Below are 72,089 nucleotides of genomic sequence, written 5' to 3'. Positions count from 1 at the left end.
TCATACAATGCATGTGAGAAAACATTTTTCCGTCAAAAAACTCACCCTTGTCCGACTTAAAAGCTTTATTTGAAAAGCTGCATCAAACACCAAAACAAACCCGAATACACACAACAACAATAATCTTCTTCCAAATCCATTCTCGAAAAAGTAAGAATTGTTACCATTTACTGCAAAACAAGAAACATATGGCTAAAGTTGCTATGCAATCCACCGAAAGAGAGCGAGTGAGAACAATTAATCTACATAGTTTCCACTACACGAGATTACAAGCTACAAAGATAGAGCTACAATCGTCTCAAAGGACTCGAACCAAGCTAACGTGATCAAGTTCCACATTCCCTCAACACTTTAAGAACAAAAGAAAATTGTAAAAAGTGGCTCGAAAGCGAGAGTTAAACACGAACTTACGACTAATTAAACTCACATAACTTAGCGCCTCTGAGATCCAAAAGCACCCGCAGCTATCATCCAATGCAACCCCACCCACCATCTAAGCCTCCGGGGATGGCATTCTCTTGGCCGCCTTCTTCTTCTTCTCCGAAACCGCCTTCGCAAAGGCCTCCACAATTCTTTGCTGGGACTCCAAAATCATCTCCGTCCGCTTCATCTCCATGTCCATCCGCATCGTCTCAATCTCCCTCGCCATCTCCATCTTCATCTGCTCCATTCTCACAAACCCATCTCCCAAAAGCTTAATCGCCGACACCATCTCCGCCACGGGGTCTCTCTCCCTCTCCCTCCCATCTCTCTCTCTCTTCCCCAATCCTGGCCTCCCCGAATTCCCACTCTCTCTCATCACCTTTGCGCTACCATAACCCGACCCAGGATTCGACCCAGGATTCGAATTCATCCCGAATTTCTGATCCATCTTTGGATAAACCTTGGTCCCAGGCTGAGCTATGCTAACCCCAGTTGGAATCCTAATCCTAAACCCACTTCCGGGACCGCCACCGCCACCACTTCCTCCACTTCCACCCCCAACCCCAGCTCCATTCCTATACAACTTACTCATACTCTTCATATTCGACCCGTATCTCAGCTCCTCGTAGAGCTCCTGATCCGGATCCTCCTCCTCTTCGTTCTCCTCGTTGTCTTCCTCTTCGCCGGGACTTTCCGAGTTTTCCCTCTTCCCAGCTGCCGGCCCCTTCTCCATGGCGTCCATCCGCTTGAAGTGGACCCACGACGACGTGAATCTGGACAACGGCATCGACCTGGCTCGCTGGATCTCAGTCCGGTACCGCTTCCGGAGCTTCTCCATCTTGTGACGGCACTGGACGGCAGTCTTCGCCGGAGAAGCAGCCGGGCATATCCGAGCGATGGCGTCGGCCACGTCTTGCCAGTGGGTGGCCTTGAGGTTTCCGCGGCGGAGGGAGTACCACTTTTCGCGGTAGGAGTCGATGAGGGCGACGGTCTCATCGTGGGACCAGCAGGGAGGAGGGAGGCGGCGGGAGGAAGGCGGGGTTGGGTTCGGCTGGGTTTGCTGAGATTGGGATAGCGGTGGGGCCGGGAGAGCGAGAGGCACGCCCTGCGGTGGTTCCGATTGGAGAGGGATGATGGAGTCGTCTTGGGGGGAGGACGGAGGAGAAGCCATGCTGGGTTGCAGGGTATGCGGTGGAGGATGGGTTTTCTAGGGAGGGAGGAGGGGAAGGAGGAAAAGGGAAGGGGGAGGAGGAGGAGGAGAAAGTGGTGTATGATAGCATGATTGTGGTTGTGGGTAGGGTGTTAAAGAGGGTGGGTAGGGGGTGGGTGGAGGGGTGTGCGGCTGATTTTGAGATCTAAAGGTGGGCGTGTGAGATGAGCGGTGGATGAGGCCACCGCTTAGGTGTGGGGTGAGGTGGCTAACGTGCGCCGGGGGGGGCTAGGGTGGGGGTTGGGTTAAGTTAACCTACGCGCACCACCCAATAGAGAGAGGGGGGAAGGTGGGGGCAGGTCCACCTCCTGTCTGTCTGACTTTGCCCATTATCTTGTCCATTCTTCGATCATCGTCATCATTTGATATTTGTAAATGGGAAAATAGTGGTGGTGTTTGTGTGACGGTGGGTGGGGTGGGGGAGCTGGGTGGGTGGACATTCTTGTATAGTGGGCTTTTGGGTTGCGGCCTTTGTGGGTTTTTGGGGCGGTGGGGGAGCGTGAGGGGGAGGGAGGTGGGGGGGACAAGAGGTGGTGGTAAATAGCATTAGGATTAGGGCATGAGAGGGGGAAGACTAATGGGGGATGTGAGAGAGCATTTTGTGGGGACTTTGGTTGGTGCTTCAACAAATTGGAACGGAAGCGGACTTGTTTAATAACACACGTGGTCCAAAAATAAAGGGGGCAAACTTGTGATTAATCATGAAAAAAGAATCACATTGAAAGTGGAAATACTATTGTTGCCCCAAAAAAGTGAAATTACTATTGACATCCAACAATTTAATCACTTTTAGAAAAACACCACTCTCACCATTTAATATTACAATGTAGTGGTATTACTCTTTACTTGTAAGTGAGAGATTTTAGGTTCGATTCCCAACAAATGTGAATTTGAACCATATTATCATCAGTGGCGGATCCAGGAAATAATATTAGGGGAATCAGTAAGAATAGCGCGCGCAACGCGCAATTTTTTTTTTAACAGAAATAGCATGCATATCGTCATTTCATCGAGTCTTGGAAGGCCTGAATTCATTTGGAAAGGCATACTGCACATCTATTAATGCCTCATTAACATGGTCCAAGGCTGCTCCCATATGAATACTTAACAAAGAAACACACTTATCTTGAACACACTAATAATGTTTGATATCATTGCATCCCATTAATATGTTTGTTCAAGAATGATGATGCTTTGTTATTCTCTGAGATCACCATTTCATTTACTTTGCATTTTTGGACACTTTTTTACTTGGTTCTTTTTTTCTGCCTACAATTGTAATCACAACCAACAAACAAGCCAGAGGTAAATAATTTTAGGACTAGACTGTAAAGGGGCAATACCTTTCTAATGCATTTTATCAAGCAGTTGAAGGGCATATATTAAGGGCAACTCCAACCTTTAAAGGGGCAGCACCTAAGTCATCCATGGACATTTACCGGAGTTCGAACGATCAGCACTCAAGTTATCCTTGGATATTTACTGAAGTTTAGGAGGTCAGTTGACCCCCTGTCCTTTGATGCATCCCCCAATGATTATCATTAACCCATTATGAAGCTTAATTCATCCCCTTCCCTAGATAATATCATTTGTTTAAAAAAAAACACCCTTCTCATTTAGAAAAACACCACTCTCACCATTTAATAATACAGTATAGTGGTATTACTCTTCACTTGTAAGTAAGAGATCTTAGGTTTGATTCCCAATAAATGTGAATTTGAACCATAGTATCATCAGTGGCGGATCCAGGAAATAATATTAGAGGGGTCAGTAAGAATAGCCCGCGCAACGCGCAATTTTTTTTTTAACAGAAATAACATGCATATCGTCATTTCATCGAGTCTTGGAAGGTCTGAATTCATTTGGAAAGGCATACTGCACAACTGTTAATGCCTCATTTGCGTGGATAACTAACATGTTCCAAGGCTGCTCCCATATGAATACTTAACAAAGAAACACACTTATCTTGAACACACTAACAATGTTTGATATCATTGCATCCCATTAATATGTTTTTCCAAGAATGATGATGCTTTGTTATTCTCTGATATCACCATTTCATTTACTTTGCATTTTTGGATACTTTTTTACTTGGTTCTTTTTTTTCTGCCTACAATTGTAATCACAACCAACAAACAAGCCAGAGGTAAATAATTTTAGGACTAGACTGTAAAGGGGCAATACCTCTCTAATGCATTTTATCAAGCAGTTGAAGGGCATATATTAAGGGCAACTCCAACCTTTAAAGGGGCAACACCTAAGTCATCCATGGACATTTACCGAAGTTTGAAGGATCAGCACTCAAGTTATCCTTGGATATTTACTGAAGTTTGGGAGGTCAGCTGTCCCCCCTGTCCCTTGATTAGACCCGGCAGTTTCTGACACAACACGAAAATAACGAGTTTCGGGTCAACACGATAACTTATCGGGTCATTATCAGGTGACCCGTTAAGAACCCGTTATTAACGGGTATACACACGAGTAACACATGGGTAACCCGTTTCGACCCGTTAAGAAAAAATTTATTTTGATAATTTTAAAGTTTAATTACTAAAAGATTTATTATAAAATACAATAAACATATTAATATATACAATATATTCTATATTAAATATATAGTTTTGTATTATTATTCTATATAAGTTTTTTTAAAAAAAAAATTTAGTCATTATTTATTTTTATTATGAGAGTTCCTTATTATCATTACTAGGATAAATTTTACTTAACATGTTGTTGTCCAAAATTAAAATAAACTAATATAGTATTTGTATCGGTAAGAACTAAAAAGACATACATACAAGTATGAAAAATGTGAAAGAATATATAAACACTCGTGATTCATCATTATTCCTCCATGAGTAGATAATGGTTACACTTACATTATCGTTTAGATTTTTAAAATCCTCCAAACCTTCACGAATAATTTTTTTTTTTGAGGGAAAAATTAATAAAATTAATAATAATTATTGTAGAAGTGTAAAAAATGTATAAAAAAAAATATACAATCACTCATAGTGACAAACTTTACAACTTTCATGAAGGGGTCAGCTTCGAAATCCAACACTATAATTCATAAACCTTAAATTTATATTTAACCGTCGATTGCCATTTACGCTTTATTCTTCTTACTAAATTTCATTTTTAAAATTTTCTTTTTTTAAAACATGATCATCTGGCAAACATAAGAAGATGAACAGTTCAGATCTTTGATATCACGTTTTGATATTTACGGTTAACTGAAATATGAGTTGATGTCATATAGTTTGTAGAAACTTTATAAACATCAAGCAATATTTTCACTAACCGTAAAACTCTGAATATAATATCAACGATCCAAACCGTTCATCTTCCTGCATCTTATAGATCAAGTTTTCAAAAAACAAAATCTGAAAAAACAAAATTTGATGAGAACAATGAAGCGTAAATGTAAACAACAATCAACGATTAAATTTTGATCTATGATTTATATGATTATAGTGGCGAATTTCGAAGTTAAGCTCTTCATGAAAGTTGTAAAGTTTGTCATTACGAGCGTTTATATATATTTTTCTATATTTTTTTACACTTCTACATTAATTAAAAAACTATTAAAGACTTTAGGTAAGTGAAATATACTTAAAAGAAAAATGCGTTTTTATGTTTTGGATGTGACAATATGATCTATATATACTTATTTAGTTTTATGTTTTTCATTTGATTATTTATTGGTTTAAAATATATTTTCCTTAACGGGTAATGAGTCGGGTCATATTATCTGTTAATATTATCAGGTCGATTCGGGATGGATCATTTTACCCCGTTTATTTTAACAGATATTACATGACACGACCCGTTAAGATATCGGGTATGACACGAAAACGACAAGAACACATAAAACACGAGACGAATGTCAGGTCTACCCTTGATGCATTCGCCAGTGATTATCATTAACCCATTATGAAGCTTAATTCATCCCCTTCCCTAGATAATATCATTTGTTAAAAAAATAATAATAATAATATCATTTGTTAAAAAAAAAAAAAAAAAAAAAACACCCTTCTCATTTGCAAAAGAAAATGGTCGCTTGTTCTACCCTCTAAAGCAGTATGGATGAGCAATGAAGCCAACTGGATAGGGGCTTAAGGAGCCACTAATCAAGGAGAGAGCAAGTTGGGTCGTTTTGGACCCAATCTTCAAAATCTGGGTTGAGGTGTGTTGGTTTCGTTTCTGGCATCGTCGAAGAGAAACCTGAGGTGGACAGGGAGAATAACCATCAACAAAAGACATGAGTTTCAGACTCTTTAAGCATGGGAACAGTTTGGACCAACTTAAACAGGGTAATTGTTGAAGTCGAGTTTGACGTTGATGCCGTGAGAGACATCAATAAGAACACAAGAGTCAATAGAAGCAGTTGTGAAAGTAGTGTCCATCGGAAAAATAAGTAGAAAAATTTCGGTGAGAACATAAATTAAAGGGATCAGAAAAGGCTTTGGTTAAAATCTTCGGTACGTGGTGAAAGATAGAAGAATAATGTTTGAATCTCAACTCAATAAAACTGGGTGAGTCATGCATCTCATATACACACACACACACACGCACATATATAATGTTTGAATCTCAACTCAATGAAATTGAGTGAGTCGTGCATCTCGCGTACACACACACACACACACACACACACATATATATATATATATATATATATATATATGTATATATACATATGTGGTAATCCGATTATGATGAACCTTAAAAGGATATATAAGGGCTATGAAATGGAGACCTAATATGATTGGGTTTGAAATGATTTTGATTAAAACAAATGAGGTTTTATGGAAACCCACAAATCTGAAGTATTTTTCTTCGATTATATTGAGAAGTACTACGAGTCTGATAAAAAACTAAAGGTAATAACCAAAGACAATTGGTTTTGAAAATTTCATATCTATACACATTTTCAAGCATTCATTCTGGATAATATTAATTATATTTCCATAAGTAAGGATATGATATGGTATGATACCTTCTTCATTTACTAAAACATTTCTAATTTTATGAGCAAAAAGGTTTGGTAATCCATTTATAAATTTTTCTTTCCAAAAATGTTGATTACTATCTTCTCTGAGCATGACTCTAGACATGAATACGTCTTTATACCATCTAAAGTCACTTAAGGTTCGACATCTTAAGTTACTTAGTTGGTCGTGAATCATAGTGGTGACATTACTAGGTGTTCCTATAAAATGTTCTATAATAGTGAAGAGTAATGTGTTGACTGCGTCAAGGACGCCTTGTCCTGCTTATTCATCGAGGATGGGTATTCCTTTTTCATCTCTTTTGACTGCATGTTTTATTTCATTTATGGATTGTTCAGTGAGATGTTTCTCCCACCAGGAATGAAGCATTCCAGTAAATCCAGTGACCAAAAGGTCGACTACTTGTGTTTGGCTAAGATTATGACTTGTGATATAGTTATTAGCTACCATGGAAATATGTTGGAGTTTGTTTAAGAGTTCTTGTTCTGATAAACCATCTATATTCCATTCATAGAGTTTATCAGAAGAGACAAAGAATTGATTGTGGATATTCCTTTCTTCAAACTGAATATCAGAAGGAGTAGGTCTGAGATACCAGTTTTTTGTTAGAGATGTTGGATTAACATGTTTGTTGGCAACCTTTTGATTTCAAGATTTTGAAAAGCTTGTTCCACTTTTCTTATGGAATCTGAATCAGTTTCTGATTCAGAGGATGTAGGAGATATTTTTTATTGAGATTCATCAGGGTGATTTATGAATGAACTGTTTTTTCCCTTTTTTTTAGTTCTAATAACATTTGGTCAATTTTTTTACTTGTGGAAATGGATTTTAAAGCCACTGCCGTTGAAGAAGATTATGGAAAGTTAACTAGGGGCGTTTCCCTAATTAACGACTTTGGCTGAAAATCTTTTTCATATCTGCTTATAACATCTGGTGTGATATCTGCACACCCAATCACCATAATGACTGTAGTCTGGAGGTAGTCCATATTGTTCACAGAACGTTCCTAATTCATACTTAGCAATAGATTTATCTTTGTTTACTTATCCTGCACAAAGTAATTATAGTACTATTAAAAAGAGATATTATCTATTGTATTATGCATTAGCAAATTTCAAGATGATTTATTAAATAATTTTTTTTTAGTCCGAGTCGATTGCAAATCTGCAAAACATGTTTTACAAAAAGGAAAACTAATGAAAATGGTTTGAAAACTGTAAGTTTTAATGATAAGGATAAAATAAAGGGTAAGGTGAATAGTACCAGGATTGACTTTTTAATGTAATAATGTGGTTTTTCGTTAAAGTGAACAGTACCGGGAGCTTTTCGTTAAAGTTTCCTTTACAAAAAGATGTTTAAAATATTGCATCAAAACAAATTTTTGCATGGTAGCAAGCCATATTAAGCATTTTTTATTTTGATATTGAATACATTAAGGGTAGCCACATTTGCATTCCAGATTTTTTAACAAGAGAATATCTGCAGGGGAAGAATGACAGGAAACAACAGTAGCCAGAGAAGGCTTCCAGCCACTCTTCCACCTCCACCACCAGTAAAAAGGGAATGTATTCCCGATTCCTCATCGGCCTTAGCCATCACCAACAGATTTACTCCCTTAGGATCCACTGTAGGACATATCCGACCAAATTACCAAAAGGCTTTACCCAGCCCATATGATCCATATTCTTCAATGCCATCACCTTCAACACCCAGAACACCTAACTTTGTTAAAACATCCCCCTATGTCAAGAAAAATCCAATGGAATACCTCTTCAGCATCCCTAACCTTATTGACAGAAAACAAACCCCAGAAAAGAATTGAAGAACAACTAACAAATAAGTCTTTGTTAGAAACCATTAATAATTTTGAAAAGAAACTTATTAATGATGTCTGTTCCGATATTCCTAAAATAGATTTCTTTTTTCCTGGTGGTGGAGGTGGAAGAGTGGCCGGAAGCTTTCTCTGGCTACTGTTGTTTCCTGTCATTCTTCCCCTGCAGAAATATATATATATATATATATATATATATATATATATATATATATATATATATATACTGCAACTACGTACATACAAAGAAGAACTCCTAATCCACAAAGGAAATCAAAGTAGAATTAGGAGTCCTTCTTGGAGAGGGAGAAACCGTAGCCCCACAATTAGTCGCGATGTCCAGAATTGTCAGAGAGATAGAGGCAGAATTTAAGAGGGTAAAATATCCTAGAAAAATATAGACAATCATTGAAGGTCAAAGTCATGGTACGCAAGAAGATTAGACAATATTTCATTCAACTAAGTGATTTCACTTTATTGAAAACTATCAAGAATATTCCAATAAGGATTTTTACTAACCGCAAGAGTAATGTTAAAGAGACTAACTTTATAGATAAAATTTGTAAACTAAATTACATGGAAGTTGATGATTGAATAACTTAATCGTTAATAAACGTGCTCATTTCCTATTGGTGACATATCATTCAGTTTTCAAATTTGTCTACAAATTTAGTCTTCCTAGCATTATCCCTACAAGAAATGGTGCTGATAACATCCTTCAAATATTCCAACTAGTCCAAATCCTCCTTTGAATATTTCGAGTAGTCCAAATCCTCATTTGAATATTCCGGTTAGAGGTAATGATAGGGAGACTAAATTTGTAAACAAAATTGCAAACTAACTTGTAGTATAGTTTCATTAGGTGATTGTATAATGAGCAAAGTTTTAAAAGACGCAATGTTCTAACATATAATATATAAAAATTGATTAGACTTTCCTTAATATTTTGATGACTATGATAGTATGGATGAAAGTTCAAGTGATTATGAGCTTGTAGTACTTTACAGAATTGTTGACCCTAAAAACTACTTAGCCCACGTGGCACGCAGATTGAGTAATTAATAAGCTAACTACGTCATTTGGTTGAATGCGGGGCGTGCAAACTCATTGACCGAGTTTGGTCAAGGAGTAAAATATGTTGATGTGGTGTTGGACACGCTGCTGACTTCTTGATCTCGAGACTGGGGCTGAGGAAAGAACATGTCTCGGCCTTCGGGTTCTAGAGCATGAAGACAAGGTTGCTAGTTCTGCGAAGTTCAATATCAAATTCGGCTTTCAATGTGTCGAATGTAGTAACATGGTAATACCTCACTTCGTCAAGAAGGCTAATGAGATAACCTCTTCCAACAAAGACTCGAAAATCCTTGCTGACCAAGACTTGGATAAATAACCAGTCGGTCTCGAAGAAGTGCTGTCTATCCAAACTAAAGGTGTTTCTTGATCAGCTGATTTTACGGCTACAGTGCTGTTTATCCAAACTGAAGATGTTGCCGATTGCCTCCATAGTTGTTTATCCAAATTGAAGATGTGTTGGCAGGAAAAAAGAAAATAAAAATCGCAATGTGTTTGAGAAGTTTGCACAGGGCAGTTGTGTGTTGAATTGGAGAGGCTTGAATGATGCACTCCTTTTTCTATTTATAGTAGTAATTTCCCTAATAGCCGAGACAAAATTTCACTCGGACTAGAATTCCTCGACCTAATCTAATTAGGTTTTGACCAATCCTAACTCCCATAGGATTTTGAACCAAGCTCTTTAATCACTCAGATTTAATCCCTTGATTCTCGGCATCTTCTCTAAGTCGAAGCATCCTCAACTTTTGAAGAATCCTTATTGCATCAGGATTCAACCACTTTACCCTTATCTAGTCAAAACCATCTTCTGATAGAACTCAACCGAACTCTACTGGACTCGGACTATGGTAAAGAATATTCCCGATATTCCTTATTGGACCAAGAACAGTTCTAGGCTCGGCCCAAAGTGTTATTTTGGGCCTAAACAAGAATGTTTTTTGAAACTCCTATTTATTTATAGTGAATTTTATGAGGAATAACTATGTCAAACATGTGGCCTAAAGATTTAAAATAACTGGACTGAATAATGAGTATGGCGCGCACAGTGCAATACCATCGATAATAGTCTTCATTCAAGCATTTTATTGAACATTTTCAGTACAAGTTTGGAGAGGCGAATTCTTGATTTTCATGGGGATTTCTGACGACTGGGGGGGCGACCTCCCCTTTTTGCTGCATGGGGATTCTCTCCCCTCCCTTTTTCCTTCGCCTCCATCCCCTCATCTCGTAGTTTTTATCCTTCTTTCTCTCTCAACTTTTTTCTTTTGTCTCTCTCCACAAGATGAAATCCTGAACGTTTAAACTAGATGAGAGAGAAGGGGAGAGAAAAAAAGATGGGAGAGAATCCTTGTCCCTTTTTGCTAGGGGTGGGCACTTGAAACTGAAAACCGAAACCTAAACATGAATCAAATCAAACCGCACCGAACGGTTCGGTTTTGCACTTTTGAAACAATGAAATCGAACCGCAATGTGGAAAAAGTGGTTTGGTTTCGGTTTTGAACATTTGAAACCGCACCGAAACCAAACTGCACAAAAATTAAATATTTAATTTAATATCAATATTAGGTTTAGGTTCTAATTAGTTATTTGGTTCTTATTTTTAATTTCATACCAATATTTGGTGTTGGTTCTGATTAGTTAGTTGGTCCTATTTGTTTGAAGGACTGAAATCTTAGAAGTCTTGCACTTGCAGCATATAAACACAGGAAAATTGAACCGTGTATGTCTTGAAAAGTTTGGAGAAAAAAAGTTCAAAGACAATGTGAGTGGTGTTAAGAAGAAACATGAGACATGGGAGAACTAATGTGTAATTGAAAATGGGATATATATAGAAGGGCCAACGCAAAGTGGACAATATTCCAACCAAATGAGGGTCAGAGGGCTCCCTTTAGCCCTATATAGCCCTCCAAGAAATTAATATTTTAATGAACAATGCCAAGCCATGTTTCTTACCATCTCCAACCGAGGGCCAAAAGGACTATAGGCCAAATATAGCCCTGTGACAAAAAACCATCTCCAACCGAGAGGGCCAAAGGATCATAGGCCAAACATAATTTATTATTTTAATTGAATTACTATGGTTACTTAAATTAAACTACCTCAATAATTTTTCAAGATGTAATCTCAATAATTTTTCGGATAGGATTTCGAGTGACACATGTTGCTAAAGTGAGTAAATCTCTAGATTTCTTGTCGGTATGTATTCTCAATAATTTTTCGACATGGATTTCAAGTTGTTTAATGTTGTTTAAGTTTAATGTTATTTAATGTTGTTTAATGTTGTTTAATATTGTTTAATAGCTTAGGTAGTTATAGGAAAAAATTTTGTTTAATATTGTTTAATATTGTTTAATAGCTTAGGTAGTTATAGGAAAAAATTTACAATTTTTTTTTAAATTTTTTGAAAAAATTGTCCCGAAAAAAAAAATCAAATCCAACGGCTACCTGGCGTCTACATGATCTCGTTTGCATGATGTCATGCAGACGCCAGGTAGCCATTGTAATTCAAACTTTGTGCTGCCCTAGGGATGGCTAGCTGGCTCATTTGGGCCAGCCAATTGCCCTGATTTGGTATTTTTGGCCCGGTGGGGACCATGAGCCCTTTGGCCTAGCCATCGGTTGGAGACGATTTTCGTGTCATTTCAGGTTATTTTTAGCCCTATAGCCCTATGACTGGATCAGTTGGATATGGCCTAAGCAGCTATTATGTACTAATGGATTGAACAAAAAAACCAAGAAAATGTGTATGCCTTTGAAATCGGGATTACTTTTAAGCCCACAAATATTTGATTACTAATTTAGACTTGTGCACAAAATATAAATATTTTAGTATGGTGATTATGAGTAGTTTTTTAAACATTTAGTTAGCAAATTGTTTATAACCGAAACCAAAACTGTTTGAAATCGAACTGAATCACAACCAAGTGGTTATTTTGTTTGAGCTTCAAAATCACACCAAACCGCACTATAAAAAAAAAAAAAGTTTCGGTTTCACCCAAACTGCACCAAACCAAACCGTGCCCACCTCTACTATTTGCTCTAGTGTAGCTTCATCCATGCCCACAATAGGAAATAAATCAGTCATAATCGAAAATCAAACCTCTACCTTGATGTTTTACTAAATCTTAAACCCATTACAAAAAAAAAAAAAAAAATAATAAAAATATATATATAAAACCTCCTATGCGTGGAATATTTCAAAGGAAAACTAATGAAAATGACTTGAAAACTTTGAATTTTAATGATAAGGACAAAATAAAGGGTAAAGTGAATAGTACCAGGATTGACTTTGTAGTGTAAAAATGTGGTTTTTCGTTAAAGTGAACAGTACCGGGTGCTTTTCGTTAAAGTTCCCATATTTCAAAAGTAGTTGGCTTCTCTAAACTTTTTGTTAACAAAAAAACAATTTAAAGACTATTTAATAAAAAGCATTTGAATTTTAGTGACAAAGACAAAAATTTAATATTATAAAAAAATTAAAACAACCTGAAAAGCTCCACCTTCCTCTCTTCCACACTCCCTCACCGGAGAGATATTTCAGTGTGAACACAAGGTGATACATCCATACAAGTGGAAAGATACTTGTGTTAAAAAATTAACAATTTAAGCCACTCCATATTACGGTATGATGAAATTCATCTTCACTTGTAAGTTAAGTCATAAGTTCGAATCTAGTGGATGACGAATTCGATATCAAATTAGGTTATCCATTATGTAGCCTAATTGAACTCCTTCTCCCTTTAGTGTAAATTATTGTACTAAAAAAAATTAACAATTTAAAAAATAAAATTTTCATCACTTATATAATAACACGTGTACCACCCGTGTTCTGAGCACAATGAAAAATTTATCCCCTCACTGTTGCCCCTCTCTCTTCACCAATCACTATCATCTCTCTCTCCTCTTTCACCCTTTACCATCATCTCTCTCTCTCTCTCTCTCTCTCTCTCTCATATGTCACTCCTTCCTCCCCTCTTTCATTTTTTTTTGTGATATTTAAAAATTAGTCATATTTTTTAAGACATAATGATATGAATTATTCATCATAGACCAAAATTCAACAACCTTATTATTAACAAATTTTTAACACACTTAATAAAATTTTATTAATAATAAATATTATTTGTTTTCAAATAATAAATTTCTAGGAACAGTGACAATATTTTTAGTAGTCACCATTTTAGAGAGTGACACTAGTTCTAAAAACTGTGGTCACTAGTTTTAGATACAGTGACAAAATTGTACCTTTTAAAAAAAGTTAACAAACAATTAAGTGTTTTTATGAATAAAAATTCATGAAAATATCCAAATGAATACCACAAATTGGGAAGAATTTGAATCACAAAAATAAGGGAGAGAATGATACGTATACCATATGTGTTTATACTCACACAAATATCTATATCTATATCTAATATATAAAGTGAGAATGATAAAAAAGTGAAACATTCAAAAGACCAAAAATTGTCCTGAAAGAATTTAAAAAATTACATTGAACCAAAATGATTTAAAGTAATTCACCACATTTTAATTTTGAATGAATTTCCAAAAAAAAAAAAAAAACTCCTATATTAGCGGGAAGTTTCATGATTTTGCTTCAAATTTTTAATAGTTTTTTAATAAAAATAAAATAGTTATTTAAAAGATATAATCTAATATAAAAAGGCCAATTGCCACACATGACACATGTATGTGTGTGGCAAGAGGCTAGTAAATAATAAAAAGACACATATTTATTCCAATCAAAATAGCATTGCTTTTATTCAAGAAAAAAAGAAGAGAAATAGTGTTGCTCCTAATCTAACAACATTTGACTAGATTTTCATTCAAAATTAATACTATAGAAAAATGTTAATTAAGTCATTTTTTAAAAATATATTCAATCCACGACTCTTTTTGTTTTTGGTGAAAGGGTAAATATATTACCAATGGAAATCTTTAAGGAAAGGGATCCCCATTTTTTTATAAAAATGGGGATTAGTTGCGGGGTCCATATTACATCGAACTTTAACGATCCGAACCGTCTATTTTTCAAGTTGCACCTCATAGATTATCTTTACAAAATATTAGCCAAATCGGAAATGTTTAAGACATCTAATTGGGTTCAAAGAAATGAACGAATACTTTGTTATATAAGAAACAATGAAATTTTATCTTGATAATTAAATAGGCAAATGGTTTCGGATTAAATTGAATTTTTGCAAGAATGATCTATGAATCGAGACTTACAAAATAGACGGCTCGGATCGTTGAAGTTCGATATGAAGTGAGCCCCACACCTAATCCCCATTTTTTTTCAAAAAATGGGGATCCCTTTGCATAAAGGGCCTGTATTACCAATAAATAAACATAACAAACAAAGAGGCCCAAAACAACTAAGCACAAAAGAGATAGTGGACCCCATAAACACTCACAACAAAGGCAGTTTGGATAATATCTCCTTCTTTTGAGCTGATTCCTTATCTTCAATGTCTTGAATTAATTTGTTCAACTCTTTAGCACATTCCTAGCCTCTCTTGAACTTCAAATCCATCCATTCCTTGTGCTCCATATGTAAGCTATCCATTCTAGTCCAAAACTGCTCTAAAATGCTCTAAAATGCTCCAAAATGCACTTTCTTGCCAACTTTGTCATTTGGACCTACAAACACACGAAAATAACTTAAAACACTATAATAAGTAGAAACTAGCTATGAAAATGCAAGAAAACAAGCTAACTAAGTCGCATAAATATGGTCCTATCAAATTTCCCCACACTTAGCTTTTGCTAGTTTTCAAGCAAAACAAAACAAAACATAACCTAGACCTTCCAACATTCACCTCAGAGATTTCCAATGAAACATGACATGTTAAAAATTACTACTCCCACAGATTTTAGTTCCTTACCCTTGAGCGCATACTTAATCGCAATGACTACTCACTAGCTCGCATTTAATCAATTAAAACAATGTCAATTAAAACAATGTTTTGAATGTAGTAACATGCCTTAGAGAATTCCCACAATTCCTCACCGGATATACTCTTTATTTTCACACAGTTTTTCTGACTACACTCCTTATACTAGGTTTATGTGAGAAGATTGATGTAAACTTGTAGACTAGCACTCACATATGTTATAATCAAAGAAGGCACTTTCTGGAATTATTAATACATGTATATATATGATCTCATGAATGTAATGCCACTACTTAGACGCGAGAACCAGGGATACCATATACTCATACCAATCCCAAACTCCACATATTGAAACACACAAGAACCAAGATTAAAGTCTAAGGGTTGTAACAGTGCTAAGGGTATTGGCTAACAATGAAAGGTTAAGGATAAACAAAGGTTCTTAAAGCAATTGTAAGCAAAGTAATGAAATCAACTTAGAATTCACTTTTGAATGCAGCAAATAACTTGAAACACTAAAGGGATTTCGTACATACTTAGGGTCATATTCAAACACTTAGGGTCATATTCAAACTTTTTGGACCATTTCTTCAACAACCAATACTTGTGAGCTCTTTCTCACTTTTTTCACAACTTTTTTCTTTCTTTTTCCACTTTTTCTTCTTTTTCATGTTTTTTTTTCTTTTTTTTTCTTTCTACTCATGTACATAACCTTCCCCCACACTTGATTTTTGTAATATGTTTGATCAAAAGGAATTCCCTCTAAGTCATGCTCCACTATACTTCAAGAACAAGGGTATGGATAGTCCTATTCTAGGCTAGGTAGGGATAATGTGGTTAACAAAGAAAATAGGCTCAATAAGGCTCAAAGGGGTTAAACCTACAAAACAAATGCATGGGATGAAGGCTTTTTGGCTCTGGTGGTAACTACTAAACAATTTCATCTTGTTATATGTTATGCACTCAATTTTTAAGCTTTGAATGAAACGGGCATGAGTTCTAATATTTGGAACTAAAGTGATAAAACGCATTCTAAGTAGCAACCAAGCAAAGAACAATGAGATCATGCAATGACTTTAGAAAACAAGAAATCACATATTAATAACTCTCCAAATAACGTTTAGGCTCAAGTCTCTTAGGGTTGTAGCGTTAATTTGAGTTCCTTCCTTCAAGCATGTTACAAAAACTGATTTTTTTTTCCTTTGTGATTACATGTGAATTCATTAATGACAACTACAACCAAGCATTAACCAAAGAGCATATCAAACTTTCATCCATGTTTGTAACTTTCTTTAACAGTCATGCAATTAAAAACCAAATCCTCATCATTGTGTTGGAAGGTACCTTAAGACACAAACACACATAAACGACTCTAAAACGACTCTTTTTTATTTTTTCAAAATGTTTTTTTTTTCTTTCAAATTTTTGTATTTTCTGCTAAAGACACACTAAAACACTTCAAAACACACTAAAAACACTTCAAAACAATGAAAAACAACTCTAGAGGGGATAGATGATAAAAACCCATGACTTTTCAAGAAAAACACTTGTTTACCCCCCCCCCCCACACTTAAACCAAACATTGTCCTCAATGTTTCAAACATAGACTCACACAAAAGCAAGCAAACCACACAACAAACAAACATGACAAACATGGCAAAGTAAAAGCAAGAAAGAGTAGAGTTTAAGAACGCAAATCTGGTTATGATGCCAGAGCTTCCTAGTTCTTCTTTATTTGCATGGGTTGCCTCCCAAGAAGCGCTTGCTTTAACGTCTTCAAGCCGGATGATACCTCCTTTTAATCTTCATTAGGGCTCATGGCATGGAATTGATCTTTGAATGGGAGATGATACTTGAAATGATCCGGTAATGGTTTAAATTCTAGAGTGAGTGCCTGAATCATTAACAACATATTAGTATAAAACAAAATTGAAATTCGAGGAGATGGCTTGCCTGTGTGCTCTAACATGAACTCAAGAATAAACACCCATTCGAAAGTTGTAGGACTAGAAAATTCAGCCAGATTTGGTATTTTAAGAGTTATGACTTGTCTCGTGTCATAAAATCCAACTTCTTTGGGAATTGCTGTCTCAAGTATATCATCTTTGATGAATTCTAGACATTCCCCATCCACTTCTTGCTCTTGATTCTTTGGAAAGGTTTCGAATATGCCTTTCTTACCCTCTTCTTCCTTGGATTGCATGATCTTGTAAGGAATAAGGACATTTGGTGGAACGGGGTTAGGACGAATTGAATTTGGGCTTACCTTGGTTGTAGTGGACGACATAGAGGGCATTTGGGGCTGCGGCAAGGGTGGTTCTTCCCTTGCCGTGGCCTTGTTATCCTCCTCTTCTTCGAGTAGCAGCTGTTCATCCATGTTTTGGCTTGGTTTGGACGTCTTGGGTTCATCTCCAACCTCCATGCCACTTTCCAAGGTGATAGCTTCAACAATTTCAACAGTTAAGTCAGATAGTTCACTTTATTCTTGCATTTGCCCCATGAATTCCACGATCTCTCGCATTTAATTCTTCAATTTGCTCATCACTTGGGCTTGATTTTGTGATTCTTGCGTCAAAGAAGTTAATGCATCAAGAATTTGGGCACAATCTATTGAGGAACCTGAATTCGATTGGAATTGTTGCGGGGCAGGCTGTGATGGCTGCATAGGCGTTGTATAGAACTCCTCATATGGCTGCCAATATTCTCCTTGTTAAGCCTCATTGGCTTGATTTTGTGAGCCTTGCGCCAAAGAAATTAATTCATCAAGAATTTGATCACAATCTATTGACGAACCTGAGTTTGGTTGGGCATATTGTATATGAGGTTATGGTGGCTGAGCAGGTCTTGAATAAAACTCCTCATATGGCTGCCAATATCCTTCGTGTTGAACTTGTTGAGATTCCCACCACATAGAGTTTGAATGATCACTCCAATTTGAATTGTACATGTTGGAAAACAAATTGTTCCTTGATTGATTATGATCTTGATAACCCCATGTATTGACATTCTCCCAACCTCTTTGTGGATGTTGATTTGCTTGATATTCTTGCCTATAAGACGCACCAAATGTAGGGACACTTTGCGTTGTGGTCCTTTTGATATATTGCGTTAACTGAGAAGTAAGATTCGTTATTTGAGCTTGAAGATTAGCAATTGCCATGTCTTACTTCTCTAGTACCTGAAATCAATGAAATAAAACTAAATCAAATATCAAAAGTAAAAGACACGAACATAAACAAAGGGAGATTAGCAATTTTGTTAATCCCCGACAACGGCGCCAAAATTTGATGTGAAAATTACTTGACACACAAATTAAACTCTATTGTTGACAATTGTAGCAAAGATGTAAGTAGGGATCGTTCTAGACCGGGGATTAACTAGGGCTGCTAATCTACACAAATATGACTCAAAAATACCAAACTAGACATAGAAACACTCAACTAGACTAAAGAAAAAGCAAAACTAACACTTAAGACTTAAAACTGACTCAAACTACTCAAAACAGCAAAACTAAGTTAAAAAGACTTAAAACAGAGTCTAGGGACTATTTGGACGAATTTAAGACTAGTAAGACTCAAAAGACTAAAAGAAAATAGATTATGACTCAACTAATAAGACTTAATGAATGGGGGATTGTTTTTGACGAATTTAAAACTTAAAACAGAAACTTTGCATAAAACACTTTAAGAAAACGAATTTGGTGAATTGAAAAGGGTGAAAGGCTAGTTAGAGGATCCTTCTCCACACATGATATATGCATACAAACCAATTTCCAGTATTGTTCCCTTAGACTATGAATGACAACACCCCAAGTTAACCGTGACAGTACAAATTAACCATCAGATTTTCCTTAAATCATTGAATTGGACGGGATATGCATCACAACCAAATTATCTTTATCAAGTTCCCTAACAATGAAAAGCATGAGAGAGAGACATATCAAAGGTCATTAAGTTCCTTGAAAACCATAAGCATTGACAAGACATTCGTAACTATGAAAAGCATGATACTCCTGCCAAGGATTTACTTAACACAATCATGACTAGTGACTTCCACTACTTGTGAATATAAGTTCATAATGATTAGGTGAAACTCCTTTATACTCTAGCATCAAGTTTATGCATGCAAACTAAGTATGCATCCTCAATCAACATACATAAACAAGTTTAATAGCTCAGATAAGCAAATCACATTCAAGACTCAAGAAACAATAATTGATGTAATCAATTCATATAAAGCATATAATCATGGCTTCGAATTCACCTCTAACTAAAAAGAAATTAGTTCCTCATGCTCGCAATTAAACAAAGATAACTTAAATTAGACATTGAAAATAAAAGATAGAAAACACCTAAGGGCGCTCCAACAATCCAACGTCTTAAATGGCAAGCATGGCTCCAAGTGGCTCATTCTTCTCCTTCCTTGCACAGTTGCAGCACAATGGGATGAATTTGTGGTGGATGGTGTGGTGATCTGATGGTAGAGGGTGGTGGTTTGAATTGTGGCAGAAAATATGTATTTATAGGCTAAGGTTTTGCGCAAAGTAGTGGAGGAGAAAGAGTACACAATCCTAGAGGAATAGGACTAGGAAATTCAGCACAAAATTTAGCACAAAGCTTCTATAAAGGGATTAAATTCGTTAGATTTCTAGGGGAAAAAGGATCAGGTTATTTGCATTGTTTCAGGGCTTCTAGAATCAGATATTAGGTATTCTAATGTGATAAGGAGTCCCCCTTGCAACTGGAATTAAGGTAGGATAGGATTAAGATAGGATAAGATAAGATAAGGTTAGTTTGGAGGAGATAAGGTTGGATAAGGTTTTGGATAAGATAAGGCAGTTTGGATAATATCTCCTTCTTTTGAGCTGATTCCTTATCTTCAATGTCTTGAATTAATTTGTTCAACTCTTTAGCATATTCCTAGCCTCTCTTGAACTTCAAATTCGTCCATTCCTTGTGCTCCATATGTAAGCTATCCATTTCAGCCAAAAACTGCTCTAAAATGCTCCAAAATGCACATTCTTGCCAACTTTGTCATTTGGACCTACAAACACACGAAAATAACTTAAAACACTATAATAAGTAGAAACTAGCTATGAAAATGCAAGAAAACAAGCTAACTAAGTCGCATAAATATGCTCCTATCAGTGGCAAGAGGCTAGTAAATAATTAAAAGACACATATTTATTCCAATCAAAATAGGATTGCTTTTATTCAAGAAAAAAAAGAAGAAAAATAGTGTTGCTCCTAATCTAACAACATTTGACTAGATTTTCATTCAAAATAAATACTATAGAAAAATGTTAATTAAGTCATTTTTGAAAAATATATTCAATCCACGACTCTTTTTGTTTTTGGTGAAAGGGTAAATATATTACCAATAAATAAACATTACAAACAAAGAGGCCCAAAACAACTAAGCACAAAAGACATAGTGGACCCCATAAACACTCACAACAAAGGCAATACACACCTAACAAACCCCAAAGTAAACAAAGTAGCACAGTAGACACAAACCATAAAATAGAAAAACCTAAGCAACTGCAGCTATTGTAGCTACTCCACCCATCGTCAAAATTCCACAGAGCGAACTATAGCCATCACCCAGCACTAGCACTTGCCATCTCACCATCATGAATCCCAAGCTTGAGCCACACCATCCTCCACAAACCACCAAAATGACGATCGCCGTGGAACAAATGAAGCTCGCGGAAAGAAAGATCCCACGAGCAACAGCACCAACAAGGGCAAATATCGCAAAAAACCAACAAGCGTGAACACCTGAGTCAAAGCTCTACAACCCTCCCGTAGAAACGGGATAAGTCGCAGTAAAAGGAGGCCGAATTGAAGTGAGGATTTGTGGAAAAATAACAGAGCCTATTGTTGAAGATGTTAGAGAGGAAAAGATCGAATGAGATGGAAGAAACAGATGATAGGGATGTAGGGGTCAAGATGGTGAAACTAGAGGCAAAAGAAGTAGTAGGACGATGAGAGCTTGAAGGCTAGGATGGTATGGGGATAGGAGCGGGCTTGGGCTTCTGGTAAAAAATAGTTAGAAAAATGGAAAAAGGAAAACATAACGAAAACCAAGGATTGCCACCGACCTTGGCCATAGCTAAGGCTAGCGGTAAAGTAGAGAATCGAAAACAAAAATCACTACACTAAGGTGAGAAAAGGGGACTCACGTTATAGCCACGAGGAATTCATATATGCTAACACTTGCCGCTAGATTCTAACCAAATTTACATCTGGCCGGGCAATCTCACTTAACCACTTTTTTTTACTAATGTAGTGCAAATGCGCCAATAATATTTTGTGTGCTATTCCTCATGCCTTGTGCATTTATTTATAGTAATAAGGAAGAGAGAATAACTTACTCTCCAAGTAATACAAGTATAATAGGAAAGATCTTCTAGATCCCGAAGGGTTCCTAATCTATCTTGACTTAGGATTTACACAATTACACACATGCTAATAATGTTCACAACAATTTTGTATTTTTTAGGTGGATGGTCAATAATTGTCGATTAAAAACTATGAGATATCCATGTCGTGATCTTTTTGTGTTTTCATTTTTTAGAGCATGTGCAATTTGTGTAGTGCTAGTAGGGGGGGGGAAGTGTTTAAAAGCTTAGGTATTCTGGTTTCATATCACTTCTCTTCATGTCTCTCACATCATGTGACTTGTCTTCATCTCTCTACTCATATATATAAGTTATGTGAAAAGAGAAGTAGAAGGAATATTGAATGATATGGAATGAATAGCTGAAATTGAGAATAGAAGATTTAATAGTTCTGGAAATCGAATATGATGGTTAAAAAACTCGTAACATCAAATGCTATATAGCATTAAAGCCGGAGCAAAGAAAGTAATATGAAACCGTTTTAGGAAAGTTTTTCCCATAGTACAGTGATCCATAAGTAACGAATGAGGTTGGAATTACAAATTACAATACATCTCAGCTCAGAATTTATTGTGTTTTACAGAACAAATTCAAGATAACTTTCCAGTGACTACAAGTAGCTGGCCAAAGGCCGAGCATCATTCGTATCTCAATTTATAGACAAATAACTAAGATGACAAGAAATGACTGTTTCTATCCTCTTTCCCTGCACATGCCAACAAGTTGTCGTTTAGAGACATAGTTTTGTAGTCATAATGCATAACTTAGACTATCAATTTGTTCTCTTGATAAATGAATTCATATTGCCCCCTTAAATTAACAGTCTAACAACTTAAAATAGTAAATTAATTAATGTAAAAAAAATTATTTCGACAACAAACTTACATTCTCTAAGTTAACTCGTCAAACGTTTACAACTCAATTGAATGTTTATCGTTCAGATTAATAGTCTTAAAAAATAACATAATGTTTGATGACAAATTGTACAGCTCAGTACCAATTTTGTTATTTGTTTTGGTTAGTGGGATCTCTCTCTCTCTCCGAACAGTGGCCCAGGGGTTGCACATGTTCATTGTTCCTATCTCAAGATCAATACAACTGTCCAACAATTACAACTGTCAACACTAAATATAACTACAATAAAAATAAAACAGTACTCTTTTGCACACTATTATTTTTATGGTGAGCCGGACCTACCCATGTCACCAAATTAGGTTTAAAATTCACCACTCATCCTCCTTCCAAATCGTGACCAAGTAAATATCAGCAAATTGCCTTGCATTGCATGGCCAGCTATGGATCTTCTGGTGGCAAACCCTAAGTTAAAACAAGAATCCTAAACATTCATGGATAAGAACGAAACGAGTATATATCAGCCATTAAAGCCAATTTAGAGGCATTGCTTTCCGGACTGTAAATTCAAAGATTCATCTCAACATTCTAAAAAATCTCAACTACAAAACTAAAAAATATGACAGCCTCTTTACATCTTTACATATTTAAAGGACAATATACTGTTATTTTAATATATAAATGTTGTAATCAGATTCCTTCATTCTCTTTGTGAATATCTTAAGAACATTTCTTTAAAAATTCATTTGATTTGGAGATGAATTAATCATCCATATAAATCAAACAATTTGACGATTCATCGTAAGAATACCACAATTGTCGATTTGTTTGATACAAATGAAAGACTAAATGGTTTCTAAATTAAATTAAATTTTATAACAAATTATCTTTGGATGATGAGGATGATGATGATAAGAGAAAGAGTAGTTCCAGTTACGATGTTTGTACAGTAAATAATTAAGGTGGTGCTATTCACTCATGCTTTTTACCTTCTATACACCGTTGTTAATTTTATTTTTATGATACTCTTCAATTCGTTCGATCCGACAATCGAAAATTGAGACGATGTATAAAAGATAAAAAGAAGTATGTGGATAGCACCACTTCAATACATATTATTACGTCGTCATGTAAAAAGTAAAAGGGATTGTCTTACACCCAAGTATGGTCTAAACAATCATAAAGAAAAGAGAAGAGAAGAAGTACACAAAAATCTAATGTTCATTTTGCCAGGCCAACAATATAAGAAAATTACAAAAATCACTACCTCAACAACTACTTTTTGGACACCTTTTTAAGGGTTTAATGTCAAACAGCTAGCTGCTGCTGTTGTTGTTGTTGCTGATGGGAGGTTTCATCCTCATCAAAGCACAAGTGGAGCTTTGGTGATTTGCCTAAAGTAAGAGAAGAATCTGCAGACTCTAGAGGTGGTTGCAACAGAAGCATCTCTCTCTGGAGATATGAACAGTAGATGGTGAAGGTTGAGGGAGTCACGTTTAAGTTGAAGCTCAAACCAAACAGGAAATCCACTTCAAGAAAATTCATCTCTATTGTGCTTATTCCTCCAACTTTTGCATAATATGCATTGTTGTAGTACCTGAAATTGCACACCAGATAAATATAATAGATATTAGTTAATTCTTCAACATAAAAAAAAGTTATTATCATAACAAAAACATTAGAGAAATTTTGACTACCTGGCTTATGATATGCATATAAAGAAGACATATTTCCTAATTACCAAGGATATATCTCCATGTGAAGTATCTTAGTCATCACGTGATCACACTCGTATGAACATAATCCGTCAGGGACGCCCGATTTTTTTCCCCATATTATGTTTTGACTTTATATAATCGACCAAAACTTATATTAGGTCGCCATGTGCACAGCTAGGTGGACACTCCATTTATATAGGAAAAACCAGGGTATCACATGGCTGGATTTTAGAACATTGTTGGAAACTTTACAACCCAAACCACAAGGTTATGCATTTTTGTTCTGAAAATTTTCCATTTAATTAAAATGAGGGATCAAATTCTGTCTATGAGGTAACTGCCTCTAATATTTTTTTTCCAAGTAATTAAAAGGTTTTTTTTTTTTTTTGAAATTATGAAAAGCAAAAATCCGGATTAGAAAACAGTACCGAGAATTCTATACCACAGACACAGAACGCTTAACAAGGTAAAACCCATCGAAGAAAAACACAGTGAAATTCATTTTCTTTTTTTCATCTACATTCATGCATGAAGCATATATAATATCTAAAAGTTGCATAATTTGATGGACAGGATGCAAGTGAATGTATGGCCACCAAAACAATTGCAAAATCTTTTTGAATACCTTTAGAACAGATTATTTATTTATTTATTTTTTTTGTCAAATAATTGTGCTCATGAGCTAGTAAAATTCAACTTCAGGACTTACATGTCATCCATGAACTTTGCAGCCACCATGACACTCGTAATCAGCAACCGATGAACGTTGAATGAGTTGATAGGCAACGAGGGTTGCCTCTGCGAAAACCGATCCAGATAAACGTACGCAACAATTAAGCAAGACGGGCTGCAATTGGCATACTTGAAAATCCTCTCTAGGTAGTTCTGTATTGAAATGGTGGGTCTAGTTAGACCATGGAAGACTGAGATTTTCTGGTGTTGGAAATGGCTGTTGAGGTCATTCGATTCCGCCACTCTTTGAACCAGAGAAGAGAGAAAAGTTATGATCTTTGTCATCACTCTTGGGCTCTCTAGCTCTGCCATTGAGATGATGACCAAGCTTTTTTCTTTTTTGAAAGAGATGATGAGCAAGTTTTGGTTCTTAAGTGTTTGAATTTTTGTTGGTGCTTGCTTGTGTTGGTGTGTGTGTGTGTGTGTGTGTGTATATATAAGGGTAGTTGGGAATCACTGTTTTACTTTTGTTTTTTGTTTAAGTTTTTTGGTTAAAGAAAGGAGGGAACATGAGAGATGATAGAGGTCAAAAACAAAGGAGGGTGAATATACATGCATACAACTAAACAATAGTCAAAACCTGTTTTTTTTAGTTTTTCATGTAACTCTATTAATTTTCTTTTGTTCTCCCATTTTTCTCTTATTTGAACTAAAAAAACAGAAAACAAAAACATTTGGTTAAGCCCTTTTTTTTTTTTTTTCTTTCTAGAGGATATACAACGGGTATCCTTTCCTTGCATACCAAAATGTCCGGCAACAATTTGAATTACGATTATAAATGGTTCCGATTATGAGGTTTGTATAATGAAGATACGTTAATCATAAACAATGGGAGAGAAATAGATTCTCCCATTAGTGGAACACAATTATTATTCATAACTTTATATGTCCTCATTTGTTTGGTAAATATGTGACTTGTCTCATTTTTCTTAATGTATAAGATTTAGAATTGAACTCAAAACTTTTACTGTAGTTTCATTTTGGTCCCCAAAAATTTTAGACTCCAAACTAAAAATCCGTTTAATGAGAATGTACCCTTTTACACCAAAATGGCCTCAAAAAATTGAATTATATATGACTGAATTTTGAGTTAAAGGTGCGTCTCTCTTTTTTTAAAGGGGGACCAGACAATCCATCATTTTGGGGGTCGAGAAGACTCATAGAGGCATTTCAGTCTCTTCTTGGCCACACTCGTGATTCACCAGTGACATGAATCAAATCCAAAGTGTGCCATGTGGAATACGGGTCTGAAATTCGTCCTCAACCATTGAGTCACCCCATGGTGGTTAAACAATGTATTTTGTTTAGTGGGATTGTGACTTGTCTAGTATTTTTCAAACCCAAAGGTACTGAATTTTGAGTTGGGTAATGATTTTTCTTCCTTTTTTTTAACCTTTACATTTCAAACCATTTAGAGAGGGAAGAAATATTTGATTAATGGTGGATTAATAGTGTCTTTTTCTACAAATAAATATGGGATTTTTCCGGCTATTTGGTGTGACAATTGTGATGGCATGCCATACCCATCATGTGACTACATGTGGGGAAATTGTGATTGTAAAATGGCCCGGGGTCCCATTTTCTAAGAGATCTTGCATCCTTGCATGTGTTGTGATTCACATGCAATTGGGTGAATTTGATTTGGGATTGTGGGTTGCATTTAAGATTGCATCATGTGATCAGTATCTTTGGTTAACTAATATAAACAATATGCTAGATTCCCTAGCAAATAATGTGTATTTCATTAGAAACAAACTACAGTCGAAGTAATGTAAATCAAGGTTAGTCAGAGCGTAAGTACTCCGTCTACCTTTCTTTTGGTGTCTTTGTGTCTAGATTAGTGATGCTTTGGTGTTGCATAACTCGTGAGGGAGCCTGCTGTGTAACGAAGCATTGCTATGTTGTTTTTTTTATTTTGCTTTTTTGGCTGTTATATTGAAAATCTCAGTTGATAAAAAAAAAAAAAAACAAAACTACACTCGAATTTAGTTCAAACTAGAAATTTGTACTCGCGTTGCTGCGGGATTGAAAACTATATGAAAGATCATGTGTGCAAGATATAAAAGATTGTGATGCAAAACAATAATACTATTTACATTGAAAACATTTGGTAGATTGTTATACACAAAAGTTTGTATCGACGCATTCCTCAAGTTAATCCTCTGGAGCTCTCAAGACTATGCCTTGGTCCCCTTGGTCTAAATCCCTGCTCAAGCTCTCTTCTTGAGGTCTGATCACACAATCTTGCATGTCTGAACTTTACATGCAACACTTTTAACAAAATCCATTGACTAATCATTTAAACATGGCATGTAGGTGGAATTATACAAAAGTGAATTCAGGATGAATAAAATCCAGTAATTTTTATATAAAACCGCATCAAGGTATGCACAAAATCTGTGTGAGCAAACAAATATCCAGCTGTACTGAGACTTGAATCATGCTGAAACCAATTCGGTCTCATACGTAAGAAAAAAGTTGTACTTCATATTTGAATACAAACAAATTAACTTTACACCAAACACAACAGACTCTTTTCTGTCCTTTACTATTCTTGGATTCATATAAAATTTGTGTTATGCCAAAATACTTCTTACAAATTCAATTCAGTTCAAATAAGAACCAAACCAAAAATGCACATAAAAGCTCACTAAATTACCAAATTTCAACTCCTCAAAACAATTCGAAAAACAATAATTCAGCAAAAAAGGGTTACAAACAAAAGAAAGATTAAAAAAAGGGATATTGAGATTAAAAAAGGTAGCAGATAACACAAAAAATTGAATATAATATCAGTGCTGCAACAACTACTAAATATAAAATAAGGAGATTTTAGTGATTTGATCAATGTACCATATCACAGTAAGAGCAACTGCATTTGAAACCCTCTTTGGCTTTTTCATGCAGCCCTCACCAACTCCGTTGCTAAAGAATTCACAGGAAGACTTCAAAAGAGCTCTTTTGCTGCAGGGATGCCCACAAAAAAATCAATGAGAAAATTGTCTTTAATGGGCTTTCATCCAAGTTGGGTACACTATTATCCACAAATTTCATACCACATTGAAAGAGGGAAGCATCACCATTGTCTATTTCACATTACCTATGAAATTGAATCTTTAATTTTTTTTTTTTTCAAAAAAAAATTTTAAGCAAAAAAGAAACCATGTATAAAACCAGTTAGTATCATACCTGTTTAATATCTCATCTTCAGTAAACGTTTGGGCAAAACAAAGAGCTGTATGAAGCCCAACGCCTTGAACCCCACTTAAATCGTGGTCATTTTCAGCCAAAAAGAGAGAGAACAATCAAGCGGTTCCTCTTCAAACCAAGACCAGCTTCAATATCCGACATATAGTAACATTCAAATAGTTCTTGCATACCGATGAGATTCTCTTAGTGCCTAAAAATATAATAAGGAATGAGAACTGGCAAGAGAGGAGATATGAAAAACTTTTACTACACATTTAGTCTCAAAGAGGAATGCATCACTTGTTGAACTATAAGCCATGAGCTGATTAGTATTTGAGAATAATCTTGTCTTTATTTGTGTATCCACTTGTGCTTAGAAATTGCCAAGTGTAAGATCAAAATATGTAAGGCCATGAGTGCCATGTGTGATGATCCTAGCTATTGCTAGATGAGTGGCTGTGATCATTTTAACTAGAAGGAAAGATCCAGCCAAGCTTTGTTAACTGTTTTATTTCCTTTTCACGTGTGTGTGAAAAAGAGAGAGAACAACATATATACAAAAGGTTCCTCTGCGACTTGCAGAGAGAATAGCAACCATTTACATTCTTAGTGCATTCCTCCTTCTTCCATTGTCAAAAACACTAACATGGCCTCAGAGCCAGGTTGCGCCATTTAAAATCTGGGTGTAAATCTGTGAGGTCACTGAGCTCAATCGAAGCTCACGAAAGGATTGCAAGATGTCTGGATCTGGAGGCTCGGAGGTGAGAACTCCAATCTTCTCCGGTGAGAACTACGAGTTCTGGAGAATTAAAATGGTAACAATCTTCAAATCCATTGGGTTATGGAATCTGGTAGAAAAGGGATTGCCAACACCCGATTCAAAGAAGAAGAAGAAGGAAGCTAAAGGGTCATCGGAAGACGATCGTGATGAAGAAATGATGGCAGTGCTAATGAGAGATGCAAAGGCTCTGGGAATTATACAAAACGCAGTCTCTGATCAGATCTTTCCTCAGATTGCAAACGCTGACTCGGCCAAGATGGCATGGGATCTACTGTATGGTGAATACCATGGTGGTGATCAGGTTAGATCTATAAAACTTCAAAATCTTATAAGAGAATTTGAGTATGCTAGAATGCGAGATGATGAATCCTTATCTAGTTATCTCACAAGGCTGAATGACTTAATTAATCAGATGAGAACATTTGGTGAATCTCTTTCTAATGAGAGACTTGTGCAGAAGGTTTTAATAAGCCTAAGTAAACCTTATGATTCGATCTGTTTGGTTATAGAAAATACAAAGTGTCTAGAGACTGTAGAATTGCAGGAAGTTGTTGCAATCTTGAAGAGTCAAGAACAACGGTTTGATCTACATAATGTTGATACCACTGAGAAGGCATTTGCATCATTCTCAGTGAGTCCACAAGGGCATAATAGGAATGGAGCTCAATCTGGTTCATCAAAATTTCAGAAGAATTGGAATCCCAAGGGAAAGAAATGGGATCCAAAGTCTCGATTTCAACAGAGACCTCTCAATAGCCCTGCATCCAATTCATACTAGACACAGTCAATGGGTCAAGAGAGTACCAAACCACAGTGTAGAGTGTGCTCTAAGTTCCATTTTGGTGAATGTAGATATAAAGGGAAGCCCAAATGTTATAACTGTGATAAGTTTGGTCATTGGGCTAGAGAATGCACTATAGGGAAGATTGTGCAAAAGGCAAATTCTGCAAATCAGGTGGAAGTGACAGGGAATCTGTTCTATGCTAATAGTGCAATTTCATAGTAAAATGTCAATGGAAATTGGTACATTGACAGTGGTTGTAGTAACCACATGACAGGGAATGCTGATCTCCTTGTTGATATAAGAAAAAATGTTGCTGGAAAGGTGCAAATGCCTACTGGGGTGTTAGTAAATGTTGCTGGAATGGGCTCATTGGAAATTGATACTAATAAAGGGAAGAAGTACATTAGAGAGGTCATGCATTTGCCAGGATTGAAGGAAAATTTGTTGAGTGTAGGTCAAATGGATGAGCATGGATATTATCTAGTGTTTGGAGGAGGTTTGTGTAGTGTATTTGATGGACCTTCACTTGACAATCTTGTCATCAAGGTCAAGAAGAAGGAAAATCGTTGCTATCATCTTTCTCTGTTGCATGACAACCAGTTGGTTCTGAAAGCGAGCATAGATCACTCTACTCGGACTTGGCACAGAAGACTAGGTCATTTGAACTTCAGGGGGTTGCAGCAACTCAGTGAGAAAAATATGGTGCATGGTCTTCCATACCTAGAAGAAATCAAAGATGTATGTCAAGGATGTCAATTTGGAAAGCAACATAGAGACTGGTTTCCAAAGAAACAATCCTGGAGAGCAAACTGTCCCCTGGAACTTATTCATGTTGATTTGTGTGGTCCTATGCAGAATGCATCCTTGGCTGGAAACAAATATTTCATGTTACTCATCGATGATTGTACAAGAATGATTTGGGTGTATTTTCTCAGATACAAATCTGATGCATTCAATTATTTCAAAGGGTTCAAGTCAATGGTGGAGCTGCAGAGTGGTTTCAAAGTTAAAAGTCTAAGGATTGACAGAGGTGGAGAATTCTTATCTTCTGAGTTCACTAAGTTCTATGAAATTGAAGGTATTCAAAGGCAACTCACCATGGCTTATACTCCTCAACAAAATGGAGTAGTGGAAAGGAAAAATCGAACAGTGGTTGAAATGGCAAAAACTATGCTTCATGATAGAGGTATGCCATATGTTCTTTAGGCTGAAGCTGTACACACAGCTGTATATATTCTAAATAGGTGTCCTATAAAGGCACTTGGAAATACAACTCCTTTTGAAGCTTATAGTGGCAGAAAACCAGGCATAGCACATCTCAAGATTTTTGGTTCCCTGTGCTATGTACATGTACCTACTGAGACAAGACAGAAGCTAGATGCTAAGAGTGTTAAAGGTGTATTTGTGGGTTATGCTACATGTGAGAAGGGATACAGAATATTTGATCCATGTACTAACAAATTAATCTTGTCAAGAGATGTAGTCTTTGATGAATCTATGACCTGGAATTGGAAAGAAAATTCAATAAGTTCAGCTGCTGCAACCTACATTCAGGATCAACCTGAAAATGTAGTTGGTGTGAATTCATATGAGATGAGTGTGATTGAAGAAAGTTCTCTCAGCCCTAGTTCTCCTTTCCATACACAAGAACAAGAAAGTTGCACTCCTGAATCTGCAAAGCTTTCAGAGGCTTATGACCACACACCTCTGAAATGGAGAAATCTTGATGATATTTTTGCTCAATGCAATCTGTGTGTTATGGAGCCTGAAAGATATGCAGAAGCAGCTCAAGATGAATCATGGTTAAGAGCAATGCAGGATGAGTTGACCATGATTGAAAAGAATGGTACATGGGAATTAGTAGATAGACCAACAATGCAGCCTGTTATTGGGGTTAAATGGGTCTATAAAACCAAATTGAATCTGGATGGCACAGTCTTGAAGAATAAGGCAAGGTTGGTTGCCAAAGATTATGCTCAGAAACCTGGTTTCGACTATAACGAAACCTATGCTCCAGTGGCTAGACTAGACACTATCAGAACCCTCATTGCATTAGCTGCTCAAAAGAGCTGGAGGTTGTATCAACTTGATGTTAAATCTGCCTTCCTAAATGGAGTACTGCAGGAAGAAGTATATGTAGACCAACCAGAAGGATTCACAGTGCAAGGCAAGGAAGATAAAGTGTATAGGCTTCATAAAGCTCTTTATGGACTGAAACAGGCACCTAGAGCCTGGTATGGAGAAATTGATGCATACTTCTCCCAGTGTGGTTTTCAAAAGAGTCTCAGTGAACCAACATTGTACATCAAGTCAAGGGGAGAACAGGATATCATAATTGTGTCTATCTATGTAGATGATATTGTCTACACTGGTAGTAGCAAAGAAATGTTGGAAGAATTCAAAGAGGACATGATGATGAAATATGAGATGACTGATTTGGGTCTACTTCACCATTTTCTAGGAATGGGAGTCATTCAAACTAATTTCAGCATATGTATTCACAAAAAGAAGTATGCCTCTTCCTTGTTGAATAAATTTGGGTTGAATGAATGCAAGTCTGTGTCTACACCACTGATTTCAGCTGAAAAACTTAGTAAGGATGATGGAATTGGTCCAGCAAATGAAGAACAGTATAGAAAGATTGTGGGGAGTTTACTGTATCTTACAGCTACAAGACCAGACATAATGTATGCAGCAAGTCTGCTTTCAAGGTTCATGCATTCTCCCACAAACAAACACTATGGAACTGCCAAAAGGGTTCTCAGATACATTAAAGGAACATTAGACTATGGTCTGGAGTATGTGAAAGGTACAAACTCTATGGTGATTGGTTTCTGTGACAGTGACTGGGGAGGATCAGTGGATGATAGTAAGAGCACTTCAGGATATGCCTTCTCCTTTGGCAGTGGGATTTTCTCTTGGGCATCAGTTAAACAAACATGTGTAGCACTTTCAACTGCTGAGGCAGAATATATTAGTGCTTCAGAGGCGACTGCACAGGCAATCTGGCTTAGGTTTGTACTGGAAGATTTTGGGGAACTTCAAACTGAAGTCACTCCATTGCAGTGTGACAACACATCTGCAATTGCTATCACAAAGAATCCGGTGTTTCATCAGAAGACTAAACATATTGATCGAAGATACCATTTTATCAAAGATGCTCTGCAAGAAGGAATCATTGATCTAGTTTAATGTCCTACAAAAGAGCAGTTAGCCGATATCTTCACAAAACCTTTGGCTAAGGATCGATTCAGCTATCTCAGAGGTTTGCTTGGAGTCAAATCAGCTCAAAGCTTAAAGGGGAGTGTTGAACTATAAGCCATGAGCTGATTAGTATTTGAGAATAATCTTGTCTTTATTTGTGTATCCACTTGTGCTTAGAAATTGCCAAGTGTAAGATCAAAATATGTAAGGCCATGAGTGCCATGTGTGATGATCCTAGCTATTGCTAGATGAGTGGCTGTGATCATTTTAACTAGAAGGAAAGATCCAGCCAAGCTTTGTTAACTGTTTTATTTCCTTTTCACGTGTGTGTGAAAAAGAGAGAGAACAACATATATACAAAAGGTTCCTCTGCGACTTGCAGAGAGAATAGCAGCCATTTACATTCTTAGTGCATTCCTCCTTCTTCCATTGTCAAAAACACTAACATCACTGTCAAATGTAATTCAAGCATCTACATGACCGTTGCCATTTAACTGGGCAGTGTGCTTCAACCTCTCCTTTTACTTTTAAAACAGGCATCCCAAGAAGTTTAAGTAGTTCCTTTAAACCACCTTTAGTAAATAACTGATTAGCATTTCAAATGCCCCACCAACCAAAGTTTATCTATTTTGTACAAAAGAAATATTACATATTCTAACAGGACTAAACTGATCATAGAATTTAATAAGATGAACAGATGTTGAAAAAAAACAATTAAAGTAGGAGATTCATGAGCTTTGCTCTTCAACGTATCAAATTCATAAAATCAAACATAAACTCATAATGAAGATCACCGATCAAATCACATAAATCAAAGAAAATTCACAGCAAAACGAAAAATAAAAACAGAAGCTCACTTCACATCAGCTTTTCTGGGAGCAACAGCTGGTGATTCCCATGTTCAACTAAATCTGCACAGAAAACAGTAAAGCAGAGAGAATAAAGAAACAAAAATTTGTTTCCAAGATGTGAATAAAACTATGACGATTCAGTGCAGCCGCAGAATTGCACAGATAGAATTCAGAGTCCTGTGATTAGTGGCATATTATCTTTGAATCTTGATTACGGAACATGTACCTAAAATCTCAACAAAAAAGTCAGAAACAAACTAAAACATGGGATGGTGAACTTTGTACCTTGGAAAGGATAGACACATGTAGGCTCAACAATGCAGAGTCTTCAGGATCGGTCCAAACTTCTTGGTCAATGACAGAAAGAGAAGCCAAGGAGGAAAAAGAACGGTCAATGTCAAACTCTTGCAACCGAGTACATGCGACGATAAGAAATCATATATTCATTCATATATTGAATTCTCCAATGAACTATTTTCTTTAACAAATCAAAATTGCTACCTTTACAGATGCCCAACGTATTCATGCTGCTCATATTCTTCATCTACTCAAGTTGTATAGTGTAATTATCCAACTGCAAAAAGACCAAAAGAATGAAACTTCTGCTACTTAAAAGCCCAAACTCATAAAATTCCAATTGTTAGAACCCTACCATAAAGTTTATGAGTTGAAGAATCCCAGTATTAAGTGCAGCAAGATCATAAGCTCTTGAAGCTTTTTCCTCCATGTCATAGCCACCTGCCATTCAAATTAACAAAAATTCAATGCCAAATAAAAAATGAATAAGTGATCATTTAAACAAAAATCCCAAATTATTGTTGTAGAGAAAAGACATACCAAGATAAACTGCATTACTTGATTGGAATGGAATACAACAACAACAACAACAACATACCAAAGTCTAATACTGAAGCAAAATTTACAACTCGATTAAAAAAATTTGTCCAAGCACTTGCACCCCACTTTCCTCCAGACTAGCCTCTCCGCACGCACTAACGTGCGTGTGAGAGGCATTTTTGCATCATGGGAGCTACGCGCCCTTAAAGGTGTATTGTGTTAATTTTTTTTTTCATTGTAATTGTCAAGATATATTTTAAATGTATTGTGCAAAGAGGAACTTTTTCCTTACCATGCACGTCTTAAAAAGTTGTCATGTTTTTCGTTTTAACTTTGCGTAAAGTAATGATTTAAATGCTATTCATGCAATTGTCAAACAACATGGGATTTTGGATGCAAGTTCCTACCTAAAGTCCATGAACAATAGTAAGTAGATGTAAATAAAAAAAAAAAAGTAGATGAAAACATTAAGTACTCGTAGCAAAATACAAAACAACTTAAATGTCAAAATATAAAACCTACGTCGCAATATGTACATTATTCACGATACCCATAAAGTCTATATGTCACTGTTTCTTTTGAAAAGAAAGTTTACATATTGACATCAATGCTGCAATTTCTACCCATTTCTTCATGATTGATGCTTTAGATTTTCATTGCCAGTCTATATGTTTGTGCTTCTGTGCATGCGAGAGGCATTTTTTTTTATCACTGGCCCTACGATCTTTCATGTATGTCAAAACCACATATGTCATGTAGTAGCCTTGTATTACACATTTCTAACGCATCCTTTCATTTGGTATATGGAACCATACAAACATTATTACAATATATATATATATATACACACACACTTCACCAATTTTACATAAAATAAAACTCTGTAAAAAAATTTAACTTATTAAAAAACCTAAAAGCTAAAATTATTTTCCAGACCTAATATCAATCGGCAACAATTAATTGACTACTCTCTTTCATGACATGCTTCAACTGGAACAAAGGTTCTAGGCAATTGCATCTTTTATCTGCATGCATATGTTTCTCCAAAGAAAAGTGAAGAAAAGCTTTGGTCATCATTGAATATCTGTAACTGTAACAGAAACAAAACAATCAGAAGCATGTCATTCAAATTCTCGATTGTTACTAAGACAATTAATGAGGATGGAATTAGAAGAATGTCATTGCATTTGTAGACTGTCGTTCCAATGTGGATGTCAAGTAGACTCTATTAATATTGAACCTATCTGATGAGAAATTAAACAAAAGAAAAATCAAAAGTTTCTTAACAGAACATGCTTAAGGATGGGTAATAGGTTGCTGATACAAAGAAAAAAAAGACAAATTTTATCCACACATCACTATACTATAAAAGAAGAAAAGAAAATGATTACAAAGTACTTTTTTCTTGGCAATTTCGTGAACAGAAAGAAGCAGGATACATAAGGGCAAAACAATCTTCTTACTTCTACATAAAAGCAAAAGAACAGCTATTATATTAGTATGGTCGGGGAACAAATCCAATTGGAAGTTTATACGTGACTAAAATTATAAGCAAAGTTTGGAATTCACAAAAATTGCTGGGCAAATACTAAGACTTCCATTCCAAAAAGTTACGACAAATAACTTCGACAAATTAACTACAACTAAATTCAGATCACATTCAACATATTAAGGCATATGAAAAATCAAGAACTCCATCCTTTCTTATGTGCGATACCGAAAATTGGAAATAGTATGAGAACCTGCAATTGGTGTAATGAAGAATTCACACACCTTTTGAAGAAACGGGGGTGGAAGTTTACAACGTCATCTGACTTCATTTCTACTGCAGACTCAATTAAGCACAAACACAAAAATTCAAAATAAAAATTGATTTGAAAAATAGATAACTTTGTACGGCACAACCCATAAGAAAATAGATATGAATTAAGAAATGGATTTGGAGGCTTTACTCGATGACCTAATTAAGAACTAAAAAGATATTGCAAGCTCTTCTTCACGTCTCACGTAGCCTGCTGTGAAGTAGAGCTTTTAGCATGGGTGATGTGAACAAAGGAATCATGCACACTCCGAGTTGATATAAAATTCATTGAATCTAACTAACTAATGTTGTCAATGTACTATACTAATTAGTAAGTCAATAAACTACCATTTGAGAATAAATGATTCAACTGTTGTCATCCAATATTCTGAAAACCTCTCAATGGAAGATAAATTTTCCAGAGCTTGAAGTGATTTTTCAAAGTCAAATCCTTCTTCGTAAATCTGCAAAGAAACAAAGAGAATGAAAAGAGTGCATCGGCACATTTCTACAAATTAAAGTCGATTGCAAGATTCTTTCAATCAGAAAGTGAAATATCCAATAATATAAGAAAATAACAAAGGAGTTGTAACGCAATAATGGAGGTAACTAATATCCAGCCATTCTCAATCAATCAAGAACTAAACTAAACAACCCAAACAATGAAAGAATCAAATTGAAAAATATCTCATACATGAATAGGATGAAAGAGAGGTGTGAGGTTAAGAATCCTCTGAAATTTTGTAGAAATACCTTTTTAGACTGTCGTTACAACTTCGTCCGCGTCGTGGTCGGGACTCAGCGGTTGCACCTCTGTAAAACTGAAATAAAAAAAATACAATAGATGTTAACGGCCATGCCATGTGCTATTAACATGTTATGCATATGAGAGATTCACATCAGAATTACCAGTGGAACAATTACCAAACAACTGTGAACAATGAGCATGTGTAAATACTCCTCTTATATAGGCTAAATAAATAATGAGATTGTTGTAAAAACCAAATAAAAGGAGTTTATAAAGGGACCAATTAGGACGATTTGGGAGAGAGGACTCGATTGTTGACTGTGAATTGATATGATAAAAAAGACAGAGACAATAGAAACGAAAATACCACTCAAACACCCAATGGCATTGGGATATATCCTTTATAAATGGGTTGAAAGCCTCATCACCTCTTTATGCTGCAATTCAAAAAAGCACGATCAAATCTCGGAATTGAGTAGCAATAGAAGAATCTAGGGGACTAAAAAAGTTCCCAAATAAATTAAAACTGCATAAACAAAAAAAAAAAAAAAGAAAAGAAACAAAAATAATATTTGAATACGTGAGATGATTGAAGAACTAATGGAGGAAGAAATTGAATGGAGTTTTACGCTGGCCAAAGGTTAAGAGGGAGGAGCGGAGTTTGATGCAAACTGGCACGGGCAGTTTGGGAACGTGTTGTAGTAGTTGTGAAAGAGTGAGAACTGTTATCAAACTACCCTTTGGGATGATGAATTTGGTTTTTTTTACCAGTTTGTCCTTATTTTCTGATTTTTTTTGGGTTTGATTGTGAAGAAAACATAAGGATATTCTTGGTATTTTGGAATGTTTCACCAAACTGAGGCTCTCACTTTATATATATATATTCATCCCCTTTTTTTTTTTTCCTTTTTCTGCTGACCACTCTTCACAATAATTCTGCACTCTTCTTTTATCTTTCAATTATTTCAATGAATCAAAACATCATATCATATTTTCAGAAACACCAAAACAAACCTGAGCAACCAAAATCACAAAAACGTCCAAACTAAAACTTGGGACATATTGTCAAGCACGAAACAACAAATCACAAATAAATGGAGCGAGAAAGAGAGAACAACGAAGGCGTGAGAGAGGAAACAAACCTAGGCTCCAAAATAAGCAAAAGTTGAAAATGGAGAGTGAGAGAGAGAGAAGCGAACCCAAACGAAAGGCAGAGAAGAAATGGAGCGGAAGAACCGATGACAGACGCGTGGTCACCAAGGGTAGAATCGTCCTTGCACTGTAGAAAAGCTGGAAGAAAACGCTCAGGGTAAAACATTTGAAGGGCATTTTAGTCCGCGCACTATTCATGAACAGTGCACTCATGTTAGGGTTTTAGTATAGGAATAATTTGAAACGCTATTATATTATTTGGTGAACAAATTTGACAACCGCTCTTATAATTAAAGTTTGCCATTGCCACAAAAACAATCCAAACGGGTCAGATAATTGAAAAATATGTTGATAGTTAGTAAAAAAAAGTCACGAGATTGGCATGGGATTGTTGTCTGTTAATCAAATAGCAGCAAAGCAAAACAAAACGTCAAAATCTGTAGACGGGCAAGTTTTGGAAACGTTCAATCAAGTATATATAGCTTTGAGGTATGAATATATAAATGGTTATAGCGATATGGCCGAATAAAGATTATGCTTAATCATATGCAAATGTGATATATGCCTTGCCATCTTCATTCTATGTTTATATTTTCATTATAGTAACTGTTCTACTACCTATTTAAAATTTCACAAAGTCACCTAGCCTAGCCAATACGATATGTCTTTCCTACAGAAATTAATCTTTATTACGGTCTAGTAGTATTCATCTTCATTTGTAAATGAGAGGTCTTGGTTGCTAGCTCATTGTGAGGCTAAGTCCACCCCTCCCTACTTAGTATAGATAATATTGTTTGTTTAAATAAAAATAATAATAATAATAATCCCACAATCTTACACGGTCCTTATAAGTGGTGGGTTGTTTTAGTTGATATGGCATTTATTTCTCCTCAATCCAATGTCTCAGGTTTAAACATTTTCTCTCCCCTATATCGACTTTAAAGTAGTCGCACGAAATGAAGGAAAATATAAAAGGAAAAATAATGAAAACGACTTGAAAATTTTAAGTTTTAACGATAAGGACAAAATAAAAGATAAAGTGAATATTACCATGATTGACATTTTAGTATAAAAATGTAGTTTTTCGTTAAAGCGAATAGTACCGGAAGTTTTTCGTTAAAGTTCCCAAATATAAACTTATGCGGTACTGCATCAATGCTAAAATAAAAATGCTGCAGAGTCCAAATACTAAAAACCAGGTAAAACGTTATGGGAAAAGAAAAGTTGGATTGTATAACATTGTCATATTATAGTGATGATGCATGCAAATTTGTACGTGTGGAACAAAATTATTAAGAAAATACATACATACATACATACATACATATATATATATATATATATATTTCAGAGGATTAACTGTAACATTTTCAAATTTTATAGTATTACGCTAATTCAATCGGCTCATTTCCAATTCATTTTCTAACGCATGTTTTACACTAACTCAATGCATGGAATGCTGGCAAAAGAATAAATAAATAAGAGATGCTTTTACAGCCACTTAATACTATGGTCTAGTAATATTTCTCTTCACTTGTAAATTAGAAGTTTTAGATTCGATTCTCGCCAAAGGCGAAGTTGAACCACTTTATTATGGCAAACCTATTTTAAGGTTTAGCTCACTCCCTCATCCCCTTAGTGTAGTTCAAAAGAAAAAAAGAAAGATGCCTTTACAGTAGTTTATATGTATGTAAGAATATGAACATGAGACATGGTGTTTTGGCATTGGTATTGGAGTACAATTGGTATAAGAAAACCTTAAAAGAATTGATGAACTACTCCTTGTTAATGAAGGAGTTAGTTTCATGTTAAAACTGATATAGGAAATACAAGCAATTTCCTATATGGATTCTAATAGGGAATCCTTATTATAACATAAGAAGGGTTATATATATATATGTATGTATATATATATATATATATATGTATGTATATATATATATATATATATATGTATATATATATATGTATATATATATGTATGTATATATATATATATATGTATGTATATATGTATGTATATATATATATGTATGTATATATATATATATATGTATGTATGTATATGTTGATCTCTGCTCTCATAGATTATCGCTCATTATTAGAACTAAGCCCTATTCTTAGTTTTGAGCAAACAACAATCTGATAGAGGAGAAGAATCACAGTTTGCAAGTTTCGGCATTCATGGCTTCATCTGGTACAAGTTCTTCAGGTCAGTATGCATCAAGTTTTTATTGGTTCGAGTTTTGTTTATTGATTGGTTGTGATTTGAGTAGCTTAATCAAAGTATGTGGTATAAATGTTTTACATGTAGTATCAGAGCCATCCATAGGTTTAGTTCTTAAATTCAATCAACGAGAACAAAAGAAACTAATAATTAAATTAGGAGAAGGTTTCGGTTGTCAGGTTTCGAAACTGGTTTTAGTTAGTAGGATTAAAATTTGAATTATACAAACCGTTGCGTTTCAGTAAAAGATGATTATTTGAATTTTTCGACCGTTAAGAATTCTTCAGAATTTGTTTTGGGGCTTTTATGGGAAAGAGAACCTTTTCGATTGTTCTCTCTCTTGTCTTCGATTTTGTGTTTGGAGAAAGGATCTGGGAATTAAGAAACAAATCCATATTAATTTAAGCTTCTGCTACACAATATGGATATTCATCATTCATGGTATGTATTTTGAAACTCAGAGAAGAAGCATGAAATTCAAATTCAATTCTATTTGAATCTCCCTATTTGATAAGATGGATTAAAATAGCAAAAGTATGATTGTTAATTTGAAATCTGATAAACATGCATATTGATTAACTGGAAAAGGCAAAATTCAAATCTTGGGTTCTTAAATTAAATGACTGTTTTGTATGTAACAAATATTTTCTTTCGAATAAGATGATTGTTCATGATTACATGATATTCAGTTTTCTGGTAAAACCAATCATCCTATATGTGCTTACCAACTGATTAGTTGTTGAGATTATGTATATGAATAATAGTTATGATGTTATGATGTGCAATAGATTGAGAAAAGAAATCAAGACTCTAAAAGTTCATATTGTGATTTTCTTAATTCTTCAGTGTCTGTAATATCAATGAAGACTTTAAATTTGGCAAACATCCCAATCTTCACTAGTGGTAGCAACTACAAAAAATGGAGAAGGGATATCAATTTGTTGTTGACTCTTAATGAGTTTGATATAGCAATTGATAATACCAAACCTTTGGTTAATGATCAAAGCACTAAGGTTGAGAAGTCAGATCATGAAAGATGGACAAGGGCTAACAAAGTAGCACTTTCTATCTTAGAAAATGGAATGACTGATACAATCAAAGGTGGAATCAAAAGACCAGAACTATTACTTAAAAGCAATTGAGAAGAAGATTAAGGAGTCTGAGAAAGCAGAAGTAAGCCAATACATGTCCTTACTGACTACATACAAGATTGAGAGCACTGGTTCCATAAGGGATCACATAATGAAGATGACAGATGCTGCTGAGAAATTGAACTCCATGGATGTTATATCGGTGAGAAACAACTTGTGTATATGATTCTTCAAGCCTTTCCCACAAAGCGTAGTAAGTTAAAAGTCTCTTACAACACACAAGATAAAAGTTGGGACATAGATGAACTTATTGCACAATGTGTGCAAGATGAAACTCGGAAAAAGTAGGAGAAAGGCAAGGAGATTGATGAAATAAACTTTGTGCAACCTAGAAAAGAGAAGAGAACATTCAACAATAGGGCTTCTTCTGCTCCTGGTAAGAATTCTAATCGGTTTAATGCATCTGCTAAAGTGAATGACTCCTCTAGAAAATCTATCAAATTTAAGGCTAAACCTAATGATGTTCTAAACTTAAATGTTTTTGGTGTAAACTAAGGGGCATCTAAAAGTCGATTGTGAGATTTTTAAAGATTACTTAAAGAGCAAGGAAAAAGAATAGGTACTTGTTTATGTTGAAACTAATCTTTGTGAAGTACCTGTTGATTCTTGGTGGTTTAATACTGGCTGCTCAGTACATATAACTAACTCTTTGGATGGTTTTCAAAAACAAAAGGAAATTGGAAATGCTTTGTACAATGTTTTTGTTGGCGAAGAGACTAAAGTTGCAGTAGATTCAATTGGGATAGTAAAATTAAAATTGACTTCTGGTTTTGTTTTGGAGTTGAAAGATGTGTTATATGTCCCTAAGATGAGAAGAAACCTTATTTCTGCTTCTAAAATTGTAAAAGATGGTCTTTCTTTTCTTGCAGATGATATTAGCTTAATTTTTTTTTAAGAAAAACTGTTTTGATATTGTTTTAGGAACTGCTTTCTTGTTTGATAATTTGTGGCGTCTAGAATGCACGGTTGAAATGTTAAATCACTCATTTTTAAATATTTGTTCTAAAAGAATGCTGAAGCAAGACACATCTTACATTCTCTGGCACAAAAGACTAAGATACATTTCAAAAGAGGGGATAATTAAACTTTCAAAAGTTGATTTGATTCCAAAATTAGACCTCACTGCTACAACTGAATGTGTTGATTGTTTAACGGGTAAAATGACCAATTTTAGGAAATTGGATGTTAAAAGGAGTCAGGGTTTACTTGAAATCATACACACAAACATTTGTGGTCCTTTTCCAATCAAAATAGTACGTGGAAACAAGTAATTTATCAACTTTATAGATGATTTCTCTAGACTTGGATACACTTTTCTTATTAGTGACAAAGTTGATATCCTTAAGTGCTTTATGATTTATAAAATTGAGGTTGAAAAACAACTAGTTAAGGTTATTAAAATTGTTAGATCCGATAAGGGAGGAGAATACTTTGGCAGGTACACTGAATCTGGGCAACAAAAGGGACCATTTGCACTCTATCTGGAGAAAAATGGCATTATAGCTCAATATACAACACCTGGAACACGTCAACAAAATGAAGTCTCAGAAAGGAGGAATAGAACCTCATTGGCATGGTTAGAAGCATGATGACAAGATCCAAATTACGAAGTTTTCTTTGGGGGGAAGCATTAAAAACTGCAAATTATATCCTGAGAATAGCACCTAGTTTTGGGTATTTTCATGTTTGAGGGTGCAAAGCTGAAGCTAGATTTTACAATCCTAATGAGAGAAAGCTGGATCCAAGAACAATCTTGTTATTTCATTGGTTATCCTGACAAATAAAAAAGGTATAGATTCTACATTCCTTAGGGCCACACTGCATTCTTCTTGGAAGATCAAGATGCATTAGGCCTGTATGTCAACCAAAATAGACGATTTGGCTACAGATTTAGATTCTGATACTAGCAACATTATGGAAATTGATCCATCTGCAACACCTTCAAATAATGTTATAGAAACACAAGTGCTGAATGAAGTATTACGTCAGTTTCAGCCAAGAAAATCAACAAGGGTTCGAAAATCAACAGTTGCCAGTGATTATGTTTATTTACAAGAAACAAAATTTGATATTGGTGATGTAGATGATCCCCTTTCATAAACTCAGGCCATGGAAAGTTCTCAATCGATTTTATGGTAGGATGCAATGAAGGATGAGCTAGATTCAATGTTCAAAAACAATGCTTGGACACTTGTGGAGTCTAGTTCTCAAATTAAGCCTATAGGTTGCAAGTGGGTGTATAAAACCAAAAGAGATGCTCTTGGTTGAATTGAGAGATATAAAGCCCGGTTAGTTGCAAAGGGCTTTACTTAGAGAGAAGGTATTGATTATAATGATACTTTTTCTCCAGTGTCCTCTAAAGATTCAATGAGAGTTGTCATGTCTTTGGTTGCTTATTTTGACTTGGAGTTGCATCAAATGGAAGTGAAAAATGCTTTTCTTAATGGAGACTTAGAAGAGTGTATTTACATGAAACAACCAACTGGATTTGTTGAAAGGGGGAATGAAAATATGGTTTGCAAGCTCAATAAGTCCATATATGGGTTGAAGCAAGCTTCTATATAGTGGTATTTGAAATTTAATCAAATTGTTTCTTCTCAGGGATTTGAAGAAAACAAATTGGATGATTGCATTTACATTAAGTTTTCTGGTTCATAGTTTATCCTTTTGGTGCTTTATGTTGATGATATCATTTTAGCAAGTTTGTCCTGAGTTGTTACAAAGTACTAAAAAGATGCTCAGTGAGAGTTTTGATATGAAGGATCTAGGAGAGGCACACTATGTGTTGGGAATTGAAACCATTCGTGATAGATAGAGGAGATTGCTTAGTTTATCACAAAAGGGTTACATTGACAGAGTGTTGCTTCGATTTAAAATTGGAAAGTTGTAATTATGGTCATGTTCCAGTCAATAAAGGAGATAAGTTTTCAAGGAATCAATGTCTGAAGATTGATTTGGAGACTAAGAAAATGCAATCTAAACCTTATGCTTCTCTGGTGGGAAGCCTTATGTATGCAACAATTTGTACACGACCAAATATTGCTTATATTGTAGGCATGCTGGGAAGGTTTCAAACAAATCCAGGAGATGCATATTGGATAGTTGCAAAGAAAGTTCTGAGATATTTGCAAAGGACTAAAGGTTTCATGTTGGTTTATGGCAAATGTGATTCTTTGGAACTTGAAGGGTATACAGATTTAGATTTGGATGGTGATGTGGATGATAGGAAGTCAACAGGTGGTTATATCTTCATGCTAAATGGTGGTGCAGTTCCTTGGAAGAGTGCAAAGCAAATTGTTATTGCCACTTCAACTATGGAGGCTGAGTTTGTGGCCTGTTTTGAAGGAATAAAGCAAGCTGCTTAGTTGAGAAATTTTATGTCAGACTTAAAGATCATAAATTCAGTACAAAGACCTGTGAGAATGTATTGTGATAACAACTTAGCTGTGTTCTTTGCAAAGAATAATAGAAGAACTTCAGCTTCTAGGCTCATGGATGTAAAATTTCTCAAAGTCCGAGAATATGTTAAGAAGAGAGTGATCGAGGTACAACATATTAGTACAACTCTGATGCTGGCTAATCCTCTAACTAAAGCTTTACCTATTGGAGAGTTTAAGTTACATGTTGCTCGAATGGGGGTGCTTGAAAGTTTTGATCAGTGTGAGTAGTCACTAATCTTATCAAGAGCTGAGAATTGCTGATGCAAGGATTAAAAGTTCTGGAACGGCTGATGCAATTCTGATGGTGTTGAGGTTAAATTATTTTTTGGTTTTAGCTAGCCTTGGTAGTTTTGTTTTGTGTTTCAATAAATATATTTGTGTTGGAGCTCAATACTTCATTTGTGAAGTTTTGCAATTTCAAATGATAGTTTGAATCTTAAGATTGGATTCTTTTGTTGCTTTGTAAACAGTTTGTCTATTTAAAGCAGATCATTATGAATTGTTCTTTTAATTAGCATTGGCTAATTTGCTCTCTTTTGTGATACATGGATCTTTTGAAAAGTGGGAGCAATTTAGTGTTTGATCATGAGTTATATTTACAGATTGGGTACATGTGAGCTTTGAATTAATACTGCCATTTTGTTGTGTGGATTATAATTCTTGGTTTCAGTATTTTGAAATGCAGAGGAACATTGGTCATGATGGTTAATTCTTGATTAAGGTTATGTGATCACTTCTTAAGATTGGTGATATCATGTCTGAAATAGGTCTATAGGTCTCATGTTCAAGTGGGAGAATGTAAGAATATGAACATGAGACAAGGTGTTTTGGCATTGGTATTGGAGTCCAATTGGTACAAGAAAACCTTAAAAGAATTGATGAACTACTCCTTGTTAATGAAGGAGTTAGTTTCATGTTAGAATTGATGTAGGAAATACAAGCAGTTTCCTATATGGATTCTAATAGGGAATCCTTATTATAACATAAGAAGGGTTATATATATATATATATATGTTGATCTTTGCTCTCACAGATTATCGCTCATTATTAGAACTAAGCCCTATTCTTAGTTTTGAGCAAATGGCAATCCGACAGAGAGGAGAAGAATCAAAGTTTGCAAGTTTCAGTTTTCTGCATTCATGGCTTCATCTGGTGCAAGTTCTTCAGGTCAGTATGCAGCAAGTTTTTATTGGTTCGAGTTTTGTTTATTACTTGGTTGTGATTTGAGTAGCTTAATCAAAGTATGTGGTATAAATGTTTTACAATGTGTATATAGTTTCTTCTTCTTGATTGTAAATTGGTCTCATGCTAAAATAAAGGCTAACTTTTGTATATGTAGATAATATCCAAGGTACAGCAAAGATCTTATGTCTAGTTTTGAAATTACTCTGTTAACAAATATCGGGATTGGATCATGTCTGCCGAACAATCTCAGTAAAAAAGAACATGCTGTATCTGTATCAGATGGATTTGAACACACAACCAATCAATTAATAGTCAACTACTCTACCATTGAGTTATTGAGGAATAACGGATGAGCACGCACTTTTCGTACATGAATATGTGGAGCTCATGGTCATTCATGTACAAAACATTGCTTAGGTTATTAGTAAAATTGCAAATACATAATAACCATCTTACGTGCATATATATATATATATATATATCCATGTACAAAACATTGCTTAGGTTATTAGTAAAATTGCAAATACATAATAACCATCTTACGTGCATATACATACATATATACACACACACACACACACACACACACACACACAATCAACGTTACCCCAGTTACGTAGTCCAACTTCGTTCCATCCCAATAGATCCCATGTACTAGCTACATGTTACTGAACCACTGATCATAATAATGTTATACTACACAATTATACTTGCAATCGCCAGAGTAATAGATGTTAAGGAATTAGTATCTCTAAAAGTTTATGCTGTCGGGAAATGAATCATCTATGTATTTCAAGTTTATGTACGAAAGTAAAGTAGGAGTGAGAAGGCAAAGATTTCCAAATGCCAAGCTGGAATCGTGTACTTATAGAGTTATGTTGGAGTTAAACATGAGCAAAACATGTTTCACTGAAAGTAGTATCTCAGCATTTGTATTCGGATCATTACTCGGTAGCTTTGTCTATTGGATCCCAAACCCATGTGCTGTTCATGTTATCTCTCCCTCCAAAAAAACAAAAAAATAAAAACCTAATTTACATTTACATCGTTGCCAACATAATTTGGCATAAAAAAAAAAACAAGAATAATCGTTTTGCAATTGGAAAATAAAATGGAAAATTTAGATCAACCCTACTACCACATTTTCTCCATTGTGTGTGCATGGTAGTGGACCTCATGTAACTTTAAAATATGATTTTTTTTTTTCATTTAATAACACAGTTTAGTGAAATTTATTTTCATTTGTAAGTAAGATTGATTTGACTAAATATCGTAAATGATGAGTTTGATACCAATTTATTTCCACCTTTAATGTAAATATATTATTGTATATAAAAAGAATTAATAACTTCTTTGAAACCCTTGGTATATGCCTAGATCTTGATCTTCCCTTAAACTAAGTTATACTAAAAATCAATATTATTGGCATATACAAAACGAAGGGAGAGCCGGTGGGTGGGAACCATGCATCTAATGATAAGCATGTCTACAAAAAAGGTATTTCCTTAGACATTTATTTATGAAAAGCGAGCCAAACGAAAACGAGATTCAGATTTGAAAAATGGGATATGTCCATGCTTCTTTTTCGAGTCAATTTTGAAGAAAGAAGCTTTTTGGGGTTTAAATTTGATGAACATAAAGTAGTCGTTACTTACAAGGACACAATCTTTAGCATGGAAAACATGCATAAGTACAAGTTATATCATCGACTTCAACTACGATGTTCGCTAGAATTGACGTAACACCTAACATTCAAAATAATATGGATGATACTGATAATTGAGATTCAAAAATCTCCCGGCTAGCTAAAAGCTCATTTGTTTTTTGAACCACTCTTTAGTAAAATTGCAAGTAAATTTTGAAAAAGCATTTGAATTGCTTTCTACAAGAAGCACATAACTGTTGTTTTTGCATGAAATACTTTTAAGTTCTTTGGAGCCCATAAACATCTTCATTAAAAACACTTTTTGTCATTCTAAAAAGTTTTTTAAAATTTAATTTGCTATTTGCTCTATCCATTAAACATTGACTTCAACCTACTTTTTTTCTCCATTTTCTTTCACAAAGCCATGGAGGCCTTGTTCTTTGGTGTCTAGGTTTGTAGTCTACCACAAACTATTCAATAGCCCAATGAAAAGCTAAATTATATTTTTGGTCCATAGACATATATAGTTCAAGAAAAAAAAAATCATAATTTTGGAGTGAATAAATAAAAAAGACTAAGAAACCTAGATAAACATGTTGTATAGAAGCAAAAAGGGATTCACATAAGTCATGTCTCAGTCAATTTATGTTGTATGATAGAATATGGGAGGGACTTGAGTGAAATTCGTGCCAAACTACAAGGACAATATAATACTTACCATGAAAGATGCAAATGTGTTTTTTACATCTTAGATTTTCATCGCTCCATTAAAATTCATCTCAACATTTTAGAAGGAAGGATCTTCCACTTTCTGTACATACTAGTTGGGTCGACAACGAAGCCTTTGTTGACTCCTTTGTTTACACGCATAAAAGTTCTCTAGTCACCCATGAAAGCCCACATGAAATTCAACGCTACATCTCTTAGCTAGCTAGAAGAGATCATGAACCAAGAAGCATATTCTTCTTGTATTGTTCTTCTATTCAATTCTAGATCTTTTTGTATAGTAAAGTATAGAAACAAACTTTTTTCTCCTTTCTCTAGGTTAGAATGGTTTAGAGACATTGTAATTATTTTTAAGTAAAATCTCGACGGTATACGTGACACTTCATTGAAATGGAAAAGAAAAAGTTGCACTAAATCAGTTGGCACATAAATATTACCCCTTGTAAAATGAAAAACAAAAAATATAAGAAAAAATAAGGGAGAAGGGACATATAACATGTCCTTCTTGAAACAAAAATGAATGATACATATTAAAATAAGGGACGTGTAAACTGACTCCTCTAAAAAAAAACTTAAAGTGATATAAACGTCATCAAAAACCAACTTAGTTCAACAAGGCCTCCCAATTTCACCAGAATTGATGCCCTACTATGCACATCTAAAATGATGCACATTGACAGTCTCATTTGATTATTTTATTTAAAAGCTACGAAGATTTCTGGTGATATTGGCAGATTTGTCCTTTATTGTATCTCTCTCCACTTTGGTTTTGGTTGCTTTATCATCTTTCTTGAGCAAATTACACATACCCACTATGTCCACATTGCACGGTAGTCATTTTTACCTGCTATAAATCCAAACCCTGACCATCTTTTGCTCTTCACTCGCACCAGCTATCTAGTTCACAAGTATGGCCAAGTCCTTTTGTAACTTCACCACATTGGTTGCTTTCCTCTGCCTTTACTTTCTCCTTCTTTCCTCCTACGGTTAGTCCTTAATTGCACTAAATAAGAGAATATATGACGATATTTTATCAGATTTATGTTGTCAAATTCTGAATCCGAACATGCATTTACATAAGAATTGGCCTAATCGATGATCTAGATTCATAGTCTGCACGCATTTTATGTTTCTAGCTTGATAAGAGAAAATAAATGAAGAGAAGAGTTCGGTTATGCTAATTTTAGTTGATCATTGTTAGGCTTAACCTTAACATTTATGATTGTGTTTTCAAATTTTCGATCTCTTTGCAGAGGTACAAATGGTTAAGCAAAAGTTCGTGAAAAGCGTAGCAAAACATGGTCAGGGAAACAATGGAGGAATTGGGAGGGTGCTAAGCATGGGGCTTGCCATGCAGACTTTCCAAGACGGGCTTGTTTTAAGCATGAAATACCTTCACTGCCACTGCGTATTGCTGCTGTGTGATCGTGGTTCTAATCTTCTCCACTCTTGAAGGTTGTGGCTTGTCCATGTCGATGTCGTGTTCAAATGAAGGTTGTGGCTTGTAGCTAGTCATAGCTATATATTGTTGTGCTAGGATAGCACCAAACCAATTGGAAATCAATCGAAGCTAATCCACAGAAAATGATCAAATGAAATGCAAGAATGAAATAGAAAAGACACCAAGATAGAGAAGGACATATAAGGATTAATTTTCCCTCTATACAAAGCTTAGAGCTAATACATAAACTACAATTTTAGAGTGAGTGCTAACAAAGAAAGAAAGATCACCTTTCTACCTCTCTTCAAAATAGGGGCCACGGCACCTTTTTTCTCTTCTTTGCTGCTGCTTAAACAAAAGGGCAGCAGCCGCCCTAATTAAACCTAGCCACATCACGTGGCTTTCTCATGGGCAAAATAACAAGGGCCCATCCAATGGGTTGCTGAGAACACTCAACGAAAATTGGCCACAAATTCAATAAACACTACAAAACTATGAACAAATACAGGTCAATACATTTGCATTTATTAATTAGAAATAAAAAAAACCTAATAAAAAATGCGTGAAAATTTTAAGTTTTAACGAAATGAACAAAATAAAGGGTAAAGTGTGTGGAGCCAAAAATAATCACAAGGCGACACGTGAATTTTTGGATATAAGAGGACAAAAATACCCTTAAGGTATAACGGGATTTCTATGCGCGAGCAGCGGGCAATCATCCTTCAACTAAATCAAAAGTGCCCAAAATAGGTAACAATTCAAAACCTATCTCATCAAATCCCTTCTACAAGATAACTCCCAAAACCTATTTCATTCCATATATTTTTCACCTCACTTTCCCTTTTTTAGCTAATCAATTAGCTATTTGTTTTATTCATTCCATAACCTCCCAAAAACATTCCTTTTATTATGTTAATTAGCCAATTAATACATTTATTCCTAATCAATATATTAATTGCTAATTAAATCACCAAATAACACCCAAAAAACATCCAAAAGGCCGGCCACATTTTCTCCAAAGCGGAGTGGCCGTACTTTATATAAGCTACCCCATTTTCTCCAAAAAGGGAGGTTCACACTCTTGCAAAACTCCAAAAACTCTCTATACACTTTTTCTCTCTAAATTCTAACTTTGGCATTGGAGGTTCTTCGGCCAAAGCCCCCCCATTCATCGTGGGCGCGTGAGGCTCTTGGCCTTGACCCTAAGGTGTTAATTGTTTTGTAGGTGCTTTCATTGAGAGAAGAAATCCACACTTGTAGAAGACTCTCGCATAAAAAAGGTTTTTCTCTATTTTCAAGTCTACTTGAACTTTTTCGTACGTTCTTATTATTAGAATTTTTTATTTGCAAAGATTCTTTGATAAAACATAAAGCAAGAATACAATGGCTAGAAATTTAGAAAATTCCACGAGTGAAAATTCCAATATCCAAGGAATGGGACCACGGTGATCCACGAGGCTAAATGCGATGCGACAATAAGTGAAGCGGCACCACCACCACGAGTTTCCACCATGGGAACCACCGCTGTGGCTACCTCGGTAGCCACCCGTGGCGAGGTCCATGGCACCGCTACCACAACCTGAGTAGTGCCATCCAAGGCTCACGGCACCAAGGCCACGGCCCAAGCCATGTCACTCTAAGCCCAACTCAAACTCAACGCGTTGCCAAGCTTAGCCCAAGCCTTGCACCCATGTGCATCACACTCTGAGTAGCCCACTCCCGCTGAGCAGCCCACTCTCGTGGCCCAGCTTGTTCCCACCAAGCAGTCCACTTTCATGACACAGCCTGCTCCCGTAGCCTAGCCTACTCCCGTCGCGCAGCCCACTCTCGTGGCCCAGCCTGTTCCCATGGCCCAACCTGCTCCATCTGAGCAACCTACTCTCATGACACAACCTGCTCCCGTGGCGCAACCTACTCCAGCTGAGCAGCCCATTCTCGTGGCCCAACCTGCTTCTATGGCCCAGTCTGCTCCCGTGGCCTTCCAAGTAGCCCAAATCGATCTAAGATTAGTTCAACTATCCTGGCTCCAAATTTCCAGACTGATGATCGAACCAGGAGCATTTTCACCACATTTTTCTGTGGATTTATCATTTCCCAACTAAAATCTCGTGCCCGGAGTCTACCACACTTCCACTGCTCAAGAAGACTCATTCATTCCAAGTTATTCCAACCTAAATGGAGAACAACACTTGTCTGGACAAGTCATAGAGTTGACGAGCGCCCTTACACAACAGACGACCTTGGTGAACCAGCTCTTGCAGTGCACTGAGAAGCAACGTGCCTTAGACGAGGTGTCCCGAAGTAGGACAAAGGCAAACAAAAAACCTTTTTAGCAGCATCCCGGCAAGCAGCCACTCGACTAGCCACAGACCAAGCGTTCAAGCAGTATACACTCCCGATTGGGCCCCCGAGATAGCGTATACTCCCATCTTAGAGCACGAAGGATCGTGCACTCTCGACTAAGCTCACATATGAGTATACATTCACGGTTGAGGTCGCACTTCGATAGTCAACATGAGCAACCTTCCAGGAGAAGTGTTCATTCGTGGCTAAGCTCGCAAGGAGCATCATCCACCTCACATCGAAGTAGGTAGCACGATGGACGGAGAGCAACAGTAACTCAATTCGGTTCAAGTTTAACCGGCAGCCTGCTAAGAACTCACTCATTTGCTAGGAATGCGTTACACGTACCGCATCCACAACATAGACGAGCCAAGCACATGGAAGAGCAGCCTAGACCAGTAAGTCACGATTGGGGGCAGCCTTGAGCTCCATTACCTCAACAAAGTCAAATTCAGAAAGAAGTAGAGAGACTCTTGACCAAGCGATTGCGTAATTTCCAACACAACGAGGTCACTGATGAGGCACTACGATGAAACATGACCAATATAAACAGGTCACCCTTCACGAATAAGATCAAGCAAGCAGAGCCTCCACGCGAGTTTAGCATGCCATATTTCATATATTTCAAAGGGGATGAGGACTCGGAGAGACACTTAAAGCATTATCGAAGCACAATGATCCTTTATCGAAACAACGACGATCTCATATGCAAGATATTCGCCACCACTTTACAAGGTGAGGCGTAAGATTGGTTCTACATCTTACGGCCACAATTCATCCGGAGTTTCGATGAACTTTCTTTGATTTTCACCAAAGAATATTCATCATATCGCTCGATCAAGAAGAAGTCCGACCATTTGTTCAAAGTAAAAAAAAACCCAAATGAGTCGTTTCGCAACTATGTGAAGAGGTTCAAAGCAGAGAAGGCAAGGATAGTTGGATGCAACGACTCGATAGCTAGAGTAGCCATCCAAAAAGGACTTCCAGCAGACCACCCGTTATTTGGAAAATTGATCATGAAAGAAGATCTAACTCTGGCAGACTCTTCCGCTCTGGCAGAGAAGCATGCACTTTGTGACGAGGTTCGCCAATGCACATTTAATGACTTGAAAAAGTATCCGACATCATATCCCTACTATCCAAACCGAAAGCAATAGAGGACTTAGTCGCATGTTTGACGGTATCTAAAGAAACAATAAGCTCTACCATCATATAAGAAGAGCTGGGGCCTCGACTACCTGTATTTCATAGTTCAAAAGCTCTCCTCGATGCTATCAGAAATTCAAAAGCTAACTTTGGCGATAGTTGTTACAACCCGGAAGCTCAAGTTTTACCTTCAAACACACGCAGTCATCCTCATGACACATTATTCCACCCAATCGAGACGCGCGACGATAAAGACATAGACCCTGGCGGATGCAAAGTTTTTAGATGACGCAACAAATCGGCCCAAAAGACACGCCAAGGGCAGACGAACACTAGAAGGACATATTCGAAAGCAAGTTTTGTCTTCGTCGCCCTAAAAGATTCTACATAGAAGCAACGTGTACCGGCAATTGAGCACCACCTCTTGTTGTGAGTTACATAACCGACCCTTGCTCTATAATTTAGCTCTAGAGTGGTCCAATACTGACAATTGAGCATCTCCTGCTACGTGTAACATGGTCTTAGCTCCACAACTCCCTACCAAGCATTCATGACATAACAGAGCAACCCAATGACGCCCCGAAGGTAGCTAGCCACGCCTGCTCCACTCGATGGAAACTTCTGGCATTTGCATGTCGATGGTGCATCCAACTACAAAGATTCAAAAGAAGGCGTAATCCTTGTCACCCCAGACGATTCGATACACAAACAGGCGATCATTCTAGGCTTCAAAGCATCTAACAACGAAGTAGAGTATGAGACCCTACTAGCAGGCTTCCGAATGGCAAAAGACTTGGCTGTGAAAAAACTAGCAATTCATTTTGATTCCCAGCTAATCACTAGCAAGACTGCTTGAGGCGTTTTAGACTTACACCCTCACTTAAGTTCCACAGGCAGACAACGCTCATGTGGATGCACTAGCCAGCCTGGGGGCTTCGTCCTTGGCCACTAGCTTAAATGCTCTATTCCGGTGGAGTATCTAGATGAGCCGAGCATAGAGGTGAAGCCAACAGCCGAGGTGTCACAGGTTAGTACAACTCCAAACTGACAAGATTCCATCGTAGACTACTTGGTCAATGACACATTCCCCATGAAAAGATTGGAGTCTAGGAAGCTCCAAATCAAGGCAACATGTTACTACATGTGGAACGTCATTCTCATCCGAAAATCCTACATCGGACCACATCTCCGCTGCCTAGCGCATTCTGATGGCTTGAAGGTTTTAACTCAATCCATGAAGGCGTTTTTGGAAATCACTCCGAAGGTCGATCCTTAGCACATAAGGCTCTTAACACAGGTTACTATTGGCCTACCATGGACTAAGATGCTAAGGAGTTAATACAAAAGTATGATCGTTGCCAATGTTACAAGACGGTACCAGCATTGCCTGCCAGCAAGCTACACCTATAGACGAGTCATTAGCTGTTCATGTAGTGGGCAATTAACCTGGTAGAACCTATGCCGCCTGCTACTAGGGGTAGAGGCATGATGATCGTGGCAACTGACTACTTCACCAAATGGGTAGAAGCAGAGCCCAAGACGACCATAACTCAGACAAACATAGAGCACTTTATATAGAGGAATATCATTTGCCGATTTGGCATCACTCAATCAATCGTCACCGACAACGGCCCACAATTCTTGGGCCAAGATGTGGTGAAGTTCTTCCAAAAGTATAACATCAAGCAGCACATGTCCATGCTAAGATATCCTCAAGGCGGTGGCGGGCCGAAGCATCCAACAAGGTGATCCTCGACTGCCTCAAGAAATCCCTCACCAACAAGAAGGGAAAATGGCCAGATGAACTCCCCGGATGTCTATGGGCATATCGCACCACCAAAAGATGAGCAACCAGTGAGACTCCTTTCTCTTTGGCATTTGGCTTAGAAGCAATCATTCATCCCAATGTCATCAAGCCAAGTATCACCGCACTATTACGAAACATTGAGCATAATAGTAAGGAGATGATCACAAGCTTAGATCTGGTAGAGGACAAGTGCGAGCAGACCATCATTTGCATCGCAGCCTACCAGCAATAACTCATTTCTAACTACAACAAAAAGGCCAAGATCCAGCAGTTCCAGTTCGAAGATCTAGTCCTAAGAAAAGCCTTTATCACTACCCGCTGAGAAGGCTCCAAAAAGATGGATCCCATCTGGGAAGGTCCGTACAAGATCAGCAGAGTAGGCGGTAAAAGTAATTACACCCTCGCCACCATGAAACAATAAAAAGATCGAGAAGCAGTGAAGCGCCTACAATATGAAGAAGTACCATGTGTGACCTCCCGCTACATCAAAGTACGAAGACTCAAGAAGCTCGACGGGCACCACCTCACAAGACGAGGACTATCCAGTTGTCATGCAGTTCCTACCTTACAGGTAAATTCTCGTTCGTTTCATTTGTTTTTCAATTAGGAATTCAGAAGTAATCACAACTTGGCTTGGCTGCATGCTTACAACAACTGATCACTCTTGCACTTCAAAAGTAGACTGCACCATTCTTAGGGACTCATCGCAAAAATTGCGCCCCCCGATGGACCAACCATGCTCTCCAGTGCGAGAGGGTAAACTAATTGCTCTCAGTGTGAGTGGGTAAACCAATTCCCCGACACCCATATGGGTTATATCTCCAAGATGAGAGGATAAACTTTACACTCTGAATATCCAGACGTGGATGAGCTTGGCTGCTCTAGTATAACTAGATGCACAATGGCTTACGTCGAGATTCTTAGAAGTAGCCACAATGGTCTTTTTCAAGGCTTAGCTAATTAAAGGATTTTGGGTCTCTTGGCCTAATCCATAGGGAACTAGGCCCTAAAGACGGAGGGGGCACATTACGCAGTACGCCCTATAGACGGCAGCTCTGAAACCCTAAAGGTAGCCTACAGTTTCTAGAAGACTGCCTATGGCTAGCCCTTCAAGCAGTAAAGCCGCACTAGACTTATACAACCGCACATTCTTATGAAAGGTTAAACAAGCTAGCGTGCATATACGAAACTTTATCCACTGCCGACATGCTATGTAGTCGATAAGCTTCACCTTTGCCAAGTGTAGAACAACCTACACCAAGTCCTAAAGTGTTGTGATACTTGCTACGCAACCTACGAAATTGGAGAAAGCCAAGGTTAATAACCAAGTGGTTATGCGGACTTGTTTGCTTTTGTAAGTAAGGCATCTGGCTGCCAACCCTATGGCTAACAACTTTGCAAAGTTCTACACCAACACCTACGGCTGCATAGGCTACGCGAGCTTGTCTACTTATAAAAAAGTAGCATGCCTGCCACTGGTCTATCAAGTCTAAAGGTTAGGGCATGAGCAAAAGAAGCGAAGATGAGAAAAAGCGAAGGAAGCATGTTTATAAACAATTAGCAAAGGCCGAAGGAGTTCAAATAAAATAAGAGCTACAAGGAAAAACAAATAAAATCCTAAAAGCTACCTAGAAGATTACAGTAGCTTGGACATCCTACGACTACTCAGTCGTCACACCTTCAGTAGCCGCAATGCTCTTAGCAACGGCATCATGTGACGCTTCACCCCTGGCTACCCCAGCCTGGGCATTAACTTCTCCAACTACTTCACCAATGGAAGCCTCAAAAGTAAAAGCAAGCAATTATTTCAGAGAAATAGAGAAGGTCTTGAAACCTCAAGCCTATCATTCTTACCTTTCAACTACTCATTCTTCTCAAGCAGACCAACATGGACTCGTTGTAGCTCATCCACTTCCTTCTTCAAACTTTCGTTGATCTTCAGTACACCTTGAAGTTCCAACACTTGGGGTTTAAGCCTATCGACGATTCTCTTGAAGTGGATCACTTGATTATAAGCAGCTATCAACTCTTCATCCTTTGCATAAGCAACGAAACGTAGCTCAGAAACTACAAACTGAAGATCTTGAATCTGAGGTATGTAACATCCAATCTCATTCTCTGCACTTTCATACTTAACTTGGATCACATTAAGCTTAGTCTTCAAGTCAACGATCTCATGTCGAGTGATCTTAAGCTGCAGAGAAGTGGGGGTAGAAATATTAGACCCCTTCAAAGCAACAAGCTCAGAATCCAACTCTTGATTTCCTCAGCTGAGGAATAAGCTTCAGCTGCCATAGTCTTCGCCACCTCCTTGGCAGCCTTGCTATATATGCATCATAGCGAGCAGAGCAATCATTCTATATTGGGTCATATGCTTCGCAAAGGAACTTGGGCAAACAACCTTTCTACCGCCATCAACAAACTTGGCACAAACATTCATGTTTTCAAGGAGATCCAGTTTCAAAAGCACACAGATCTCAGCAGCCTCCCCAGAAGCAGGCTTAGTAGATTTCTCACAGGTACCCACGCGAGCAGTCTCCTCATTCTTAACAGGCGAATCAGTCTCAGCAGCAAAGTGATGTGAAAATTAAATTGACACACAAATTAAACCCTATGGATGACAATTGTAGTATATGAGCAAATAGGGATCGTTCTAACCGGGGATTAACTAGGGATGCTAATCAATGTAAAACTGACTCAAGAACATAAAAATATAATGTAGAACACTAAACTAGACTCAATTAATGCAAAACTAGGGTTTAAAACACCTAAACAAACTAAAAACTCAAAACAGCAACTAAAAGGCTCAAAACTGCCTTAAAACCACTTTCTGGGCAGTTTTGAGTACCTAACACTAGTTTGGACGAATTTGGACTATGACTTGACTCAAAACACTTAAAAACACAACTAAATGGATTTCTAACTAATCTAACACTTTAAAATAAATGGGGGAATGATTTTGACGAAATTAAAACTTTAAAACTCAAACTTTTAAAAAAACAAATGTAAAGCAAAACAGATTGTGATTAAATAGAATGGTGAGAAGCTAGTTAGAGGGTTCCTTATCCACACATGAACATATGCATACAACTCAATTTCCAATTACTCTTCCAACAAACCATGAATGACAATGCCCCAAATTAACTAGATTGCACCAATTAATTCTCAGATTTCCCTAGATTCATTGAATTGAATGGAATACGCATTACAACCAAATTATTCTTATCAAGGACCCTAACTATGGAATACGCATGATAGAGACACATATCAAAGATCATTAAGTTCAATGGACATCATAAGCATTGACGAGGCATTCATAACTATGGGATACGCATGTTACTCTTGCCTAGGATTTACTTAACGCAATCGTGACTAACGACTTTCACTACTTATGAATATGAGTTAATAACGATTAGGTGAAATTCCCTTATATCCTAGCATCAAGTTTAGGCATGCAAATTAAGTGTCGACCCTCAACCCACATACATAAACAAGTTATCAATCAAATAGATAAGTAAATCACATTCACAATTTCTGAAATCATAATTGGAAGAAATCAAATCATATAAAACATATGTCCATGGCTTCAAATTCACCTCTAACTAAAAAGAAATTAGTTCCGCATGTTTAACATAATTGAAAAGCAAGTTAAATTAAACATGAAAACAGAAACAAAGAAAGAAAGAACTCCAAACACTCCACTAATGGCAGATTGCATGTGCAAGGTGTCTTCCTCCTTTGGACTGCACGACACTCCTTCTTTCTCCTCCTTTGGTGGTTGCACAAGGTGGTGATGGTGGTGGGAAGGCACGGCTGTGGTGGATGGATGGTTATGGAAGAGGGTAGAAGGGTTAAAAGGACTAGGGAGGCACGGCAAGGACTTAGAACTAGGGAGAATGGGATTGGTGGTTGCGGCAAGGGTTTAGAATGATTTTCTGGAGTGAATGGATGATATGGGGGGTGGTACTTCGGCCAAAAGGTTTAAAAAGTATATATAGGCACCCAAAAACCCTAGTAAATCAGGTTAGGGTTTTTTAGAAGCCCAAATCCATCATAAATTAGGTTAAACAATCAGATTTTTAATGGGAATGAGGCCTAGGGTGCGGCTGGTTTGCTAGGGTTTAATATGAGCCTTCTAGAATGCCTTGCAAGGCAAGGCAATCAAAGATTCTAGAACCCTAGGTGCGGCAAAGGCTTAGAAGTCAGAAATATGCAATGGGCTAGGGTTTAGGTGCGGCATTAAGTGAGGATCCAAGATGAATTGGGCTAGGAAGGTGTGGCCTTGTCCAAGAGGTAAGGATGGGTCATCTAGAAGCCCAAAGCCAAGAATAGAAACTCTCACAAATGGAAACCTCCAAGAATAGAAACTTCCAACTTTAGAAACTTTGGTTTCTAATTCTGAATTCTTTGTTCTTCACTTTCATTTCTTCATTTCTTAAGCTCCTTTGACCTTCAAACTCGTCCATTCCTTGTGCTCCAAGCATGTACTTTCCAATCTAAGCTCCATTTTGCTCCAAAAGGCTCCAATTTGCATCCTTTTATGTCATATGCCCTTTAAGCCTGAAAACACATGAAAGTAGCTCAAAAGACTACTTTAACGAAGAAAACATAACGAAAATGCATAAGAACTAGCTAACTAAGGCACATAAATATGCTCCTATCACAAAGAGAGTAGGCCTTGGCGCCACTTTAGCAGCAGAGTCCACCTTATCACTATTCATAGTAGCAAGCCTCTCCAAAGGTGAATCAAACTTAGTTCCCAACAAACATCTTGGTACAGACTTCGGCATTTAGGGCATGACAAGACCTTACACTGAGCAGTCCTGTCAGCAATCGTACTAGCCATTCTCGACATGGCAGGTGCCACAGGCTCAGATCTAGAAGCCTCATTTTTTTTTCCCATTGGAAGAAGTTATGTCAATCACAAGCATCTCGGCAGCAAGCAAACCCTCATAAGCAGCGGAGGAAGTCTTCAGTTTTTCTCAATAGGCATGCATCTCTTGAGCAGGTGGGGAAGATCTCTTCTTTCCACCTTCATTTATAGTAGGCTTCAAGATAGCGATCAGATGAGCCAATGCATCCACCTTGATCTTCTTTACCTCATCTTTCAGGAGCAGTCCACATTTCTCCCGGTGAAGAGAATTAAGCAATCAACACCATTCACGGTACTCAGCAGAGGAGCTCAACCTAGCATTCCAGTAGGCAAGAGGCCTGTATGCTCAACATTTCAGCAGCTCATGAGGCCTGCGACCTTTTCATTTCTTTCAATTGTTAGCCTGGACCGCGTCAGGTCCAAGAGCCTAAAAGACATGAACCATGCGGCTCACCTAACATTACATTTCAACGCTTCAATCTGCGGTCCCAACCGTACAAGTTGTCTATGGCTTTAGCCAAGTTGAGTAGCCTAAAGCAGTGGTCCCTACCATAACACCTCCTCAGCCCCATGCCGAGCCAACTCCTCCTGCCAGCCGACGTGTTGTACCACCACGAAGGCTGCCCCACAACAGCACTATCCAAGAAGAAGATAAGAAAAATTAATTTTTTCTTACATTGGTGCGGCACGAAGAAGACGAAGAAATTAACGAAAGACGGTCCTTTGCACGGGTAAGATGTAGAAGATTGCTAGAGGAGGGGGAACAAATATCCTCTAAGCTCTCTCTCTTGTAGGGTAGAGTAAATCGCTCTCCAATGTTGATTTAATAACCCACTTAAGGTGGACTTAAATAGATTTTGAGAGAAATTTATTTCTCTTTCCTAAAAGGATCTAATTTCCTATTAAAGAGGGAATCTACATCAAAAAAGGAAGCAGCCCTATGTTTCCTAAAGCAAGAAGATCTCTACACCTGCTGCTCTTTCCTAGGAGCAGCCCAATAGGTGTGGGGCATTTGTGGGGCATTTTTGGATAAAAGAGGACAAAAATACCTTTAAGGTACAACGGGATTTCTACGCGTGAGCAGCGGGCAATCATCCTTCAACTAAATCAAAAGTGCCCAAAGTAGGTAACAATTCAAAACCTATCTCATCAAATCCCTTCTACAAGGTAACTCCCAAAACCTATTTCATTCCATATATTTTTTACCTCACTTTCCCTTTTTTAGCTAATCAATTAGCTATTTATTTTATTCATTCCATAACCTCCCAAAAACAATCCTTTTATTATGTTAATTAGCCAATTAATATATTTATTCCTAATCAATATATTAATTACTAATTAAATAACCAAATAACACCCAAAAAACATCCAAAAGGCCGGCCACCTTTTCCCCAAAGCGGAGTGGCTGTACTCTATATAAGTTACCCCATTTTCTCCAAAAAGGGAGGTTCACACTCTTGCAAAACTCCAAAAACTCTCTAAACACTTTTTCTCTCTAAATTTTAACTTTGGCATCAGAGGTTCTTCAGCCAAAGCCCCCGCCCCCATTCATCGTGGGGGCGTGAGGCTCTTGGCCTTGACCCGAAGGTGTTAATTATTTGGTAGGTGCAATTTTGTCCAAGAAGAAGAAGGCAGAAATTTGCATCCACAACCAGGATTGACTTTTTAGTGTAAAAATGTGATTTTTTGTTAAAGTGAACAGTACCGGGAGCTTTTCGTTAAAGTTCCCTTAGAAATAGGGGCAAACATTGAGGATTTCCGCACCTAATGGTTAGGAGTGGTGGATAATTGAATTGCACCTAAAAAGAGCGTTACTATTTATAAATAAGGGCAAATAAGCACTTATATCCGCCCCTAATAGTTTTGCTGCCACGTAGGCAAGTCTGACGTGCAAACAATATTAAGTGCAGGTGTTTAAAGTATTAGGGGCGATTATTAAGTCCCCTGCTTTATTATATATATTTAATACATTTTTATTTATTATTATTGCATTTTGGGAATTGTATTAATTGAACAAGATTTTCAATCTCCCATGAATTATTTGATTGTATTCTCATATTTTGGGGTCAATATATTTACGATTATTTTTATTTTCCACCACCACCCTAGATGAAAAAATAAACTGTTAAGAGAAAAATTAATATTAAAATGATTCATACTTCAATTGATTATATGCAACTAGTACAAGTAACATGAAGAAGTTTAAACCGTAGATACAAATGGTAGTCTAAAAAAAAAATTTATATGTCTAATCAATCTTTTGCATCCCAAACACCGAAATGATGCGAAGTTAAAAGCATGTGTCTTCCATGATACACCACGGAAGGTAAAAGCAAATTAGAGTAACACTATTTTTAAAGACATAAGAAACAAAACAATCATATTATGTAGAACTCACAACCATGAAAAGAAATGAACAAATTACGTAAAACAATCAAATTATGTACAAATCCTTAACAAAACATTGAGAAAACAAAACTTGCAAAATAGACAAAAAAATCAAACCTAAACTAAACAAAACTTGCAAAATAGACAAAAAAAAATCAAACCTAAACTAAGTCAATCGGGGTTTATCATGTAATTAGTCATTTGGATAACACACCTAATATTATACAAAAATAAAACATAAAAAAATGTATGAAGAACAAACCTAACAAATTTCACTTCAAATTTTTCACACCCCACCATCCAATTTACTTACAAAAAAAAAAACAATTCGGGAGAAAAACAAAAAATTCAATCAAACTAAATAAATTTTTTTCTCGGCTACAAACATTTTTAAATCGCTCTTTCTCTATCTTTATGAAGGACCAAGAAAAATGGAGATGAGAAGAATATGAAGGAGCAAGAAAAATGGAGATGAAAAGAAGAATATGAAGAAACAAAAATAAAATAAAATGGAGAGGTATGAATCAACAAGAAAATGGAGATGAGGAGAAGAATATGAAGGAACAACGAAAATGGAGATGAGGAGTTTGTGCTGTGACAACCCGTCCCTAAATTTACGTTTTTATTTATTTTAATCGAGGGAATTGACGAAAATGCCCTAGAGGCAAGGACTTTGGCTTATGTTGACCATCGTCTACAGAAACACGTGACTTATTCTTTAAGCGTATTTGAGTAGTACTCATTGGTATGAACGCATAGGCGAAAGCCATTTGCGAGTCCGGATTATAACGGTATAGTTATGACCGTTCAAAGTTGTTTTTCCTTATTTTTACCTTAATCCTTTAATTAAATGAATTCCCACCATGTGGGAATTCGGCCCAATCACAAAGGAAAGGTAAGGGAACCAATTAGAAGGTCAGATAGTGACCAATAAAATAAAAGAAGGCAAGGACCAATCAGAAAATGAGGGAAAAAGAAAGAAAGGGCCCAAGACAGCCCAGAAAATCACCCATTTTGACCTCCACGACCCCCTATATTGCGATGCCTATTCCGGCCAACTCCATTGGAGTTTAACGACACCACCACCACCATCTTAAAGCTCTCACTCCCCTCTACAAAAGCCAAGCAAGAACCACCTTGATTAACCACTGTATGAGGATGTTTGAGACCACAAAAGTCAACGGTTCTCACGGTGCTCCGACCACCATTTTCAATTTTCTGGCGAATCGGCAAAGCATTGGCCGATGCCACCACTTAGGCTTTGTAGCCCATCATTCCAGGAGAAAATCACAACCAACCTTGACCCTATTGGACCACCGTAGACGACGAATTAACGTAGGGAAGTTTAGGCAACGCCGGCTTTGTGGGAAAAATTGACTATCTTCCATCCACTTTTGGACTTCATGGAAGGTATGAAAGTTGTTCCTCTCTTTGAGATCTTCATTTTTGTGAATTTTGGTAATTTTTAGAAATAGTTGAATTTTCTGGCGAGTCGGGGCGACCAACTGCCACCTGCAGCAGCGCGTGGGCCGAGGGGTCCCCTGACATTCCTAGGCTAAATTTGAATACCTGGGTTCCGTTTGTGAAGTCTGATTGACGAAATTCTATCGTTTGAACTTAGTCCCATTATGGTCCGCCACTTGATTATTACAGCACCCGACGATCCAACCGTTGGATCGTCATTAAATTTTAATACATTATAGTACATAATATTTGAGGATATTAGAAACTTATGGTTTGGGAATCTGACGTACGGATCTTCCCAAATTGGAATTGTAAATTCGTAAAATAAAACGTTGACCACCACTTGAATTGGCAATTGGAGGAGATCGAACCGTTGGATCGTAATGAAACTTTAGTATGATGTTTTAGAAGCACAATGTGAATCTTTGGAAGTTACGGATCAGAAATATGGGATGCAGATCTTCTGGATTGAGTTACGTAGGGTTGTGGACCCTACCGTCGATCTTTGACTGACAATTGACTTTTGGTCAATGAGTCCCAAATCATTCTAGAACGTCCTTGGGGATATGTTTTATGTAAGTTACGAGTTTTATAGATGAGAACTTTGAGAAGTGATTTGATAATTGTTATAGGCGACGATGGTTCGTGATGTCTCGATTTTCATGCTAAGGAGTAGTAGCGCGGACCTCAGGTGAGTGGGTATTTTCCTTTTATCGGATATAGATATGAATGATAATTCCACAAATGCTTTCAAATTGTTCTATGCATTTTATGTCATGATATATATATATATATGCACACACACACACACACACGTATACATGTATGTATGTTAAAATACTTTGGTATGGTTGAGTTCTAGATTGCATTATGGTATATCTATATGCATATTATTGGCATATAATTACTGTGAATGCTTTGAAATACTAAGTTGAACTATGAATGAATTGATCCCGTTTGAGGGTACGTAGGCAGTCTAACAAGACAGTTAGATGCAGCCATAAAACCATCCAAATTTAATAGGGTACTTGGTTTGTTTAAGGAAAGAAGTTATGATGGTTAACAGCGTAGAGATTAACCATGATTTTATTCTGGTCTATCACTGGGTTTAGTTCTAATTAAGAATGTTGGGACGTTAAAGTGGTTATGCCAAATAATGTTGCGGACGCCCAGGTAAGCTTCAGGTGTGTACTTATTGATGATAGAAATTGCAGTGAGTATAGTTGTGATGAGGGTTAGCCGTACAGGTCACGTTAGATGACTTCGGCTGACATGGTACTATTGATGGATGAGGGTCAGCCGTACAGGTCACGTCAGGTGACTCCGGCTGACACAGTACGCTGTACAGGTCATGTTAGGTGACTCCGGCTAATACAGTACTATTGATTGATGAGATATGGATGAGTCGTAAAGGTCACTATAGGTGATTCCGACTTATGTGCTAGCATTGATTGATGAGATACGGATGAGTCGTACAGGTTACTATAGGTGACTTCGACTTATTTGCTAGCATTGATTGATGCGATATGGATGAGTCGTACATGTCATTATAGGTGACTCCAACTTATGTGCTAGCATTGATTGATGAGATATGGATGAGTCGTATAGGTCACTATAAGTGACTCCGACTTATGTGCTAGCATTGATTGATGAGATGTGGATGAGTCTTAGAGCAAGTCCACCCCTAAGGACTTTGCGCCAGCACCCAGCGCATTTATCCACTCAAGTGAACAGTAATAGACTGGAGTGAACAGTAATAGGCCAAGGCATCTCCACCCCTAAAAAAATGCGCTGGCACCCAGCGCATTTATTTGGTGTGTTTTTTTTTTATGTTTATTTCGGATAAGATTTTTAACCAATTTCGAATAAAATTTCAAATAAACTTAAAATAAAAATACCCTAAAATAAAATTACATAAACTCATCAAATAAACTATAAAAAAAAACACACTAAAATGAAATTACATAAACTCATCAAATACACTTTATTCTTCAACCACAAACTTTATTCTTCAAATACACGATGAAGATGAATGTAGGGATGTATGGTTTATATGGACAAAAAAATTAAGGATGAGCTTTTTGGTATTTTTTTTTCACACAAAAAGTATATGAAAGCTTTGGTAGAAGGTGTAGAAAATATTGAAATGTGGCGTAAGGTGGAAGATGAGGGTTAGGTATTTATAGAAAAAAAAAACTTTTTTAAAATTTTACTGTATTTTTTAAAAAAAAATTCTGTATTTTTTTATATTTTTTAATTAATTTTAATGTAGTTAATTAATCTGGACTGTTGGATTTGAAAAATATTCAAATCCAAGAGCCCAGGATCGGCCACGTGACCAACACCAACAAATGGCCCAGCTTCTTGGTCAGCCTATTTTGTGCTGGCCCAGAGACCAGCATGGGCTGGGTGCCAGTTTGTTGCGCGGGCTGGAGGACTTAAACAGGATGCTGGGCTGCTATTTGGACAGGGTGCTGGGCAAAGTCCACTCCGGTGGACTTGCTCTTATAGGCCACTATAGGTGACTCCGACTTATGTGCTAGCATTGATTGATGAGATATGGATGAGTTGTTCAGGTCACTATAGGTGACTCCGACTTATGTGCTAGCATTGATTGATGAGATATGGATGAGTCGTACAGGTCACTATAGGTGACTCCGACTTATGTGCTAGCGTTGATTTATTGAGCACATGATTAGTTATATTGCTCATGAGATGTTGTGTCATGGTATATTTATGGATTTACTGTTGATATACTTTTGATTTTACATTGATACGTGGTATGATTTTTTAAACTATACAGGTGTTACAGCGAAGGGTTATAACAATTTAGAAGGTTTTTATTAAAATTTTATTTCCAGGGCCACTCACCCTTGCTTTATTTTCACCTTCCAGGTTTTTTTAGCTGAGCTTTCTTATCGATGAGGATTCGGAGCAAATTTTGGTATTGGAGATTACCTTTAATGTTATGATTCTCAATCCACTATACTGTACTTTACTTATGCTCTAACATCATGTGTGAAATGAGTTCATTTCCGCTCACAGCACACTCTCGTATTTAGAAACTTTTAGATTTAAATTTATTCACATTTTTCCCACATCACTATACTTTATGGCTTCATCACCCTCTTGGTGTCGGCCAGCACAATTCCATTTAGAGTCCAAGTGGACTTTCTGGGTCGGGGTGTGTCATGTGCCGTAAAGAAGATCAAGAGAGAAATATGGGTAATGTGCATGTTGGTTATCCTAGAATTAGGGTTTTGCTAACTGTATTATTTATTTTGATTAATAATTAAAATAAATAAATAAATATAAGAAGATAAATGCTTCTAATGTAAACAATTAAATTAAAAAAAAAACTGAATAAGTTACTAATAACTAAATTTTGTAGATGTGGTCTTTTCGCCCTTAAAAGTAGTAACATTAATAGCGGTAGCTATTGTTTCGCCTTTATTACAATTAATAGAGTCTATATTTATGCTCCTAATAAATATTAATAGGGACAAATTCTTATATCCGCCCCTAATCCACCGCCCTTAATAATCACTATTCTTGCACCCTGGTCAAATTCCAAAAGCTCCATGACGAGTCAAACCAACATAAAACCACTCCCAAAAGTAGCAAGAGAATAACTCATGTCGAGCCAAAATGCTCCAAAACTCCTACTTCTCAACACCTTCTTTATATAGGCAAAATGTGAGTCAAGTTCAAGCAATGAAAAAACTTGGCTACACCAACAACCTTAGTCAACATATTAGCGAGATTGTCTTTAGTTAGAATCTTCTGGAGAATGATCTCCCCTTCATCAACAACTTCACGCACAAAGTGATAACACAAATCTATGTGCTTTGTCCTCGCATGGTGAATATGATACTTTGCCAAATAAATGGCACTCTGACTATCATAATGCACCTCCACCTGCTTCTAATCAACCCCCAAATCTATGATAAGTCCATGCATCCAAATGACCTCTTTTATAGCTTCAACAACTGCCATATATTCAACCTCTGAAGAAGACAAGGCAACAAATGCATGCAAAATGGACTCCAACAAACTAGCCATTTAGCCATAGTAAACACATAACCTGTAGTATACTTTCTTTTATCCAAGTCACTTGCATAATTGGAATCAACATAACCAACTGCAAAGTTACCAATACCAAAGTCATCCCACTCAAAACATAAACCAATATCTCAAGTACTATAGAGATACCTCAATATCCACTTAGCTGCATGTCAATGCTCTTTACCAGGATTGAATATATCGACTCACAATACCAACTGCATAAGCAACAACCGGTCTAGAGCATACCATTACGTACATCAAACTACCAACCAAATTTGCATATGGTATACTTTTCATTTGCAGCTTCTCTCTATCAATTTTAGGACATTGTAGAGAACTCAATTTAAAATAAGGAGTCAAAGGGGTACTAACTGGTTTGGTTGAATCATGAACTCCAAATTTTCGGATCAACTTCTCAAGGTATTTCTTTTGATTAAAGCACATTAAACTTTTTTCTCTATCTCTAGTGATCTCCATGCCAATGATCTTCTCTTCACCAAGATCCTTCATCTCGAACTCATTCTTCATTTGCTTCTTCAATTTCTCAATCTCTTCGACATTCTTTGAGGCAATAACATATCATCAACATATATCAACAAATAAATGAAAGACCCATCTTGCAACTTCTTGAAGCACACAGAGTGATCATGTTGACTTCTAGAATAGTTTTGGACCCTCATAAATTTATCAAACCTAAAAAACCATTGTCTTGGAGATTACTTCAAATCATAAAGTGATATCTTCACCTTGCAAAACAGATTCTCCTTCCCTTTCACTTTATACCCATCCGGTTGACACATATTGTTTGATTTGTATTATCATTCATGTGTGTGTCTTCGTTTGTGATTATTGGTGAAATATAAGCATTTCTATAATATATTCAATTTACGTACCATTAGTGTGATCATAGAAATGTACATTGTTCATATTCATGCTTTATGTACAGAAATCTACAGTAAGTTCAAATAATGGCTATTATTGGCATGGAAAGGATTTGCAAAGTAATTGCTAATTGAATTTTGCGCAGATAATATGTTTGATAGGATTTTTATTACCTGCAAAACTATGGTTAAATCACATAAAATACTTGCAAGAGAACAAGATTATTGTAGTATAACTGGCTCAAGGAAGGTTATCTTCAAAATGGATTATTGAAATAATTTTTGTTTAAAATCTAATACCTAAGCTCTGATACCACTAAAAGTTGTCACACTCTAATCTTGCGATACATTGAGGATCGATATGTGACATCACACGTACCTGTTCAACTATTATGCCTTGCTCTCGAGACATGACTAAAAACAAACCAACAGTCTAATGGTGTAGTAAGTATTCCTTTATTTCATGGTTACGTCTCACCCTTAAGTTAGATTGCCTACGTACCCTAGATGTGATCAAGTCATTCGTAGTTCACCTTTTTGTTAAGCTTTGGATATGTCTCAAGGAATAAACTGGCAAGAAACATAGAATTTCAGGCAACTCCCAACATGAGTGTTGTACCCATATGCTATTTCATCACAAAACCACAGTCAACAACATATAACATTTCAATAACCCAACAATGCACAATATTAACCTTTAACAACATTGATCAACCAATCTGATCAAAATAAAAAATAAAAAAAATTCATAACCCATACTTTACAAAATTATAAATAAACTAGTTAGAAAACTCAAAAGAGTCACCCAGACATCCATCGCCATTGCTAAATCAAACCAAAAAGGCTCTTAAATCTTTCGTTCATGAACATGCTGAAAACTAGGCTAGAGCATCTTAGTTCGACTGAAGCATACAACTTTTATGTTTTCACATCTTAGACTGCTCAAATAAACTATAAAGATTCCTAGAGATCTAGTTCCAGACTAACTCAATAGAATCAAATGAAAAGAAGGATCCCAGACAATGAGCGGAATCGAGACAAAATAGGGTACCAGACCACCCAATGGAACCCCAGTAAAATACAATTCCAGACCACACAACGGAACTGATACAGGAAGGGATTTTAGACCACTCAACGAAATTTGAACAAAAACCGATTATGGACCACTCAACGGAATCGACATGGGACCGGATTTCAGACAACCTTGAGCATCAAAAGATTGAAGTCAAATAGTCTGATCCCAAACAACCTTGCCGACCTTTACATGACATCGTTTGGAAGTTCTGTCAAACTCAAGGGGAGTATCTAGAAGTATACTTACTTGACCTTAATGTACTCTTTTTCCCTACGATTATGAGCATTTTTCCCATTGGTTTTTTGCTACCTGACTAGGTTTTAACGGGCACCTATCCTGGGTTGGTCATACCTGACATTCCCCGATCCAGGGATAGCCACGTGCTGGCTGACACTCGAGGGTGACACAACTAACACCCGAGGGCAACACAACTGACACCCCAAAGTGACGCAAGCCATTTAATTAATGCATATGCCTAGAACATGTAAAACATGCATACAATTTGTGTGAAAAGAAACAAAAATAATAAAAATAGTAATGTTAAATATATAAAAAAAATATGAGAATGCATGGCTGTGGAACCAAAAATATTCACAAGGCGACACGTGGATTTTTGGACAAAAAGGACAAAAATACCCTTGCAATACAACGAGGTTCCTACGCGCAAGCAGCGGGCAACCCTCTTTCAACCAAGACAGAAGTGCCCAAAATAGGTAACAATTCAAAGTCCATCTCATCAAATCCCCTTTTGCAAGGTAACCTCCAAAATATTATGTTAATTGGTTAATTAATGGATTAATTACCCAATTAATCCATTAAATACCAATTAAATCATCCAATTAACCACAAAATACATCCAATTCAACCCTAAAGCTAGTCAAAGGCCGGCCACATCCTTTGCTCTTCACCTTTTTTATTTTTTCCACCTTATTACCCAAATTAAGTTAGTCAATTAATCCTATAACCCCCCATTTATTTCTTTCATATTTAATTAGCCAATAAATTGGCTAATTAAACCAAAAGTTTCACCAAAAAAACAACATTATGGCCGGCCACTTTCTCTCCAAATTGGACCGGCCTAGCCTTATAAATAGGCTCCTATTTTCAGCAAAAACTCATTGCAACACTTTGGCAAAAATCCCCAAAATTCTCTAAACACTCTTTCTCTCTAAATTCTAACTTTGGCATCGGAGGTTCTTCGGCCAAAGCCCCCCCATTCATCGTGGGCGCGTGAGGCTCTTGGCCTTAACCTAAGGTGTTAATTGTTTTGTAGGTGCAAAATTGTCAAAGGTCAAGGAGGAAGAAATTTGCATCCACAATGACTGTGTTTAGAGCATACAACTAATTAAGATTATAGCGGAAGGAATATTATAAAAGGTACAATTACAAAGAAAAGGGTCCTACACCGATAGGACTCAAAGATACTGATACGGGAATGCCTTAACGTCGGGATCGATTGCTCGCCTTATTTCTAAGTCCTGAAGAGGGCGTAAAACAAAACATGAGTGGACGAAGTTTAATATAAATAATACTAAAATCAATTACTCTTCAAACGTACTAACCCCCAGTTTAAAAAACTCATATAGCATAATAAATAGTAAGTTTTCCGAAAACCTTAGCATGCCATAAAACCTTCGTAAAACATATATTATATATAGTATGCTTAGTAGTGGTATCAGAATGCCCTGAAGGCACATCCATCGCCGGCTTGAAAGCACATATATTGCATGCCCGAA

At 36.6% G+C, this 72,089-nt stretch overlaps 4 protein-coding genes and 2 long non-coding RNA genes across 6 annotated transcripts; 2 read left to right on the top strand and 4 right to left on the bottom strand.

Moving 5' to 3' along the window:
• Positions 1-228: 228 nt before the first annotated feature.
• On the bottom strand, positions 229-2,220 carry LOC126634556 (trihelix transcription factor ASIL2-like). The gene has a single exon (XM_050305078.1). It carries the CDS (start codon positions 1,592-1,594, stop codon positions 494-496), a length of 1,101 nt encoding a protein of 366 aa, XP_050161035.1. The 5' UTR covers positions 1,595-2,220; the 3' UTR covers positions 229-493.
• A 21,682-nt stretch (positions 2,221-23,902) lies between these two features.
• Positions 23,903-25,567, bottom strand: LOC126634588 (cyclin-U4-1-like). Its single transcript, XM_050305123.1, has 2 exons — positions 25,127-25,567; positions 23,903-24,296 (listed from the first exon to the last, which is right to left on the bottom strand). The coding sequence occupies exons 1-2, from the start codon at positions 25,459-25,461 to the stop codon at positions 24,008-24,010; spliced, it is 624 nt and encodes a 207-aa protein (XP_050161080.1). The 5' UTR covers positions 25,462-25,567; the 3' UTR covers positions 23,903-24,007.
• A 2,312-nt stretch (positions 25,568-27,879) lies between these two features.
• Positions 27,880-28,633, bottom strand: LOC126634612 (uncharacterized). Its single transcript, XR_007627399.1, has 2 exons — positions 28,339-28,633; positions 27,880-28,113 (listed from the first exon to the last, which is right to left on the bottom strand). It is a non-coding gene; the product is annotated as an uncharacterized LOC126634612 (long non-coding RNA).
• A 380-nt stretch (positions 28,634-29,013) lies between these two features.
• LOC126602407 (uncharacterized) lies at positions 29,014-29,897 on the top strand. Its single transcript, XM_050269260.1, has one exon. The coding sequence runs from the start codon at positions 29,076-29,078 to the stop codon at positions 29,895-29,897; it is 822 nt and encodes a 273-aa protein (XP_050125217.1). The 5' UTR covers positions 29,014-29,075.
• A 3,914-nt stretch (positions 29,898-33,811) lies between these two features.
• On the bottom strand, positions 33,812-34,841 carry LOC126634606 (uncharacterized). Its single transcript, XR_007627397.1, has 5 exons — positions 34,796-34,841; positions 34,611-34,696; positions 34,460-34,532; positions 34,244-34,305; positions 33,812-34,018 (listed from the first exon to the last, which is right to left on the bottom strand). It is a non-coding gene; the product is annotated as an uncharacterized LOC126634606 (long non-coding RNA).
• A 5,839-nt stretch (positions 34,842-40,680) lies between these two features.
• LOC126602390 (uncharacterized) lies at positions 40,681-45,239 on the top strand. Its single transcript, XM_050269238.1, has 5 exons — positions 40,681-40,708; positions 41,570-41,736; positions 41,825-42,016; positions 42,163-42,250; positions 44,929-45,239. The coding sequence occupies exons 1-5, from the start codon at positions 40,681-40,683 to the stop codon at positions 45,237-45,239; spliced, it is 786 nt and encodes a 261-aa protein (XP_050125195.1).
• The last annotated feature ends 26,850 nt before the right edge of the window (positions 45,240-72,089 follow it).

This window comes from Malus sylvestris, chromosome 2 (assembly GCF_916048215.2).
Source record: "Malus sylvestris chromosome 2, drMalSylv7.2, whole genome shotgun sequence".
Lineage (NCBI taxonomy): Eukaryota > Viridiplantae > Streptophyta > Magnoliopsida > Rosales > Rosaceae > Malus > Malus sylvestris.
Note: the sequence above shows the minus strand (reverse complement) of the source record. Positions and strands in the feature narration are given on the sequence as shown.

Excerpts from the sequence above, each read along its gene's own strand:
- LOC126634556 (XM_050305078.1), bottom strand. The coding sequence starts at position 1,594 with ATGGCTTCTCCTCCGTCCTCCCCCCAAGACGACTCCATCATCCCTCTC.
- LOC126634588 (XM_050305123.1), bottom strand. The coding sequence starts at position 25,461 with ATGGCAGAGCTAGAGAGCCCAAGAGTGATGACAAAGATCATAACTTTT. Across the intron at positions 24,297-25,126 it reads GCAAAGTTCATGGATGACAT|GTACTACAACAATGCATATT; the intron begins GTAAGTCCTGAA and ends GTGCAATTTCAG.
- LOC126602407 (XM_050269260.1), top strand. The coding sequence starts at position 29,076 with ATGTCTGGATCTGGAGGCTCGGAGGTGAGAACTCCAATCTTCTCCGGT.
- LOC126602390 (XM_050269238.1), top strand. The coding sequence starts at position 40,681 with ATGGCTTCATCTGGTACAAGTTCTTCAG. Across the intron at positions 41,737-41,824 it reads TTAATGATCAAAGCACTAAG|GTGGAATCAAAAGACCAGAA; the intron begins GTTGAGAAGTCA and ends ATACAATCAAAG. Across the intron at positions 42,017-42,162 it reads ACTCCATGGATGTTATATCG|GAGAAAGGCAAGGAGATTGA; the intron begins GTGAGAAACAAC and ends CGGAAAAAGTAG.